Raw genomic sequence first — 72,089 nt, 5'->3', positions numbered from 1 at the left:
TTATAACTTTGATTTGTTTAGAAAAGATATAACAAATTACCAATTTACTCAATTTAAAAGAATTGAACTGTAATCAATCTTTCCTCTCGGCCTAAGACTGGAAACCTTAATCAAATTCGGTGTTTATACCCGATTAATCGACCTATCGTAATGACCAAATATAAATCCGAATTTGCTTAAGTGTTCAACGAAGTTTGCATGAGAAAATGCCAAAAGCTCTTTATAAATACTTTTGCATGAAAACACCCGTTAGCATTACTTAAAGAGTATCGCTAGATCAAACTTAAAATAAAACAACAGTGAATATGGAACTGAATTAAAAGATATTTATTAGTTTGAGTTATAAACATCTCATGTTAACAGAGAAGAAGAAGTTTGAATGGCATTTGATTAGGTATGAGTTCCGGATTGTCAATCTTTTACTCAACTTCGTAGGTTTTCAGACCGTGGGTCGCCCCCGATCTTGGTTCCTCTCGCTAAATCCTCGAAATAGCACCTCTCGGTCGATCTACGAAGTATAAACTCGACTTGAGTAAACTCTAATGTAAATAATAAAATATGTATCTTGTATCTCTAACTATTTGCACAACTTGTAACTTTTGTAACTTTGTATAACAAGTTTGTGTAATATTTGAACTCTGAATTCTTCCTTTATTTATAATCTTCCAAGAGGTACGCTGAAGAGACGTGTCCACTAGTGAAGAGTTGCCTCTATCCAGATGAAAGGATGCATTGCTTGGAGAAATAAACATGTAAAATGTACTTAAACAGCTTGCTGTCCCTGTAGAGATTCAGGAATCTCGTACGTGACAAAAGGAAGAGGGAAGGAAGGAAGGAGGCACGCGTTCAGACTGCTCCTAGGCGTGTCGCGGTTAAGATATTCGAATCTCGGTCGTGATTCGCCACTCTTCTTTTCCTCCTTTGTTTATGTGCTTCGAGATTTGAGTATCTTCTGTCCTCGGTCAGCTTTTGGTCAGCTCGGTAGAGTGTCTCTCCATTTATGGTAATGTCAACTAGACAGTATACTGTGTCGTCTGAACTTTACCCAAAGTGGAAACACTTTGTCTGGAAGTTTTCCTTAGCCAGCTGCTGTCTTGTACGCTTTGTCGAATCAACTCAGCAGCTTCGTTCCGAAGTTGTTCCCTGAAGGTCTTCTAGATCCTTCTTCCGCTGAGTTGCGTTTTGTCCACAACGACAACGTTTTGACATTCACGGGCCGAGTTGTCTTGAACAGTTTGACTTGGGCTTTGACTCTTATATTGAGCTTGGGCCTTTTAATCCTTATGTCTTATAATCAATTTTTAACTCAACATTGAACAAACACATTAGTAGAATAAATCAACGCATTTAAACTTAGTGTGTTTAGAATATGTTTTTTAATTATACTTAAACAATTTTGTCAAATCAAAATTATGTGGAAAGGTGTTTCAACAAACTCCCCCATTTTGATGTTGGCAAAACTATTCAGCGAAGAACTCAGTATTGAGCTCCCCCATGATAGTTGACCTAATATAACTTAGCAAACTCCCCCGTAAGGGTTGAGCTACTGACTTAGTTTTACTCTAAACAATTGAAGGTTTAATCGAGTAAGTCTAAGGTCAGTTTTCAGATATAGGTCAGCTCATGGAACATATTCTATTTTACTCAGTGTTTAAGAGGAAGGTTTTATCATTCAGAGGGCGCTGAGTAATTTGTTGTTCAATGAGTTTTATAACACAATATTATATAAGCATATAAGTCAATGTCAAACATGTTATCAGCTTGGGTTCAATCATTAAATTTTATAAGCATTAAACATAGCTGATTCAATTGAAGATATGTAATGACATAATACACAGCATCGTATAAAAATAATTCATAACTCAGAATTTGAACAGAAGATGCAAGTATTGATATTTCATATAGGTAGTCAGCGTTTACAAACAAAAGTTCAAGACAGGCATAGACATAGAGACTACATACTTAGCCTATACTGAGCTAGCCTATATCTATTTCTTTCTCTTTTGTTTGGACTGACTAGACTCATGCTGTGTTCTCGCTTGTTCTTTCTCCCCCGTTTTGTCAGCATCGGGAGGATGAATCCTAAAGGCGTCGGTTAAGACGGCTCTGGTCAGTTCTGTGGACAGCGCTTTAAGTCTATCGGCGCTTTCATTGACACCATAAAAAATAGCCACTCCATTATCTGAGACCTCGGTAGGTATTTTAAGCTCAGCAGCGCTGATCATGCTGACTGTGAAGGCTGAAGATTTGCCTATCCATGTAAGTGCATCAGTCAGACCAGCAATGACTTGATGGAATGTTTTGAGTAAGTAGGTGTCATAGTATTGACGATGAATATTGCTGTGACGTATGTGGTTGAAGGTTTGTCTGGTGATAGACAGCATTTCATTTTGTTTCATAGCGTCAGTATCCATCTCTTGCTTGTTCAGATTCAGCAATCGAACGGCCTCACCAATTTGCTCCACTGAGCACTGAGAATAGGAGACCATTTGCTCGTTGGTTTTGATTTGCTCGGTGTGAAGCTGAGCAAAGAGCATTTTAACTTCATCAGAAGTAGCATAGCATATGTTCGCAGCTGACAAAGTCTGAACTTGTTCTTGAAGAGCGTTGAGATGTTGAACTGTTGTCAGCTGGATCTCAGCCAGCTTTGCAATGGAATCCTGCTTAGCTTGCTGTGCTTGAAAGGTAATGATGACATTCAGCAAATCCTTGAATCCCTTAACTTCGTTGAGAAGCTGAGTGACTTGGGAAAGCTGAGTTGTCTCAATAGTGGAAGACCCAGCAGCAGGAGGAGTAGTTTGTTGAAGGTCGTTGATCAATGCTTGCACTGAGTCGATTATTCTTTTGCCAGACTCAGTGGCATTTAAGTAGGTTCGAGAGCCTTCATTAAGTTGTCCAGTGACATCAGTATGACCTGTTGGAAGAGGAGTCAAGGGAATGACGTGGTCAGTGACTGGAAGTGTGGTTCCAATCTGCACTTGAGGTTCTGGTAGAACTGATTGATCAGCAGATATGTTGAGTGGAGAAGTGGTAATTCTTATGCTGTCAGTGCTGACTTGAGCAGGAATGTCCTGAGTCAGTGGAATGCTTGTGGTAACAGCATTGACAGGAATCGGCTCAACTTGACTTGTTGAGTTTGCGGAAGCATTCAATTCGGCGTGTTCCTTTGGTGAAGAAACAGAGGCTTGCTTTTCAATGGAAGCCGATGTAGTAGAAGTTGGTTGTCTTTTGAAAAATTCAGCTTGAGTTTAGAAGGGTCTTGGGTTGGCTTCTGAATAACAAAGTCAGGAAGGGTTGGTGGTTGAACAAGAATGTCACTGACTGTCTTCTGACTTGCCTTAACCAATCTTCTTCTGTGAGGAGGAGGAGGGTCAGCTTGAATAGACTCTCCTGAGTGAGATGGAGAAGTTTCTTCTTGATCAGCTTCTTGATCAGCATTAAGCTGGTCAGCTTGTTCTTGTACCTGATCAACATTGTGTTGGTCATGTTCTTGTTCTTCTCCAGCAGCCAACTCAGTATTGGCTTGCTCAGCTTCAACCTCACTGGTTGTTTCCTCATTGTCCTCAGCGTCATCCTGACCGCTGGCCTCTTCTTCTTCTTCGTCATCTTCTGATCTGTCACCATCTAGCTCTTCCTTAACTTGTGCAATGAACTGATCGTCCAAATGCACCTCATCTTCTTGATGCTCAGCTACAGTTCCTAGACACTGTGTGTAGTGAGAGTCACCAGGAACAATGACGTTAGTAGGGATAGCATCAATGGGAGTCAGTGAAGAAGACTTCTGCTTCTTTTGATGCTGCATATCAGCATCTTGTCTTTCCTCAATTGCAGGCTCATCTTGCCTGCTCCTTTTCTCAGCTGACTTAGGTCTCTCCTGACCTGATTCAGCAACTGACTTAGGCTTCTTTGCCTTAGGCTCTGCTTTCTTTGAAGTGGTCTCAACAGCTTTCCTCTTGCGGGCAGCTGGAGCCTTAGTTCTTCTCCCTTTCTTCGGGACAGCTGTTTCCTCAGCTTGTTTTTCACCAGCAACAGCAGTTTTTCCTTTCTTCAGAGGCTGATTGAACTTCAAAGCCCTCAACGAAGCTGCTGTGATTTCAGATCCTCTAGCTTTAACTTCATCAGTTAGGTCTATTTGATGATCAATGAGGATCCTGGTGATGAGCGAGCCCAACCTTAGAGTTCCAGTGCTTCGTAGGAACCCAGCAATCAGGAATACTGGCATGTTGATCGGTTTGTATGTCAGCATATGCCATATGAAGCATTGCTCAAAGTTCGTTGCTGAGGTGGTGCAGTTGATCTTAGGATAAATGAAGTAGGACAGCAGATAGTGAGCCATCTTTTGATGCTGACCCATAGAGGAACTGGAGACTTCTCCTGAGTGGCCTTCAGGTTTACAGAAGGTGACTTCGTACCCAGTACCTTCATGATCTCCAGATCTTCTCAGCTTTGCTCCTTCATTTTTCAACTTCAGCAAGTTTTCCAGATAGTTAGGGTTTATGAAAATCGTTTTGCCCCTTACTACTGTTGCCAGACAGTCCTGGTTATCATCAGCGACTTGGAGGTTCTTGTAGAATTCCCTTACTAGGTCAGGATAGGTGTGATCCCTAATAGAGAACAGCTTGGTCCATCCGTTTTGCGATATCCATTCGCAGAAGGGTTGCTCGGAAGTCACGAAGGACTCAGAGACCCATCGAGAGAAGTCCACTTTCCATTCGCTAATATTACCGAAAACCTTGGTATAGGTTCTGGTTTTGGTCGGTTTTCCTTTGGAGGAGGTAGCTTGCCCAGTTTTTCCTTTACTCGGCGTAGTGACCTTGGCAGTTTCAGGCACAGAAGTTTGCCTGGAGGGTTCATCGGAGCTGGTCTTAGGGTGACCGGCACCGGAGATGTTGATGGAAACTTTAGTCATAGTTTCAGAACAAGTTTGGGAAGCTTTGAGAGTTTTTAGAGAGAAAGCTTTGCCTTAGAATTCGGTAGGTGTAAAGAGAATAAAGAATGGGGATTTACCCATTATTTATAGCGGTGAAGTGTGGATCTTATCGAATCCATGTGTCAGTTTTGCCTTGGGATTGTCAATCGACAAGGATCCTGGCTTTTATGACACATTCGGCGCATACGTCATCCTAGGTGGCTATACGCGTGCTTTTGCATTTAATGCAACGGATCTAACACTCAGTGTTTAGAATACTAAGCGTTTTGGATTCTGAGTGGTCAGTAGTATATGAAATGATGATTTCTCAGTTTGAGATAACTACTCGGTGTGCATATTGACTCAGTATTGATGTGTATTTTGTGTTAAGTACTCAGCATAACAATCACTCAGCATGCATTTGCATAAATCATTCAGCATAGTAATTCAATCAGCATAAATTTATATTTTAGAACAGGAATTTACTGAAGAGGATTAAACATACCAATGGCTTCTCTCAGTATGCTGAACTGTTCACAAGCCAGTGGCTTTATGAAGATATCCGTAAGCTGCTCATCCGTTGGGACGTAGGTCAGCTTTATCTCACCTTTGAGTACATGGTCTCTAATGAAGTGATGCCTTATGCTGACATGCTTCATTCTGCTGTGTTGAATTAGGTTCTTTGATAAATCAATTGCACTTTTGTTGTCGCATTTGACCTCAATTGTCTTTGTTTGAACACCATAGTCTTCAAGCTGTTGCTTAATCCATAGGACTTGAGCAACACAATGACCAGCAGCAATGTACTCAGCTTCAGTGGTAGACAAGGCTACTGACGCCTGCTTCTTGCTGAACCAAGATACTAGACAGCTTCCTAAGAAATGACATCCTCTAGAGGTGCTTTTTCGTTCTAGCTTGTCTCGACCATAGTCAGCGTCAGTGTATCCAACGAGTGTAAAGCCATGTGTGTTGGGATACCATAAACCTGCATTCACTGAGCTTTGCAAGTATCTAAGGATTCTTTTTACAGCTATGTAATGAGATTCCTTAGGGTTAGATTGATATCTAGCACAGTAGCATACTGAGAACTGAATGTCCGGTCTACTGGCTGTTAAGTAAAGTAGAGAGCCTATCATACCTCGATACAATTTGCTGTCTACTGACTTACCATTTTCGTCAGCGCAGAGGACAGTGTCAGTGCCCATAGGAGTGGATATTGGCTTGCAATTTTCCAAGTCATATTTCTTTAATATCTCCTTGGCATATTTAGCTTGACTGATGAAGATGCCATTCTTTCCTTGCTTTATTTGAAGTCCGAGGAAGAAGTTGAGTTCTCCCATCATCGACATTTCAAACTCAGTCTGCATTTGTTTGCTAAATTCCTTGCACATTGATTCATTAGTTGCACCAAATATTATATCATCAACATAAATTTGAGCCAGCAGGGTATCTTTACCCTTTCTCTTAATGAATAAGGTTGTATCAGCTTTGCCCCTGACATAATTTCTAGTCAGCAGGAAACTGGTCATCCTCTCATACCAAGCACGTGGTGCTTGCTTGAGGCCGTACAGAGCCTTTTTGAGTTTATAAACATGGTTTGGGAATTTTGGATCCTCAAACCCTAGAGGTTGATTAACATAAACTTCCTCGTTTATAACTCCATTAAGAAATGCACTCTTAACATCCATTTGGAATAATTTAAAGTTCATGTAAAATGCATATGCACATAAGATCCTAATAGCTTCTAGCCTTGCTACTGGGGCAAAGGTCTCACCGTAGTCAATACCTTCTTGCTGACTGTAGCCCTGAGCTACAAGTCTTGCTTTGTTACTGACTACATTTCCTTGCTCATCCAGTTTGTTGCGGAAGACCCATCTTGTTCCAATGGTCTTCTGACTCCTTGGATGTGGCACTAGCTCCCATACATCGTTTCTTCTGAATTGGTCAAGTTCCTCTTGCATTGCGCTCATCCAGAATTCATCTTCCTCAGCATCAGCGAAGTTCTTAGGTTCCTGAACTGAGACGAAGGCTACATTACTGAGGTACCTCCTGAGTTGATTCCTCGTCATCAGGGTATTCCCAGCAGAATCAAGGATTGCACTTTCTGAGTGCCCTCTTGGAATCCTTATCTCTTTAGGTAGATTGATGTCTTGTGCTGTCTATGTTTCAACAATCTCTGCAGAAGTAGACTGGTCAGTGAAAGTAATCTTAGGTTCACTCTTACTCTTGGTCAGCCTTTTAGTGAATGACTCAGCAGTTGGTTCTTGGTCAGCGGTTACTGAGTGTGGATCATCCTCGGTCAATGGCTGGTATCTACCTGCAGGGTTAGTCTCGTCGAACTCAACATGTACTGACTCTTCTAAAACTTGAGTTTGTTTATTGAAAACTCTTTATGCTTTGTTGTTTGTTGAGTAGCCTAAAAAGATAGCCTCATCAGCTTTTGAGTCAAACTTTGCTAAGCTATCTTTGGTATTCAAAATAAAACATTTACAGCCAAAGGCACGAAAGTATCCAATGTTGGGCTTTCGTCCTTTCCAAAGTTCATAGGGGGTTTTCTTTAATATAGGTCTAACTAGAGCCCTATTAAGAATATAGCACGCTGTGTTAACAGCCTCTCCCCAAAAATACTTTGGAAGCCTATGCTCATCCACCATTGTCCTGGCTATTTCAACCAGAGTTCTGTTCTTCCTTTCAACAACCCCATTTTGTTGAGGTGTTCTAGGAGCAGAAAAATTGTGGTCAATACCGCTGGCTTCACAGAATTCAACAAACTTTTGGTTTTTGAATTCTCCACCATTATCACTTCGGATGTGAGCCAATTTTAGGTCTTTATCATTTTCAATTTTTCTAACCAAATTTGAAAATGTCTCAAAGGTCTCATCCTTGCTACTCAGCAAGATGACCCAAGTGTACTGAGAGAAGTTATCTACAGTGACCAAGGAAAATCTTCTTCCACCCAGACTCAGCGGCTGGACTGGACCGAAGAGATCCAAGTGTAGTAATTCTAACGGACGCTTAGTTGAGAAAATATTTTTGCTATGAAAAGATTGTTTGGTTTGTTTTCCAGCTTGGCAAGCCTGGCATAATTGATCTTTTTCAAATTTAAGTTCAGGCAGTCCCTCAACCAATTACTTTCTTGCTAATTTGGCCAGGAGGTCCATGCTTACATGACCAAGTCTCCTGTGCCATAGCCAGGAATTTTCTTCCTTTGATACTAAGCATACAGTTTTTGAAAACTTTTTCTCTAAGTCTAGCATAAAGACATTATCTATGCGAGGGGCAGTTAAAATTAACTCATTTGATTTACCCTCATATATTTTACATCCAGTAGCATCAAATATAACTTTTCTCCCATTGTCACATAGCTGAGCTACGCTGAGTAAGTTATATTTGAGTCCGTTGACTAGGGAGACTGACTCAATAGTAGGATTACCTCCGATGGTTCCTGACCCTACTATCTTACCCTTTTTGTTGTCTCCAAAACTTACACTTCCTCCTCGTTTACGCTCAAACGTGATGAACTGAGTTTCATCACCAGTCATATGCCTCGAGCATACGCTGTCAATATACCACATCTTTGACTTCTCAGCACATCTCAGGCTTACCTGCATTGTAACTAGTTACTTTTAGGTACCCAATTCTTTTTGGGTCCTTGCTTGTTAGGTGCGACAGGTAAAGCATCATATTTTATTTTATGGCGACATACATGGACAGTATGGCCATTCTTTCCACAGAAGTCACAGCTGACCTTCTGTTTAGGTTGTCTCACTGACTGGTCAGCACCCCAGTACTGAGCATGCCAGCACACCTTTGTGGTATGACTTTTCTTCCCACATAAGTCACGCTGGACATTCCGCTGGGGATTCCATCTCTGCTGAGTACCTTGGTACTGAGTTCTCAGAGGAATGTTTCTTTTATTTGGAACCTTTAATTGGTTCTGGATAGTTGTGACGTCCTTTCTTAGTTTCTTCGAAACTGATTGGACTTCAGAGACAGACTCATACATGATCTTCATGTTATCATGCAAAGTTGAGTTGTCCTGAAGAAGGTATCTGAGGTCACTCAGCTTGACCTCTTCAACCTCATCACAGCGCCTGCTGAGTGCTCTAATTTTCTTATTACACTTTTTGACAAGTGTATAGAGATCACTCAGGGCATTACCCATTTCGTTTCTGAGATGGGAAGGTGGTATTACCTCATTTGATTGCTCCTCATCGTCAGATGCAACGGAGGGGTCAGTGTGCTCAGAGACGCACGGCTGAACAAGTTCGTCAGCCATGAAGCATATCTTCGCTGACTCGGTGGCCTCAGCTTCTATTGATGAAGACTCATCACTGTCGCTCCATGTAGCCACCATTGCCTTTTTGCCGTTCTTCTTATCTTTCCTCAGCATGGGGCAGCTTGACTTTATGTGGCCAGTTTGATGACATTCAAAGCATGTAATAGGCTTTGAGTTGTCTTTCTTGTATTTGCTGTCGCTGGACTCAGCTTTATACTTATCAAACTTTCTGTAGGGCTTCTTAGAATATTTGTCATTTTTCCTGAACAGCCTTTTCATATTCCTTGTGAACATAGCCATCTCTTCTTCATCTGTTGAGCTCCCATTAGTGGAGTCAGCTTTCATGACAAGAGATTTCTGCTTCTTGTCTTCAGACTTTTCCTTCACCTCGAAGTTTTTCATTGATATCTCATGGGTCAGCAACGAGCCGATGAGTTCGTCATATTTGTAGGTGGTTAAGTCCTGAGCTTCCTCAACAGCGGTCTTCTTTGCTTGCCAGTCTTTAGGAAGACTCCTAAGTATCTTTTTGACTTGTTCTTCCACAGTGAAGATCTTCCCAAGTCTCTTGAGCTCATTTATGATGTTGGTAAATCTTGCATTCATGTCAGATATGCCCTCATCATTGTTCATCTCGAACAGCTCGTACAATCTCATCTGCTGGTTCACCTTGGACTCCTTTACTTTGTTGGTTCCTTCGTAGGTGACCTCCAGCTTCTTCCAGATCTCTTGCGCCGACTCACAACCTGAAATTTTATTATATTCTGCAGCATCGAGCGCACAGTGAAGCATATTAATAGCCGAAGCGTGATTTTGAAGCTTCTTGAGATCATCCTCTGTCCATTTGGCCTCAGCTTTTACAACTGTTTGGCCAGCCACAACTTCGACATGTACAAATGGGCCTTGCACTATAGATAGCCAGTCACTCATATTTGTAGCCTGAATGGAATTTTTCATCCTATTCTTCCAGAAGGTATAGTTAGACCCGAATAATAGGGGAGGCCGAGTGATGGACAGCCCCTCAGGCAATATCTGAGTTGTTTGGTTTCCTGGGAGAAACCGAGTACTGTTTTCGCCCATAGTGGGGATCAGCTCAAGGTTGTTAAACCTTTTACAGTGAGCTTTTAGGCTCTGATACCACTTCTTGGTCCCTTATAACGTTACAAGTATAGTTCCAAGGGGGGGTTAGGAACTATTTAAACTTTTTACAACTTAGGGCAAACTTCTTTTCTTAAGAGAAAAGGTTTTAACAGCGGCGCTGAGTAAACAGCAAGATACTGACTTAGTCAACTGGTGACTAGGTCAGTTTCTTGACTTGAGTCAGGAGATAGCACTTAGAGTCTATTCCTGAGCTCAGATGTTTGATGCGCACAACTCAGCTTGACCTCTTTACTTGGTCAGTTTTTGATTATTTAAGCAAGCAATATATATAAGGAGTTTAAGGTAAGAAATACGTTACTCAGCAGATTTATCCAGGTTCGGCTTCTTAGCCTACGTCCTGTCCCCGGAACACGTTTCGAGTTTTCGAATCCTCTACTGAGCTCTTTAAAGGTAGAGCCTCAAACCTATTACAATCTTAGCAACTGATTATAACAAGAGTACCTTCCTCTATACCTCTACTCAATCCTAATCTCTCGCTGAGTACTATAATCGAGTACTCAGCCTCTCCTTTCTAATCTCTAGAAATGATAAGTGTTTTGTCCTAAACAATGATTGCTAAGACACCTTAGATGATTGAATAATCACTCTAGACTTTTACACAAAAGATATGAAATATAGTGTAAGATTGCTTTGCTTTTTGCTTGCAGAACTTGCGTAGAAATTTGGTCAGCGTAATGGCTTGATCAAGTTCTGTGTTGAATGAAGCTTCTGATGGCACTATTTATAGAGACGTCTTGAGGCATCGGTCATTTCGAATTTCGAAATAACCGTTGGAGGGAAACGGCTTCCTGTCGTTGTCATCCTGACTTGCTCAGAGCTCTCGGCCAATCAGATTTGAGTATCTTCTGTCCTCGGTCAGCTCGGCAGAGTGTCTCTCCATTTATGGTAATGTCAACTAGACAGTATATTGTGTCGTCTGAACTTTACCCAAAGTGGAAACACTTTGTCTGGAAGTTTTCCTTAGCCAGCTGCTGTCTTGTACGCTTTGTCGAATCAACTCAGCAGCTTCGTTCCGAAGTTGTTCCCTGAAGGTCTTCTAGATCCTTCTTCCGCTGAGTTGCGTTTTGTCCACAACGACAACGTTTTGACATTCACGGGCCGAGTTTTCTTGAACAGTTTGACTTGGGCTTTGACTCTTGTATTGAGCTTGGGCCTTTTAATCTTTATGTCTTATAATCAATTTTTAACTCAACATTGAACAAATACATTAGTAGAATAAATCAAAGCATTTAAACTTAGTGTGTTTAGAATATGTTTTTTAATTATACTTAAACAATTTTGTCAAATCAAAATTATGTGGAAAGGTGTTTCAACAAACATAACCATCTCTTCATCATCAGCGAAGCTCTCGTCAGTAGAGTCTGCTTTCAAAACTATTGACTTTTGTTTCTTGTCTTCTGACTTCTCCTTTACTTCAAAGTTTTTCATAGAGATTTCGTGAGTAAGAAGATATCTGATGAGCTCATCATAGTTGTAGGTTGTCAAGTTCTTAGCTTCCTCAATAGCCGTTTTCTTGGCTTACCAACTCTTTGGAAGGTATTTGAGGATCTTCTTGACATGCTCTTATTCTGAGAATGCTTTTCCCTATCTCTTAAGTTCATTGATGATGTTGGTGAATCTCACATTCATATTAGAGATGCCTTCACCTTCCTTCATCTTGAATAATTCATATAATCTCATGTTCTGGTTGACTTTTGATTCTTTCACCTTGCTAGTACCTTCATAGGTCACCTCTAGCTTGTTTCATATTTCTTGGGCAATTTCGCAACCTGAGATCTTGTTATATTCTGCAGCATCCAAAGTGCAGTGAAGTATATTTATAGTCGAATCATTTACATGTAGCTTCTTAAGAACATCTTCTGTCCATTTATCCTCTTTCTTTAAGACTTTTACCCCGGCTACTACTTCAGTAGGTACATGAGGGCCTTTGATTCATAGCATGTATAATTAGGAACGCCTTGATGTGATTGCTTGTCACATGATTCTAGTTCTGTTTCTGGGTTCTAGGCCAGATTTAGGCTTGGGCCTTTAATTGCTTTAAGGCATATTAAGTTGCTTTTGTTTTATGCTCCAAGTTAAAATAAACAATCAATAAACATTTAACATTAAAAACAACTTAAATCAGTTCTGAATTTAAATATATTGGGGATCTAATTCCTTAATTGTTATTTTTGTCATAATCAAAAACTCTATGGAAATTGTATTTCAACACTACCAACAAGAAATTGCGTAGAGACAGTTAGCAAACACATATCAACCATGTTTGACATTATCAGTGCAAAGTGATAGGAACTCACACATGTCTGGCATTAAGTTAATTCTAATTGGTAGATAATGGGTACAAACCATAACTTTTTCCACCCGACAGATATATTCAAGCTATTTCTAGAGAGCTTTCTAACAGCATGTTAGTATATACTATTTTTTTTGCAAAAATGCTAAATATGTTTGTCGAAAATAGGGTTAAACAAAATAATCATATTCATATTCATGTAATACATCATATTGTATGATTAATATATCATACCCTTAAATTTGGTCTGAAAAATTGACTAATACATTACTCTTAAGTTTGGCCAAAGATTTTATTACCCCCTTGAACTTTAAGAAAAATGTCTCATTAGGCTTAAAATTTTATTTAAAATGATCTATTAACATTCTGAAATTGTTTAAATTAACATATTAACTTTTAAAATAGTTAAAATAAAATTATTTATTAACCTAAAACAAAGGTGTTGCTGTTCATCCTACCATTTTATTGGATATGCAAAAACCCCTCTCACGATTAAACAAGTATGATTTATGGGATTAAGGTTTATCTAAAGCCTCTTACCATTTTTCTTTTTTTGGGTACACCATTTTTTTTAATTCAGATTTCTATTGAACGCTTGTCTTATGAATATAATTTTTCTATAAATACAATTAGCTCTATAATATGAATTTTAAATTCTTTTAAGATGTTTTTTTTGTTTGCGTTACTCATCATATTAAATTTTGTGAGCTGCTAAATATCGCCCTCAAATTACTTATCACCCTCCATTTGGACTTTTTTACCCATTCCCATAATTTTGATCAAAAATTGAAAATTCTCTCTCCAAAATCACAAATCCGAACAACAATAATTAAAATTATGAAAATAATTGATGTGTGACAACCTGAATCCCGAAAATGGATGATTACGAGTCGGAAACATTAAAATTTATATTTTTTTATCAAAGAACTCATGAAAATAATACATATTTTTCATGGCGATTTTGCATTTTTCGTCACAAAAATTGAACAATTTAGTATTTTTCGTTACTAAATTTTTTACGATTTTGCACATTTCAAAAATTTGGTCTAGACGGGTACCGCATCCGTTCGACCCATGGTGGGAACGGATGCCGCATCCGTTCGGCCCATGGCGGGAACGGATGCGGCATCCGTTCTCACCATGGGCCGAAGGGATGCGGCATCCATCCGTTCCCACCATGGGTCGAACGGATGCGGTACCCGTTTAGGCCAAATTTTGGCCGATTCTCTCAAATTTTTCTTTTTCAGTTTTGAAAAAAAAATTATACAAAGGGCAAAATTGTCCAAATGGAAGCGATGATAAATAATTTGGGATGGTAAATAGCAAAATCCTAAATTTTAATAGAAAGCATTTATTATCAAGTTCTAGAGTTCATCAATGTTAAGAGCTTTTTCCAATCATGTCATCGTAAAATGGTAATTGACGATAATCATTTTTTCGATCATGCTTCTATCTTAAATCATGATAAAAAAAATCTAATGGTTAGATAACTTTGATTTTAGTTACATGGATCCAATTAACAATAATGATGATCTTTTTTTCATTTTTAATCTTTATAAGAATTTTCTAAGACATAAATAAACATCGGAAAATATTTTCTGGTTGTAGTCAAACATCGAAAAATATTTTAATTTTTCAATAAAAAAATCTCTTATTGAGTATTTTCTAAAATATAATTTTTTTTACACAACAGACAAAACATTAATTATACACTGGGTGCAATATACTCAACCAATCAAAAGATGAACGAATATGATTGGTGTTAAGAAATATGATTGGTGTTAAGAAATAATGAAACATGATTGGTGTTAAGAAATAAACATATGCATATGATATAATTTGATCGGACCAGTGTATTACATTGGGAGTACAATAGAATTTCTCCACCTTAATATATAAATTTAAAATATTAGGAGTTGAAGGCATTTAAAACAAAGAAGACTAAAACATTTTTTTTAGCAAAGTAAAATACAGACTTCTAAATCAAATTGCAGTATGTAAAATGAATTAAACATAAATTTAATTTATGAGAAAAACGTAAAATATTCACGATATGATTCATGATTTCAATTCAATAGCTATATTTTGTAGGAACTATGCTGATACGTAAAAATAATTTTCTTTTTAAAATAAAAATTACCCTTAATTGTAATAAGAATTAAACAGTGTAATTTAAAATATTTTATTTTATAAATAAAATATACCAACAAACATATATTTATAAACTTTTAAACTATACTTATATCATCACCACCCAATTGTCTTTAAATATTGTTAGTCTTGTGTGGTGAAGACAACAATACTAGACTTGGGCCCATAAATATATGGGCTTCGTAGGCCAGCAACCAAAAGCAAGCCCATTCTACTTATATGCTTTTTCTTCATACAAGTTGTACAATTACTAACTATATATATTCATACAGTCTTTTATTCATTAAGGTGCATGTGAAAATTTCTGTATACAGTAAAACCTCTATATAGGAATACTCTATATAGGAATAACCTCTATTTTATTATAAAAAAATTCGGTTCCAACTTGGACCAGTTATAAATAGGAATAACCTCCCAAACGTTATTTGTTATACACTTTTCAAGTCCCACCTTTAGAAATTATGTTTCCATATAGTAATAATTATATATTTATATGTATATATTAAGAATTCAAACTAAATCATAAAATAGTAAAGAAAAAACTATTGAAATTATTTACGAGTTGGAAACCCAAACTACAACTTGAAATTATAAATATTTAGTATTCTCATTGATGTTTATATTTTTCCCATAAAACTCTTTCAATTATCTATATATTGAAAACCTAAACTTTAAATTGAAATTCTAAATATTTAATTTATTCTATTAATGTCTATTGTTATACATTATATATAAACCATGTATGTGTATGATAATCTTAACCAATTTCAAGTGGTATTATTTAAAATTTAAAATTATATGTGTTGAAATTTTTTATTATACCAAACTCTATTTAGTAATAACCTCCCAATTGTTATACAAATAGTTCGGTCCTAAGTGTATTCCTATATAGAGGTTTTACTGTATATATATTGTAGGTATCCGTTGTTTCCATTTTTTCAAAAACTGTTTTTGTTTTTCAATACTAAACATGAAATAGGAAGTGTTTGATAAAATTTCAAAACAACTGCTTTTTACAGAAAAAACAACTAATATCTACTTCCTATCAGTAACAGCAAACAACAGTTTAAACAAACGGGCACTATCTAATACGACCAATTTAGTAATTAAGTACTAACTAACAATCTTTAATCTAAAAATCAAACCCTTTTCTTAAAAATTGATCAATAAAAATTTAATAAATCTTTATCTATTTTCATATAGAGTATTGATCTGGTTTTCTTTTTATTTATTTTTCTAGTATACCTTGAATTTTGAAAAAGAAAATCAATTAATAATATTTATGGAATATCAACAAATAATATTTATTTCAAAAGAAAAAATAATTAATTTATTTGTTGGGCTATAAATATCTAGTTATTTTTTTTTTTTTGAAACAGAACATTCTCACTAATAAAATATCTAGTATTTATTGAATATCAACAAATAATTGACCAAAACAAACAAATATATATACAATTTACATGGTAAAACAACCGTTGGTACTTCTGACTATAACTTCAACTTTCGAAGCTGGAATATTCTTAGTTTGACCAACTGATTCCCACCTACGCCGAGCAGCCGGCCGGGGGAGGTTTTCCGGCACGATGGTCTCCAGTGAATTCAGATTCCAAGAAGGACAAATTCTTTTATCGCTCCATCTTCCTCCATTTCTTGATTCTCCGATCACTCTGGAGTTTTCAATAGCCATGGCAATATTATTTTGTGGTACTTGGATTGAAAAATCATTCATTTCTAGTCCAATTATCACACACCCCATCCCTATCAAACATTGCCTTCTCCAATTTTCATTCCTCAACCTGCATCAAAACAGCAAAAAAAATCAAACATATTATTGAAAAAATAGGTAAAACTCCGTTTTAGTTTCCTTTTTCCGAATTCGTCTTTTCAATTCTAAACGGAAAATAAAAAATGTTTAACAAGAATTGAAAATAACTATTTTCAGTAAAAAGTCAATTAATATCGGTAATTTACTGAATATCTATAATTACAGTAAACAACTAACAACAACAGCAAACATTACAGTAAGACGGAAGATGAATTACCTTGGGATTTGATGAGTGGTGTTTGGGGCAGTTGAAGTAGAGGATGGAGGGGAAAGATTGAGGCAGCACTTGGTTGTTGTAATGGCCATTGAGTCTTATGTATAAATAATTCATGTTTGGTGAGGGTGATTCCAAGTACTTATACACATAGAATGAGAAGCTCCCATACGTTATGTTCATTATATTTTTACAAAATTGTTTTTTTCCATATATAGATTAATTCTATATTAGATTGATTAGGTAAATATATGTTGTTTATTGTTTGATGGGGTTGTTAATTGTTTATTGTTGTTGATAACGACTAGAAATGGGGACGACAGTCGTCTTATGAACGGGGATGAAACGTCGTCCTTAGAAATGGGACGACATTCGTCCCTCTAAATGGGGACGACATCATTCTTTTCGTCTCCTATAAAATCAATGACGGAGGAAACAATGGTGAAAAATGGAGACAAAAAAATTGTCCCTAAAAATATAGGGAACAAAATTTTATGTTTTTAGGGACGATTTTTTTCGTCTCTGAAAGTGATTTTTTTAGTGTTTTTCTTTTAGGAGAGTTGTAGCAATACACACATTTAAATCATAAAAAAAAAAAAAAAACTCAATAGTTATTATTTTCACATCCTTTAAATATTTAAAAATCTTTTTAAAAAAAATATTAAAATAATTTTTTAATAATGAAAAAAACATCTGTTTTGCAACAAAAACGTGGCAAGACAAATAATTATTTAGAGGGTTAATACATCTATACAGTATATAAGTGTATTGGTGTGTTGTTATACATCTGTTGTTATATATCTCTATATCAAATAAACATTCTCAAATATATTCTTATATTTCTTAGATGACACAAAAAAAATTCATCCACATCACTTCCATCTCACCTGTCACCCCACTTATATTAAATAAAAGTCAAATATATCATCGTAATTGTTAACAACGGACAAATACACTTTTAGTAATGTGATAACTAGACTAATAAAATTATATCAAAAAAGCTTACCATTCAAATAAAGGTATATTTGTCTGTCGTTAACAATTATCATAACATATTTGGCTATTTATATAATATATGGATATACGTGACAAAACAGACAGATACAATGATATATATATATATATATATATATAATCTTACTTTAAATTTAAAATATCATTTATCTTGGGCTTAATACATCATTTGCCCCCTAAACTTATCCAAAAAAGTTTGATTGGCTTTCTGAACTTAAGTGTCCCGATAGCCCCTAAACTTGCATAAAATGTTCAGTTAGCCTCCTGAAATTGCATAAAATGTAATCAATTGATCATTCGATTTCAAGAAATTAAGTTAAACGCGGAAGATGTATTCCACGCATCTTAGAATGTTATTACACAACTCGAAAATAGATTAAAAAGGAAGTTATTACTTGTTCAACTATAAAAAAATTCTTCTCTAATATTAAAACCGCATATCCCAATTTTTAATCGTTTTCGTGTGTAATATATCTTTCACATTTAACTTATTTTTTAGAGATGTAATTTCAAGTAAAACTCCATTTATTTATTGGTTCTTAAAGTATCCACCATCAGCAACAATGACTATTTTTTTTTACGAGTGAATTACTGATCATGGAAATTCTTTCTATTTCTAAATATGAGAATCGAAACCTAGACCTTTGATCGAAACTCTATTTATTGGAAATGGCCGCAAGTATAATATAGCCGAAGTATAAGAAAAGGTTGAAAAATATAAAAATGTAGAAGGGTGAATTTAAGGAGGTGGAGTAGGTGACAAATAAAAGGAAGCAAAGAGAGGTTGGAATTTAGATTGCTTGCCGTCTTGTACGACCGAAGAAGCCACATACTATACACAGACGCGTGTTGGAAAAGGCTTCAATATGCCAAGACAACCCGATCCCTCTCGCCCTTTTGCTTCTTTCTCCTTCTTTTCTTTCTTCCCTTTCACCCACTTTAAATAAATAACTACATCCACTCTATTTTACACTAAAATAGTGCAAATTTAATTTTAATATTTATAATTAACATCAATTTTAGCTGTATATTATAAAAAAATTAGAAAAAAACCGGTTTACTGGTATTTAATTGTGACCTCAAATTTTCTAAATATCAATTATGTCTAAAATATTTAGTGTATTACTAACAAAATTACAAAAATCATGTTAAATGCTAAAAACTAAATTTGCTATGTATAAGTTAATCATAAATTCTTTTATCAAATTATCTAAAATATTTACCATGTTATTAATATAGTTACAAAAAAATATACGAAACTGCTTCAATTTAACGATAAATTGGTTTGGAAGTATCGATGTGACAGTTAAATAATAGTCAAACCAGTTTTTTCAAATTTGGCATAGTTAAAATTTATATTGCTTGAAAACGTGAAAAGTACATTTGCACCATTTCATACGTTATGGTTAAATCTGCACTTCACTTAAAACGTTAGGTTAAATTTGGCCCCTAACGTATTCCGCTTTTAAGTAATTAATTAAATTTTTGGTAAAAAAGTATTGTGCCCTTAACTTTTTGCTTCATTTATATTTTAAATTAGATTTTTTTTATAATTCAAAATAATTTTTTACATTTTCTCTCTAATTACATCACACCTATCAAAAACTTCATTCAAAATGTGAAAACTACAAATATCGAATGCATGTGAATGAATAACAATGTTATCAGAACCGGATCGGATATTAAACCGGATTTATAACTGGGTCACTTGGTCAGATCGGATGGCTCGGATTAGTCAAACCGGATAACGTAATAAATAAATAAATAATATTTATATATATAATTAATTTAAAATCTATTTTTATTAAATGGAATGAGACTTAATAACAATTTGGGCTTTTAAAATTATTAGAAAAAGATAAAAACCCATCGTTTTTTTGCTATAAAAAAAACAGAAAAAGCCCATCCACTTCATAAAAACCCTAATTTTGAGCATTATACCTTATATCCCCTTCATCTCCTTCATCTTCCGCCTCTCTCTCTATATCATATTCCACCGCCTCTCACTCTCTCTCTCTTGACTATCTCAAAAAAGTAACTTAAGAATTTCTGTGTTATTGGTTTAGGCAAGTCAGTTTCTTGATCAATTTCTTCTTGTGATCATTTCAATATTTTCGAAAATCAGCATCTCCTCCAAAGCTGATTGTTTCTGTTCACTTAGACTACTGAACCGGAGTTGCACCGGTTCCCGGTTCGACCTCCGGTTCACACCGGGTTTTTCAGCATCTCTCGAACCAGTCAAGCTCGGACCGAATTCCTGGCCGGTTTCTGGTCCGACTGGCCGGTCCGGTCCGAGTTTGATAACATTGATGAATAACACTCTATTAACCGAGTTTTATGTACAACGCTAATATTATTATTTTTTTTATCATCAAGGCTTAATGTGACAAAAATTAAAAGAACATTATTTATTGTTCCAAATAAAATATCAAGGTTTTAATGAATCGAAAGAAGGCTTAATGCTTCTCCAATCCTCTTAACTTGTTCAAATTGGTCATTTTACCCCCTCAACTCATTGAATGTCCTATTTACCCCCTTAACTCCATAAAAGTGGTATTTCTTACCCCCTCAACTTGTCCATTTATCCCCCAACTTATAGAATGTTCTATTTACCTCATTAACTCTATAAAAGTGGTATTTTTCACCCCTTACAATCCGTTATCGAAGCCTAAATTGATAACTTTTTTTAAACATTAAACTTATATTTATGCTATTTTGTAAGTGGAACCTAAATTGATACTTCCCTAAAAATTATAGGCCTATTTTGGTATATTATCCCTACATATAATGTATTTAACTTGTTTATATTAATGTTCTTGTTATTTATATTTTTTATTCGTTCTTTCTCTTTTCAACTTTTTTTACTACTATAAAGGGATAAGAAATACCATTTTTATGGAGTTAAGAGGGTAAATAAGATCATAAGTTGTGAGAAATACCACTTTTATGGAGTTAAGAGGGTAAATAGGATATTCGATGAGTTGAGAAGGGGTAAAATGATAAATTTGGACAAGCTAAGGGGGTGAGAAATACCATTTTATGGAGTTAAGGGGGTAAATAGGACATTCGATGAGTTGGAGGGGTAAAATGATCAATTTGGACAAGTTAAGGGGGCTGGAGAAGCATTAAGCCTAAAAAGAATGAAAGATCATACATCTTTGGATGTTTATACCTAAATTTTTTATCACAAGAAAAATTAATTGTGATAAAATTGGGATAAGACGTAAAAATACCTTCAACATTTGATAATTAAGATCAATTTTATTCATATGATTATAAATGGTACAATTATACTTCTAATATTTGAAGTTGGTCCAATTTTACCTCTAATTACAATTATATTATATACAATCATAAATCTTATATCTCTACCCGCCATGTGCATCATGTTATTACTTATCAACAACATATCAAAAACATGTGTATAGATGTAAAAAAAAAATTATTAGTATGTCGTGTGTACACGTGTCTTTGATGTGCACTAAATAAAGTTTTATTTATTCTTTTAAATTCATTCACATGTTACCACTAAGTGATATCATGACATAATAATTAACCAACTTCCAAGTAGTAAAAGTAAAATTCAACCAACTTGGAAAAGTCATGGATATAATTGTAAATTACTATTAGTGGCCAATATCAGAGTCTTTTTTATACTTTTTTTCAGGAAGAAAATCTGTTATCCTCATTTCAGTGTTCCGTTTTATGTTCCTCTCACAAAAAATGGTATAAAAAAGAACCACTTTTATGAGAAGACGTGGAAAGAAACACTAGAATGGAAACACGTGATTTTCTTCCTTTTTCCTATAAAATTTGATTAAAATAATGTTATTTGTTAGAAATTGCATACATGAGTTTTTTATATAATAATAGAAACTTGCATTAATTAGAATGATCAATACAACCGACAAGATCAAATACAGGAAGGATAGTCTTCCAACATAATACAAGGTGAATATAAAGTATTTCCCCAAACTGCTATCACAATGGTATCAATATAACTGACATCGCTGGGTTGGTTAATAGCCTCAATGGCTATTTTGCAGTCAGAGGTGACCGAGATGGATCAGACTCCATAATTGCATGCGAAGGTGGGACCATTTAGAATTGCTAGGAGTTATGCGTGAACTACAGACCATCAAGGTCCTAGGGGGGCATGCTCAGTCTAGGAGAATCACCTTGCTATCCTCAGTCCTTATGATGAACCCCGCAGTGGAAAGTTTGGATCGAGGCTCGTAGGAGGTGTCACATTGCATCTTGAAAAAGCCAGCCGGAGGAGGGATCCATTTGCCAGAGCGGATATTTTTTTTAAAAAGTTTGGTTATCCTTCAACTTTCGAATTGATCTTTTTAGTTACTTGTTGACTTTTACAAGAGTGAACCCTCTGATTACGCTATAATGTCAAAATAAGTAACCAATGATAATAAACAATGATAATAAAGAAAGTAGAATCTCACATAATGAATAGAGAAAGAAAGTAAAGTTACCTATTTATAAGAACATCTCTAATGCAAATAACCCTAAAAATTACCAAAATTTAACACATTATCCTAAAGTATAATATTTTATTTTCTCTCTCATTCACATCACTTTTAACAATTTTTATTAAATAAAAGGCCTAATACACAAATAACCTCCTGAACTTTCAAATATTGCAACTGCCCCCTCCAACTTTCAATTGTAACAATTTACCCCTTAAACTTGTCCAATTGTAAAACATACCCCCTAATTGGGAATTTTTTTACCCCGTACTTGAAGCAACTGTAAAAACATTTTCCCAGATTCGTATCACGCTAAAGATCTGATTATCACACTCCACGAGCGTTGTTTTTGTATTTCACATGTTTCTTCAATTGCAGTCCATCTCAGGAATTTGAGATTATGTTTTACAATTTGACAAGTTTGAGGGGTTATATTTTAAAATTGGACAAATTTGAGGGGTAAGTTGTTACAATTGAAAGTTTAGGGGGTTATTTATGTATTAGACCCTAAACAAAAATGATAAGCAACTCTGAAAGCTTTCGTTATGTTATCACAAATCATTACTTTACTTTTTAAAATTGTACTCCCTCCGTTTCATATTACATGACTTTTTAGAGAGTTGTATAGAAATTAAGGATATTGTAAAAAAGACATTGTTGCCCCTTATTTATTGATTCTAATATTTTCTTTTTGAGAAATTCTAATATTTATTTATTCTATAATAAGTCCATTATTCTAATATTTATTTATTCTATAATAAGTCCATTATTCTAATTAATTTTCGTAAAACCGCGTTTTATAGCAGAAAAAAAAGATGACTTAACGTGTACTGATCATACAAAGTGTCATGTAATATGAAACAAAAAAAATATCTCTAGAAAGTCATGTAATATGAAACGGAGGTAGTATTTTTTTTAGGGTAAGTTTCAAATAAAACCCCTGTGGTTTTACTAATTTTCAGATAAAGGACTGTGATTTACTTTTTGTCAAAACGAGGACTGAGGTTTTCAACTTTAGAAAAATAAGGACTTTTTTGATTGACACTATTAAAATCACCCTTGACGACTTCAAAAATGACATATTTTAAGAACTACTAATATTTTAAGCAATTTTAATTCTTCAACTTTTTTTATTTCGAGATTATTTAGATGATGTTTGGTAAAGAGAGAGAAAGTTAATGTTTAGAGAGAGAAAGTTCCAAAAAAGATGATTTCTAAAATCGAAAATGTAGTTCCATAGCAAATATGATATTGAACAACTTTCATTCTTGAAAATTTTCATTTTCAGGTCGTTAAAGATAGTTTTAATAGCATTATTAAAAGTGTAAAACCTCAATCTTCGTTTTGACAAAAAGTAAACCACAATCCTTTATCCAAAAAGTAGTAAAACCACATGCGTTTTATTTAAAATTTACCTTTTTTTTATTGAAAATAAAAGAGATGACAAGGGTGACAAAAACAATGGTAACGTTTTTAGGATGTGGTGTATAATATTTATCTTGTTTCACACTTTGATGTAAAACCTTCAATTTTGCACAAAAAATTGTATAATCTTTTGGTGACTTTCCACTAAAATGTACGACCGATGATTATGGCATGTCAACGCTAGTCAAACTGCTAGTTCATCACTTTTTAATTCTTAGAATGAAGTGATTGTTTTGTTTTGAATATAGAATGAAGATTAATTTAAGAATTAAACTCATATTTAGTCTTTGTACTATGCAAAATTTTGTCATACCATTTTGTAACATTTTTCCCTTAAAGTTCCATAAGTGACATTTAACTTGGATGAAAAAATTAATCGATTTTGCCAAATATTTTTTTTTTTTTTTGCCAAATGATACAATTTTTGACATGTGATATATGTGACAATTGATTTAATTTTTTACCAAATAGATTTAATATGATATATAGATAAATAAAGAATTAATGAAATATTTTTTGTAAATATATTTTAAATATTTTTTACGTAAAATATTTTTTTATTAAATGGGCCATTATTTATTATTGGGTCAAATACAAGAATATCATAATTAAATACAAAATTACAATCAAGTCATATCACCAAACTTAATTCTTATTATGTCATTATTTTCTATATATTATAATTTTATACCATAATTTAAGAACTATAAACTCCAATTCATAAACCATAAAGTCTAGAAAATATATTATAGACTTTTAAATTATAAATACTAATCCTTAAAATATATTAAAAGCACTGATTTTACTATTTTGATATAATCCAAAATTATAACTTGACATAGTTGTAAATAGTTTTTCAAAGATGAATTTCTATGTAATTTTCCCTTTATTATATTCCATATAGGGCCCATGAATTATCAGGTCCGGTCCTGTCGGAAGACAATTTGATAAATAATTTCTCAAATTTATCCAATTTATTAACGTTATGAGTAAAATTGTACTACCTCCGTTTTATATTACATTGTTTTCTGAGAGATTGTTTTTTGTTTCATATTACATGTCATTTTATATGATCAGTATATGTTAAGTCATCTTTTTTTCTGCTATAAAACGTAAGTTTACCAAAATTAATTAGAATAATAAATTTATTATAGAATAAATAAATATTGGAATCAATAAATAAGGGGCAACAATGTCTTTTTTGTAATATCCTTAATTTTTATACAATTCTCCAGAAAGATATGTAATATGAAACGAATGGAGTATCATTTTAGATGTTAGGAGTAAAATTGTTTCTGCATATAAATGTTAGGGTATTGTTCTCCATAGATTAAATTAGTAATTACGTAGAGATTGGATAAGTTATTTTGACTTTGGCTCCATGGTTTATTAGAATATCAATCTATTTCACAGATTTGTAAATAAAAAGTGAAATCACAAATAAATAGCATGTGTGGTCACATGCGAATCACATGGGACACAAATTATGGTTAAATGTCGGTCCAACATTATAACAATATTATTATTTTTATATTATAAAGTTTCCCTTCCCTTTCTTTCTCACCAGATTCTCCACACCTAATGGAAAAAGGCCACCATCATTTCAATCCCTTTCATTTTAATTTATTATTATATTAACAAATAAAATAATATTTCTTCCCATAATAAATTAATAATATTATTCTTCATATACTATATAATATGTTGTCGTTTGTTTGTTAGAAAAAGAAGAAGTAACTGATGCGCCACGCTACCCAACCCTAAACGACATTGAGAGATTCCTAAATTTACATATTGGCACCTCGATTTATAAAATAATTTTTTTTTGAAGAAATTTATAAAATATTATTAGTCAACTTAATTGGTTTAAATTAACTTATTGATGATTTGAATTTATTTAAATCCGTTTATTGTTCTCTTGAACTATGATTTTTTTTTACAAACATAGATTACGGTTTTTTAAGACTAGGAGATAACTGAGGTTTTTGTACGTTGCTACAAAAATGATCTTTTTTTGTTGACACTTATAAAATGATTGTTGACAAGTTCAAAATGGAAAATTTTCAAAAATCGATGACTAATTCTTTAATCATGTTTGATAAAGAGTTTTTAGGATAAAATTAGAGATTTAGGTAGTTGTAAAGGTTTTGAGTAATTGATTTTTTTTCTAAAATTTAGAGGCTGGTAATATATTTGAGCAAAAAATATATTAATGCAGTTATTATTCTTGTAAGTTTTATCAAATAACTTTTTAATTTTTCAATTTAACACATAGTTAATTATAATTATATAAATTAATTTTCTAATTATAGAAAAATTAGTTATTATAGACATTAAAACCAGTCAGGTTCATGATGGAGAACTTCTACGGTGGACCGGATGCAACAGATCCAATTAATGAAAAAAGAGAATCATGCTATCTCATTGGGAGATGATTGGTGTAAGAAAAGAAAATGCACAATTATCATGTTTCTATAGACAAGGTCCAATGGACCGGGACCATCGGTAAAATTTCTTTTCATTATATATGTTTTTATTTCCATATAAAATCACATTTTTAACTTAAAAATGAGATTTTTTTTATAACCATTTTCAAGTTATAAAAAAAATAATTTTGAATTGTTAAAAATATAAATTTAAATAAAGATAAAATAAATAAGAATAAGGTATAAAAAAACTTCTTGTTATTAAGAATAATTGTTTTCTAACATTATAAATGATATATAATGGGAAACAACCTCAAGTTTTGCTTCATAATTTATAAAAGTATTGATTTCTTTTATATGTATCCTCGAATTTTAGACCAGACACCTCTAAAGTATAAGCATCTCCGATTCTGTCACGTCCGTGTCCCAAAATTTCAAACTTTTATAAGATGATATTAGATTATATAACATCTCGAATTCATTATTAAAAATGGATAATTCCATGAACCACACGAGGTAACATGCATGAATGACACCTAATGTGGTGATTTGGTCTGGAACTTTCTTAATAAAGAAAAAGAATGACATTTTTTGTGGAGGAGGGAGAGATCAAAGCTTCGAAATTTCATTTTTAAAAACATATAAGAGATGATAAAAAAAAAGAAGGGGGGATGCGAGAGAGTGGGGGATGGCTAGGGTAAACATGTAATTTTCCCCTCTCTTCATCCGTCGCTAGCGAGCTAAGTCTTCGTTGCTTATGTTTCTTGTGATAAATTCCGTTATTTGCCTCCACTTTCGAGTGATTTCAGGCAGTTTTCACTCAGGGGAAAACAGAATATTCTGCTCCGTTCTATGATTGTAAGTCACTTTTGAATAAATACGAATTCTTTGAGAGTAATTCTTTACCAACGACGCTTCTAAGGTCATCTCAGTGTCCCTACCAACTAGGTCTACGCATGTAAAGTTGAACCTAAAGGTAAACCAACCCGGTTTGTAATTTTGTTTTTACGTCATGATTTTCATCTATGATCTCGGATCTCGGATTTTGTTTAATATTATCATTCTAACATTCCTTCTTTGAGTTCTTCAATTTTGAAGTAATACAAACTATTTTGAGGATGGTGTGTAAAATGAACAGCAAATTAAGTTGTCTGTGTCTAATGAGTCGTCTTAAACTTTTGTGTTGGATTCATATGGTAAAAATGGTTCGTTTGGTAAAAATGTTGTTAATCAGATTTCTATGTGCATATTTCATGGATTTATAGTTTACTGGTCTTTTAGTATCAGGTTATACACTCTTTTAGAATTTTTCTGTCGAGAATTTATAGGAAGATGTGTTAGTTAGAACTACGTGGCTTTGATTCCCGATTTAAAGATTGCAAGATGACTCGGGATACGTAGGAAGCTTGATAGAATTATCGAGTCCAAGCCAAATAATTAGATAAACTTTGGGTAGTCCAAATAATTTTTATTTTATTACTGTTAGAAGTTCGTCATCCTCTTTACCGTTCATAACCGACGCCGTTTAGGGTCGGGTGTGACAGATTCTATACACATTGGTCATCAGAGAGATACACATCATTTGGTGTGAGTATGATCTCTACTTCACTAACAAGATGCAACTTCTTAGAAGGAGTAGGGCGTCTATAATGCTCAAATCGGCTTCCTAGGCACTCTATGGTTTTTCTTCATGTCATAATTTCTTTTTGGCCTTATCATGTAAGGAACTCAAATCAATTTGTGCGTTGTTGAAAGCACGAGAAGCATAGAATTCCATCGTGTAGCCCATGGTTGGGAAGAAGGCCCTTACGTATTGGGTAACCACTTCTAATTCTGTTGGACTTCTTAAGAGGAGATTCCCGTTTTCGTCACCAGAATCACCAGTCTATGAGATATTTAAAGAGGAAGAAAGTTTGAGAATTTCGCAAAAAAAATGAATAGAGAGATGAATCGCTGATCTTTATGGAATGAAATTATAAGAATTTACACTGAGAGAAATTGAAAGAAATAACAGTAAAACAATAATAAGTTGCAAAATGAAAAACTAACTTTGAAATTAGGGTAAATTTCTTTTTCCTTGTTCAAAATGTAAAAGTGGAGGTTGGTTTCACACTTTATCTCTTGAACCCTTCTACGTACGTTCAAGGAAAAATGTCTTATCCTTAATCAAGTAAGCCAACGACTATTGATTCTCATGCTGTAATTGCAACTGAGCTCAACCATTTGGGCTTGAGTATTTTTTTTGCAATTTCTACAACGTAGCAATGAGCACACATTAGGATTAGTTGCATTTTGATTTTTGTCCACTTTATCCGAAATAGTATCCTGAGACTTAAGATTTCAACGCTATGCTCATCATTTTTGGGGAGGCTCCCTTCCATTTTTGTCAAGTTTTAGACGGGAGTTCAAATTTACTTCCAAGCTTTCTGATCAAGGATGTAAGGTCTCTTAACCATATTTTTCTGGCAATTTTCCTTTAATTATATGTCACGTAGGGATATTTTTTCACACCCGACCCTAAACGACCTCAATTGGCATCAGTCGTGAAATAGAAAGATAATAATCAATACTTAGGACCTCAACATATATTTACCAGCTCTATTATATTACAATTGAAATACCAAAGTTCTAACCATAATTCTAATAATAAGCAACCAACTTCCAAATCTCGCCTAATCGATCGGTAACCTTCTCTATATCCTGTACTTTCTCACCTAAAAACATTAAAACATTTAAAAATGTGAGACAAAAATCTCAGTAAGAAATTATCAACTACAGGTTTTACTTGATTATGTTGATTTAAGACTCGATTTGGTTGATTTACATATATACATATATGTTTTTGGTTTCAATGTATATATATGTTGAATAAAATGAATTTGATGATTTCTTACGAATTGTTTTTGGATTGAGAAATCTGTTGCGGTTATTATTATTGTTATTATTTTGGATTGAAGTCCAAATATGATTTTGTGAGTTGTGATATTTTGAAAGATAAAATGGTTTTGTCCATCTAGGATTGCCCGGGGTATGAGTTGTAAATTGTAAGACCATACCTAATGGCGGTATGGCCAGAGTGCACGGTTGGTAGTCCTAACTGTTAGGCAAGGAACGAGATATAAATGAGATATCTCAATATTGTTATGATTGCATGATCTACACGGGTGGAATTTGAGGATGGATACAATATTATACCTTTTAGATGATTTTGGTTTACTACTTTGACTATATTATGAACTTAAGTTTTGAGTATATTTTATAAGGTTTGATGAGTATATTATAAAACACAACCGTTCAATTCGCCTCTAAATTCTGTCTAAGACGTTTCCCTCCAAACACTGCCAAAACTCAAAAACTCTTCGGTTAGGACTTAGACCTATACATAAGGATGTTATGGTTTTAATTTCGAGTGATTCGGATGGTCGAGTCTTCGTAAATCAAAGAAACGGTGGAGAAACGGTTCAGGGACGATAAGAGCCGATAAAGATGATAGAAACAGAAAAGAAAAGATAATGATATAGAAGATCATCATCCTCGAGAGTACTCTGCAAGTTTGGCCAAAATTCTTGGCAAATATCATGTTTGATCCTCAATCTTTGTATAATCTTTTAAAAATTATCCTAATTTTTAATTTACATATAAAACCATCAAATTAACTCCAAACTTTTTCTATAGCACCAAATAAAAATTACACATCTAATAATTATCATATATACTAATATCAACATATAAATTCTAGAAATTTAGTCACGGACGTGACATATTTCAAGTTATAAATTGACCATAGAAGGTTGTCGAGTAGGATGCATGCTCAATGCATCAAATGTTTAATCAAATTTGAGTTTTATATGGTTGACTTGATTTGTACTCTATTGATGAAAATACAAAGTAATTTTTTAAATAGTTTCAAATACAAATGAAGTTAATAATTTCAAATACAAATGAAGTTAATAACGTAATTTTAACAGAATTAGACGTTTATAACTTACTAATTTGGTCGTAAAGGGCTTAATGAGACAAAAAATAAATGATCAAAGACTTAATATATCCAAATAAAAAATTAAAGACTTAATGTACCAAAAACTGAAAGATCAGGGGCCTAATAATGCTTTTTGCCTTTAAATTTTAATAAAAAGCTTGATGCATTCAATTAAACAGGTGGGTTTAATGAAAAACGTGGGAAAATTAAGGTACCTGAGAATATTTTTCCCCTGATGAAACAAGACGTACGTCTCTCACTCTCCCTCAACCTTCAGAACCAGTAAATAAAAATTGCAGCTTTTTGGCTGCAACATCTACAGTATTATATTCTCTCTCTCTCCTGTTTCTTTTTATAGATTACTGTGAATCACTGCAATTTCCCTCTTTCTTCTGTTTTTCTCAAAACCCTAAATATTAATTCGTTTCTCTCTCGGTATTCTCGACAACCTCTTCCTTTTTTTTTAATTCAACTCCTGGAAACCCTAACCAATCCCCAAATCCGCCTCTTCACTCGCATTATTGAAATATTAGGTTGTTCAGTACGGCATTTCTCTTTCTTCTTCCACATTCGGTAGCTGCTCAGCTGTTTTAACTCGTTGAGCAACTCACTGATTCGTCTGCACACTGTCAATTTTCATTTGAGTGAAGTCAGAGGAATTGTGTTGTGGTGGACATTTGAGATTTTGAAGCTGTGGGTGTGAAGAGGGATGTGAAAATGGAGGGAGGCAAAGGGTTTTGTGAGACTGAGGAAAATGGAAGCTCCAGCGAGGGGTTGCCTCCAATTCCAAACCCTATTTCTGCTGGGTGTCGACAGTTTAATGTTTCTGTTTCCTGTAAGAAGACGCTGGTTCGGCATCAATCCCTTGTAAGTTCATATTCTGAAATTGATCTCAGTTTTGGGAATTTTTAGTCCTTTGTTCTATTTTTTTGCTATAATAGAGTAGAGTTCTTGTCATTAGATGATTGAAAAGTTTGGTAGTTTATGCAGCGAGATTGATTTATTAGCTTTCTTTTATTAGTTGATCTTTTTCTTGTATTCCTTTTTGCCATTTTCCTGTTTGGGTTATGTTGTCAAGATGGGGAAATGTAGAAGACCTGTACTTTTCTGGTTATCAGATGAAAAGACTATTCTACTTAGAGGTGGCAAAGCGACACAGGAACCACGACAAGATTATACTTCACCGATATTTAGTGTTAGTGTTGATCTTATAGGTAAACCTGAAAATGACACTAAAAATTTCGGGTTGTTTTCGTGTAGTGTTTGGGTTTTTGACACTAATCCGAAATTGGACACGAACACTACACTAACACGGAAATTGCCACCTCTAATTTTAAGATATTTCCATGCTCTTCATCTATTTCTCCTTCATCTACAAACAGTGCCTAAAATTCCGGTTGGGACTGGTTTAATTAATTGTTTATATTAGGGATTTATATATTTAATTTTTTTTATATATCAATCCCTATTTCTGTGAAGTTCTTTAAAAACCCCCTAAATTTTACCTAATCAACTCTAAACTGTAAAGTGTCCCCAAAGTATGGAAAAAAGAAAAAAACGGGTACTTATTTTTCGGTTATCCCATACATAACCCCGGTGTAGCCGCCTATCTGTATCTCCTGTGTATCCGATACTCGTACGGCAATATCTTAGAAGTATCGGTGCTTCATTGGTTCTTAATGATAGAACATATAGCATAAGCAGAGATTGTTTAGTGCGTTCATTGCCAACTTTTTAGGATGAGCTAGTATATCACACTCCTTGTTCTTAATTTTATTTTTCTATTTTGCTTTCTGATTTTCTATCTTACATAGATACGGAAATGGACATTGAAAAACGATATTTATAAGAAATATAGGAAACAGAAACATGATGGGGGAAACATGCAAATAATAAAAATATAAGGGTACATCTATAAATTTAATACATTAGGAAAAATTAATACAAGTCGCACAATAGAGGAAACAAAGGGATTTGTTTATTTATTTTGAAAGCTTGTAGAAGATGATCTAGAAAATATTGGGGATTTATTGAAGTCTGAACATGTGATCAGCATTGATCTACTTCTGAAAACACATTATGTCCTAGGAAACGAGTTTCCAAATTCTAAGGAAGGAGTTTTCAATTTTTTGGAATTACGAAAAGGCGACCTGAAATGTTCCATACAAGTTTCTGAGAGTTTCGGTTTCAGAAAATTACACCCATGACCCCTCAACTCCGGCTTACTTTCTTTTATGGCCCCTTAACTTTGCCCTTTACTAACATAAAACTCCCTTAACCTTTAACCACTACAATAATTACAATAATAGGTAACCCTCCATTGCAGAGCTGATGGAAATGATATTCTAAGCAACTTTAATTTTTGAACTTTTTGGTTTTGAGGTCGTTTAAGTGTTGTTTGGTTAAGAGAGAGAAAGTGGATGTTTAGAGAGACAGTGGCTATTTGAGAAGACCCTAAAAAGGTGATTTGGAAAATCGAAATCATTGGTTCCATGGAAAATGTGGTTCTAAACAACTTTAATGCTTGACTTTTCCATTTTGAGGTTGTCATTTATCATTTTGAGGTTGTTTACTTTCATAAGAGACTTTTACGTCCGGTTTTGTAGTGTATGGGCCATAAATAAAGGCTGGCCAAAGTTGTCGGGCCATGGGTATAATTTACCCCATTTCTGTGGCTGCTTCTACTCACATAATCTGTTCTTTTGGTCTCAGGACCGGGTTAATTCTCTCATTTCTCAATTCACTTGCCTGATTTTGGGTGCATATAAGTTGTCATTATTGTATGGCTTCTGTTTATATTTAGTTGCTTTTGTGCTGGTTTTGACAAGAAATTTTGCAGGTGAAGACAAGGGCATCAGATATACCTGTTGAACCTGTGCTCGGGTTAGAAAATCACAACGCTGATTTCCTTCCAATTGTCCGTTCTGGAGCATGGGCTGATGTTGGCGTTCGCTCAAGCATGGAAGATGTGTATATATGCATTGACAATTTTGTTAGTGCTTATGGCCTCAATAGTGTGGCCGATGAGCCCAATGCCTTCTATGGGGTACTTTTCTTTCCTTATACTCAATTGATAGAGAAAACCCGACTGACATGACACAATTATCTTTTCTCTTGTATTTATATCACATATAATCATATGTACATAACATAACACGATTGAACAACAATTGTGTTCAGATCATTTGCAACTGAACAATCATCGTTTTTGTTGATGTTCAGGTGTTCGATGGGCACGGAGGAAAACATGCTGCTGATTTTGCATGCTACCATTTGCCGAAGTTCATTGTGAAAGATGTAGACTTCCCACGAGATATCGAGAGGGCTGTTGCATCCGCGTTTCTACAGACTGACAATGCTTTTGCAGAGGCTTGCTCCCTCGATGCAGCCCTTGCTTCAGGAACCACTGCACTGGCGGCTCTTGTTATTGGGAGGTTAGCCTTCATTACACCCATGAATTATCGTAGATATTATTTTGCTAAACTTTTCTAGGATGATTTGATCATTGGTGATCTTTCTCTCCTGGATTTTCTGGTTTCGCCTTTTCGATTCCTGTCTTCATAGTTTCACAGGTGTAAAAGTTTGTTTATTGTGTCTATAGTATAGTTGATGATCATAATCGCCTAATGCTACCTTGCGTGTATTATACTGGTCTAATTCGGAGCAGAGAATCCCGATAAGGACAATGATTCACCCAATTTGGTTGCAATTCCACGAGAAAACCTCTGTTTCGCACATTTCTTTAGAATCTGCCAATATGTGATTGACTAAGGATTACAAAAGCATCTTAGTGTAGACTGTAGACTTGAGGTTTATTTCTAAGTCAATCATCTATAGCTATGCAGAGAGATTTTGTAGGACACTTAATGCAATCCCTGAAAGCTAGTCCGTTGTCTAATATTGTTGACGGTGTTAAGCTGTTTAGTTTCTGATGGCAGGTTACTGGTGGTGGCAAATGCTGGAGACTGTCGAGCAGTGCTGTGTCGCCGCGGCAAAGCAGTAGAAATGTCCAGAGATCACAAACCAATGTGCAGCAAAGAGAGAAAACGGATCGAGGCATCTGGAGGACATGTCTCTGATGGGTACTTAAATGGCCTACTTAACGTGGCTCGTGCTATAGGAGACTGGCACATGGAAGGAATGAAAGATACAGATGGTGGACCACTTAGCGCCGAACCAGAGTTCATGACTAAAAAACTGACAGAGGAAGATGAGTTTCTCATCATAGGTTGTGATGGGATATGGGATGTGTTTCGGAGCCAAAATGCTGTGGATTTTGCCAGGCGGAGGCTTCAGGAGCACAACGACCCAGTCATCTGCAGCAAAGATCTCATAAACGAAGCTTTGAAGAGGAAGAGCAGCGATAATTTAGCAGCTGTTGTGGTTTGCTTTAGATCAGAGCCGCCTCCTAACTTAGTTGCCCCGCGCTCGAGGGTCCAGAGAAGCTTCTCTGCTGAGGGTTTAAAGGAGTTGCAAAGCTTCTTGGATAGCTTGGCCACATGAGATGATAATGAAAACGCTTCATTTTTTTGTCGTTTTTGTTCTCTAAATCTTAAACTCTTTAGGTGTTAGTTTAGTTATTGAGAGAATTGAGTTTAACTGTAACATATGCGGTAGCATAATCTGTTGCTTTGTTAGAAGTTTAGTTTGTTAGTCTTTTATACTTGCAGATCAGTTGCTGCCTGATTTCGAGATCAAGAGCTTTCTTCTCGGGTTGCATCGGATCGATAACAATTGTTTTCTTTTCGAGGTTAGGGAGATTTAGTGTGCAACTGCTTTGCTTTTTTAAATCTTAATTTCTTTTTTAATTTCTAGTCATTTTTAATTAAATTACATTTCTCTCGTATTATTTATTTGTGCAATTTGTATATATTTGTCAAACAAAAGATTAAAACAGCTTTTAAGCATTATGACTGAAGTATATGTTTGCTTATACTTCGTCCTATTATTGTTGGTTACATAACAGAAAATCAGTTCCGAAACAAAATTCGCTTGGGAGACGAAACTACATCGTATTCTATTGAATTTTTTACAACTTTTTTCTTTCCGTATTAATTATTTTTTTCTTTTTAACTACATGGTTTAGTAACGAACCGTGCACGTATGCTCTTTGTATATTTTACATTTTAGTTGCTTTCATGTCAAAAAGGTTTTATCTTTTCTGGAAGTTAAATACTTTGATAGAGAAAGCAAAAATGAAACTGAAAAGCATGCTGATCCCGACCAGTACTGTTGCAACTGCTCCAACAGATTCGTGATGAAACCCGAAATGAGTCCGGAGAAAATGTTGAACGGTTTCTCCCGTGTCTAATGTATCCTCTATGTCTCCATATTGTGAAGCAACCAATCCATACAATGACCAAGCCACAGGACATGCCCAGTAACACCATCTCCACCACACAGGGATTCTCTGTCATGTACAAAATGCAAGTTCAGCCTCCTCTCTTTTGGTTAAGAAGAAAGTAAATAGAGTTTAAGAACTAACCGTTTGCGGTACGACGAAACCCGAGAAAAGATTCCATAATGCATAGAAGGCAGTTGAAACTATTGCAGCAATGTTTTGGTTGGGTGTAACAGCAACCGTTACCATTCCATAGAAAGTGAAGTATAAGAAGGTGAAATACATGAAGAAAAGATACCAAAAGAACTTGCTTGCTGTCCATTCAAACCCGAGCATTGCGTATACTATGGTTCCGTACACTACTGTCTGAACGAAAATGTATGGAAGTTCAATAGTTACCTGTAGAGCGGATAAAATGAATCTGTAACTCTCTTATACCATGTTAGAATGAAGATAGTAATAATGAAGCAATTGATTTACCTGTCCGAAAGCGTATGGCATAGCAGAATACGTTCCAGCTGCTCTTTCTCTATAAAAAACCGTTCTCTCGACAGCCACAACTGGTTGCGCTGATGAAGAATTAAGAAATCCTAGAAAGAGAGCAGCAGCATACATGGAACCCATTGCATTGAAGATATCTTGTTCCCTGCTCCTGCAATTCACAGTTATCCAACTTAAGTTAGAGAAACAAAGCGGGAGAAGGTGGTTCCCGGTTTTGAGAAGGTTTTCGTTTTTCTCTATCTTATCAGTACCTTTTGGAGCCTAAACCCCAGAAAATTGTTCCTATCATCAAAGCTATAAATGTTGTGAACAAGAGTCTCACGGCCGAGTATGTTGGATTTCGCCAGTAGGAATGATGTTGTTTCCACAGGCAAGCAATACACTGGGTTGAGAACGGCTGCGAGTATGGAGTTGGGAAGTAGAGATCTTCTGAACCTTGTGGAGGTTGGGATAGTTCCTTTATCAAGGCTTTGTTTCTCCTGAATTTCGCCGTATGTAATGTTAACAACTGTAAATTAAGGCAAAATCGTTCTCATTTAAATGTTTGAGCTATTTTATTGACCTGTGTAGTTCTGAATTCTTGTATATGTCGGTGAAGTTGACGCCGAGAGATTCTTCTTGCGCTGCTGTTGTAATTTCCAGCATCCACGTTGCTGGATTATAGCCATCTTTAATCCTAGGAACTCCCTCAACTTCCTGCACAAAATTATGTAGTTCTTAATGTCAACATCTTAGGAATAAACAGAATTAGATTGAGAACTGCAGTCCCATGAACTTATTAGCTCCAAACCTCAAAATATTTTATCAGATGGCAGGCATGTTGTCCGATTGGACCAACGTAAATTTCCTGCCCTCCCCGTTTCAGCAAAAATAACTGCACCGTGAGTGTGAATGATTAGGATTTGTTTATATCAAAGAATCAAAAGGAAATGCAAAACATATTTTTAGTTTTTCTGAACAAGGACTTACCTCATCGAAAGCGTCAAAAATGTCAATGCTTGGCTGGTGTATTGTACATACAACAGTTCTTCCAGTATCTACAGTATTCCTCACCGTTCTCATAACTATGGCTGCTGCCCTGGCATCAAGGCCAGAGGTCGGCTCATCCATGAATATTATTGATGGGTTAGCAACTAACTCAACAGCAATTGTCAGCCTCTTTCTCTGTTCAACTGAAAGTCCGTTTACACCGGGAATTCCCACAATTGCTTCTTTTAAAGAGGTTAGTTCCACTAGCTCCATTACTTCCTCAACGAACATCTGAAAGCCATCAAATTTATTTCCTGTCAAAAATCTGATGAATAAAACAGCAGGTAAAAGAACTTCTTGCTTGGTTATTTTATATTCTTTTTTTCTGCCTTTTCGAATCCTTGTAATGTGCGGAAATTAGTTTCCGATGTCAAAGCTTAGCTGATTAATATTTACCTTTCTTGTACTAGAATTAACTTCAGAAGGTAATCGAAGCCATGAAGAAAAAAGCAATGATTCATAGACTGTAACATGAGGGGAGTGGATGTCAGTTTGCTCGCAGTATCCTGATATGCGAGCAAAAGTTTCTTGTTTCTTTGAATATCCAGATATTGTGATGTTTCCCTCAATGTAACCACCAGTTTTCCTTCCAGCCAAGACATCCATTAGGGTGGTTTTGCCAGCACCACTAGCACCCATTAGAGCTGTCAAGACTCCTGGCCGAAAAGAACCACTGACACCCTTCAGAAGTTCCAATCGGTCCTCAGTAATACCTTTACCTTTCATTTCCTGCAAGAACGATACAGATATTTTAACATTCTGCTCCTAAAACATTGCTTCTTCTTAAGTAAAGCACTGTGTACCTGTGGCATGTCTACTGCATATCTGATTTCGTCAAAAGTGAGAGATTGGGGATGAAATGGTAGAACCATTCCCCGCCTCCTCTCGTCATTCACATCACTGAATACTCTAGCAGATGGGATCCTTGATGAGGCATTCATGTGGCTCGAATTTCCTTTTTCTGCATTTTTAAGGATGGTTAATATTATAGTATTCAGTAATGTACAGCAGAGAAGAAAAAACAAAAAAAACACTAACATCTTGTGACCCACCCAAAAAGCTTTTCCTGCTTCCTGATAGTCCAGTTAACTCTCTAGTTTCCTTGGCATCTTTATCAGTCAAGACCTCTTCTGAAAGTATTGCTTGAGGATTCCCAAATGCTGCAATAAGTTCACTCATCAGAATATTGAAACAATGTGTCAGAACTGAAACTAGAAAGGGAAGTACTTACGATTGAGATACTTCAGTGCCAAAGTGAAAAGAAAATTGAATAGGAAGATATATCCTGTTAACGCTCCAATCGCAATCCAATACCAATATGCTTTAGGAAAAATTCCACGAGATTTCATGAAAGTAACACCCAGTGGCTCTGTTGAATTAGGAGGAGACTGCAGCAAAATGCAGTTAGTATCATCATATCGATTTCCTCAAACACCTGATTCAGATTTCAGAAAATGAAGCTTACGTGATTCCAACTATTCCCAAGAAATTCATTAACAGAGATACCATTCTGCACATACATCATGGGTGAGAACCAGTACCCCCATATCCACCATTTTTTCACATCATCTGGTGCAACACAAACCAATCGTTATCTGAGCTTCAGTTATATTACACTGAAGAAATGAAAATACATTTAGATAAAAAAAATCTAGTTCTCACCTCTTGATAGTACAAATCCACTCAGAACCAAAATAGTAAGTAGTGAAAATATGGCAATCGTGTTAGCTACAATCATATTTCTTCCTAGTGCTCCTATCAGTCGAAATAGTGAGGAGGCCATTTGATTAGTCATTAGGAGTATCAGGTAATGCTTGAAGAACCTGTCATCAAGAAACTTCAGAAAATCTGGAGCATTAACATACACATAATTGACTAAATTGAGAGCTTTCAGTTTCCCACCTTTCGATATTTGGGTCAAATCCTATAACATAATACGTCAGGATTACCCATACGGAGACTTCTATAAAGGTGATCGGAATCTTGAGAATCCATGTGGGGAAAGAATATGCCCATGAAGGATAAAAGAGAAGGTCTCTTTGCTTGTAGAAGACAGGCAGTCTAATGACAGTCATAGCAAGCTCTGAGAAGCCATTGAACATTATTGTCATGACTCCGAAGAAAAGGGCACCGAAGTAAACCCCACAATCATCTACAGTGTTTCGATGCATCTCCGTTCTCAGAAATATTGTCATTGTTACAAAGGCCATCATAATAAGCTGAAAATGAAAGCAGAACCAATTAAGCACGATCTCTCATACTTCTAGAATTTTACAAGTTTCTTAAATTGATAAAAACTGAAGTTATCATTCATGAGCACTACTTGTTGCTTCTCTCTCTCAGAAAAGAATAAGGAAGCTAAGAGAATTTCACTCACTTGGATCATGCTGAAAATGTAAGCAAATGAGTTTCTTTTCATGAGCAAAAATTCTCTTGCAACACAAGCTTTCAAGAGTTCTTTCTTGCTGACACCATATTTTTTAGTTGTTAGAGCAGCAGGATGTGCTCCGGACTTGTCAAACGGTGTAGCAAGTTCATCACCTAGTCTTCGTCCAACGTGGAATGATTGAAATGCTTCAGCAAATTCCTTCACAGAAACAAAGCTATAACCCTCATCTTTACGTGTCCAGTACTGTTCTTGATCTTTCTGTGATGTTACCTGTGACATTCAAACAAGAAATTTTTATTAGCAAGTTCAACACGTTTCATTAAATTAAGCTTATAGGATGATTGCATTTATCAAAAGAGTTACTTCTTGTAAGAAGTCAGCAACTCCTTTCCTCTCGGGACATCTGAAGCCCATGTATTCAAAGAACTCAAGCACATTTTCTCGCGGACCTTGATACACAATTTGCCCGTCCGAGAGAAGAATTATATCATCAAAAAGCTCATAAGTTTCTGGTGCTGGCTGGAGAAGGGATATAAGAGCTGTTCCATTGAGGATGTGAATAGTTTGTCTTAGCGAGTTCACAATTTGGAAAGTTGTTGAACTGTCCAAACCAGTTGATATCTCATCCATAAAAAGTGCTCTTGCTGGTCCAACAAGCATCTCACCTGAAGTGTGTAGACCAGAAGATAATAAGATACACATTGACATTTTGAAGATTTGGGATTTTCTATCAACAATGTGAATGTCTAAGTTAAATTAATCATAAGAAGTTTTCTTACCCGTCGTTACTCGTTTCTTTTGTCCACCAGAAATTCCTCGTATCATTTCATTGCCGACCATTGTGTCAGCACACGCTTCAAGTCCTAGAATCTGCATATTCGTATGCAGAACTGTTTAAGGCAGATATTTCACACTAGTACTTTCTGGAAACTCAGCTCTAAGGACTTCATTTTTGTACCTTGAGTGTATAATCAGTAGCTACATTTGCATCTTGCCCTTCCAGTGAATATGCCTATATGTCAATTTCAAGTATTTGAGCATATTTTCATTACAAAAAAAAAAAAGTTGAGGGTCAAAACGTAATTAAATTCAATGTTATTCTCATTGTTTCTGCCTTGCTTCAATTCTGTCCTTTTCAAGTAAATAGAGGATGTAACTACAAATAGATTTTTTGAGGAATCCCTTGAGAAAGCCTAAAATTAAATTGAGCAAAAGGTTCTAGCACCAGTGAAAATTGCATTAATTAAAACATTCTCTCCCAACTTTTGGAACAAATTTGTACCAAAAAAGAAGAAGAAGAAGAATCGTACGGTCTAGGAATAGGATATCAAATGTTGAGGCAACCTCACCTTCATGATGATATCAATATCAGAATCTGGCTTAATATTTGCTGCCTTCTCCCTTCTTGATAGTTCTTGCAACATCTCTGTATAAATTCCGATTTCAATGACTATTTTTAACACCTTTCAAAAATACTGTACTGAAGATCGAAAAATAATAGTATGTTACTAACCATAACGGGTTCCAACCCCTTGACATCTTGCAGAGAAAGCCAGAGTTTCTCTAACTGTCATTTCTCCTATATGAAGATCATGTTGACTAATATAAGCTGAACTTCTCTGTGGCACGAACTCTTCCATCCCATGTCCATTGTAGGTGATCCTTCCTGAACACTAAAATTTCACAAAGACCAGTTTTAGCAAGCTATACCTATTTTCAACAAAAACTACTTTGTTCCTGTAATCCCCTCTCCTTACTTTTAGATCTCTACTAAGTTTTCCAGCCAAAGCCAAAAGAAATGTGGTCTTGCCTGAGCTTGGGGGTCCTAAAAGCAATGTCATTCTGCAAAATTTGAGCTAAATCAGAAACTGAAATTAGATTTTTCCCCAATTTGATTAGTTAATCCATAACTTAATACTCACCTTTGCGGCTTGATGATGCCACTAATGTTATTAAGGATTCGCAATTGTTTCTTTCTACTGGGCAGAATGTGAAGATAATTCAAAAATCCCTTGAAGAAACAGGAAAGTATAATGGTAAGTAAATTTGAAAAGAAAACAGACTTTCAGATTTCAGAATCAGAAGGTGTATTACACGGTTATACCTCGAAAATATTGACGGAGAAGTTGAACAATGAAGGTAATGCTCTGCTTCCAACATAAGCTTCCGCTTCAACATTCAAATGTTCAAACCGAACTTCAATAGTAGGCACATGAATTCCAACTCTGTATCACATCACACAGACATATAATCAAACACAAAAACAGCAAAAGAGGAAGAAAAAACAAATTCAAATCTTATTTTCCTACTTGTCAATCCGATCCTTAAGTTTGAGCAGAAATTTCTCATTATCTTCCTCAGCAATCTTAACTAGCCTTTCGAGAAGATCTCTTCTCTCCATGAATCCGAGATTTTTGACATCAATCTCTTTGAAATGGCCTTCTTCTCCGGTGAGAATGCCTCTCCTGACACGTAAATAAGTAGGGAGTTTCTCCAAAGCAGCCCATTTGAGAGCTTCTTCATCATCATTTTCATGGAAAGAAGACTTGGAGAAAGCTTCTGTGGCGGTGCCAGTTCTCCATATGCTAAAACTGGAAATGCGTCCACTACTTAATCCGTCGCCATTTTCCATTTCACTGCTTGATTCTTTGTATCTTTCCAGTGTCTGGTTTTATGCGGTTCTAACCAACAGAACAGCTTTGCCTCAAATTCCCCTTCATATTTTATAGCCAGCTATTGGCATATTATATATACTTATAAACTTTGGTGCCAAACTATATATTATAATTAGAATAAAGTTTTGACATTTCATTTAAATATTTATTAAAGATAGTATCATGTATTTTTGAGATTACGTACAAATTTAGTAAAATCTGTTGTCTTTTTATATGTCTTCGACTCAATTTTTGATACGCTGATTAAAGTAGAATAAGTGGGTGTTTGGTTACCTACTTTTTACCTTCTGCTTACCTTTTTACTTTAAAATTCAGAGTTTTAGATGTTTGGTTAGACACCTCCTGTTTGTCTTTTTACAGCCGAAAAATAGTCTTTTTACAAAAGTATGGAATCTTTACTTTTTGGAAAAGTCGCATTTTCGAAAGGCAAACAACAAACATGAAAAGCAAACAACAAACAGGAATAGCAAACAACAAGTAACCAAACAGACCCTAACTATGCTACATGTCAAAATTGGATGGAAGACAAGTAAAAAGACATGAAATAAGTATTATTTTTTGATTTTCTTCCGTTTCCGAGAGGATGAATTTTAGCATTCATATACAAAACAGTTTAATCTTAAACATATGTTTACTAGACAGGGCAATTTCAAATTTTATTAATGGAATGAATATGAGTCGTTTTTCATTAACAAAAGATCTGAAATTTCAAGTTTTATTAAGTAACCGAAACGTTAAAGGTTGAAGGTGACCAAAACATGAAATTGAATAAGAAAAAAAATCATTATCTATTAATAAGATTTGAAATTATACTATTCGCATAAATATTAAACTTAAAATTATCTATTTAAGCGGTGCTTTCAGGTCCAAAAAAAAAAATTACATAAAATTACATTGTTTTATAAGTGTATATTAAATGTGTTTTTTTCCCATAATCATATAATTTGTACTTTATTCCTTCATTATTTTTTTTATATTAGATAGGAAAGAATGTTAGAGATTCTCAATGTTTGGTTTCGGTGTTATTGTTTACTGTTAACTTCTATATATGAGCTTATTTTCCGTATAAAATACAAACATTGTATATCTATTATATAACAAAAAGAACTAAAATGAAAAGCTAAACATCAATTAATCTTTCCTATCTTTATACATTGAGCTCATAATCTTTCAAATGATATATTAAATATGATGAATTATAACATATTGAACTATTAAGCTTGATTAAACACAAGCGACATATTATTTGCGTGTAAAACGATATATTTTGCACTTTAAAAACATATTTTTACAATTAATTAATTAATGTATAAAAGTCTATATTTGAATACATGAAAAATACACTTGATTGAGTTTGATTTACGATAAACTGTTTTGTTAATTAGGGATTTTTTTTTACTATCATCCAATTTTAATTAATCCATCTTTCAATATAAATGATAGTAAAAATTAATAACTTAATCTGTAAAAAATAAAAAAGATAAGGCAAAAAACTATATTTAAGGGTTTTCTTTTTCAGCAATTATTTATTTTACATTATTTCAGAACTTTGTACGAATAAAAAAACTGTAATGCTAATCAACTACATCTATTTTATTAATCATTTTTTTTTAAATAAGACAGTTTGCAATAGTCTATGCTCTAATAATTTTATATCAAAAAAGTATAATTCACAATTCCATTTGCTTTCATTTTATTAATTGAAATGTTAGCATAAACTATGGTGGATTTATAAAATTAAATTCAACATTAAATAATTCTCTGGTATGTGTGCATTGTATCATCTAACTTTTGAAAATATTTTATTGTTTTTTCTAATACAATGATAAGAGAAGTCACCATTTAAAATTAAAGATATGGCTGACCAATTATTAAAAAAAAAAAAAACTTAATATATCATTTGCCCTAAATTTATTCAAAAAAAACTTGATTGGTTCCTTAAACTTTTAAAGTATCAAAATAACATCCTCAACTTATATAAAATATTTAATTAGCCCATTAAATTTGCGTAAAATGTAATCAATTGATCATTCGGTTGCAAAAAAGTAAATTAAATGCGGAAAATATATTCCATGCATCTTAAAATGTTATTACATAATTCAAAAATAGATTAAAAATGAAGTTATTTACTTCTTCAACTATAAAACTTGTATTCGCTAATATTAAAACCATATACCCCCGATCTTGGTCGTTTTACTTTTTCTAAGACGCGTGCAATACATCTTTCTCATTTAACTTACTTTTTTTTTTGCAACCAAGTGATCAATTGATTATATTTTGTGCAAGTTCAGGGGACTAACCGAACATTTTATGTAAGTTTATAGGGCTATCCAGACACTCTGAAAGTTCAGGCGCCAATCAAATTTTTTGGACAAGTTCAGTAGGCAAATGATGTATTAAGCCTTTAAAAAACAAAAAAAAAACTGTAATATTAATATCCGAAAATAAAAATAACGTGTTTGGGTACAACAATTAATAATAAACTTCATTTTATCAAAAACATTAAAAAATTAAAAAATAAAAAAAAAATAACAAAATTCAACGAAAAGCAAATGATTCTTGTGATGGATGCAACTGACTAAGATCTTCTGTAATCTGTATTTATCCTTAATTAATTGTCTTGTTAATTATTATATTTAACAAATCCAAAGATTCTTGTGCCTCGTCATCAACAAAAACAGACCAACAAAAAATTAATAAAATATAAATTAATGTTATGTTGTTGTCCTAAGAAATTTCCTCTTCTGTAAATAAAGACAGTTTACAGATATTTGGGATTTGTTTGTAAGGGTATTAAAAATTTGATTGCTAACGATATGATGTATATTTGATACGTAATATCCGATTGATTACATAGAATTAAACTACTATTATCTTGATTATATGCACAAAAGTCAAATAATTATTTGTTTTAGACGAAACTAAAACAAATCTTCATTGGTTATCTCATTTGACAAAGTACATGATCATTCTTTAGTTATTTGATGATAAATATATCACGTTATTAAGTCGGATTATCTTTTGGAGCACGGATAATCTTTGATGTAATTAATAGTGGGAGAATGGATCACTATAATTTTCGTATTACCGGTCATACTTTGACTACACTCAGGTTAATTGAGAGATGAAACAATATATTTACGAACTAAGAGCGATTGTGCGTGAGCGTGTGTGTGAGAGAAAGAGAGTTGGGTGGGGGTATCAAGGGCGAGAGAGATAAACTTTTAGGTTTCTTAGCTTGCTGCATTGATTATATTAAAATTAGACCTGGGCATGGGCCGGTGAGCCCATCCGGCCCGGCCCTAGCCCGTATAAGCCCGCCAAAAATTGGCCGGGCTTGGACTTTATAAATTTTACATCGGCCCGCCCCGGTATATATGTATATAGATATGTTTATATAAATTATAATATATAACTATAAATTATAATATATTTTTATAAACATAAATATAAATAACATTTTTTTTTTCCAGAAAAACTGAAGTTTGCTGTGATATTTTTTTAAATTATAATATATATATATATATATATATATATATATATATATATATATATATAGGAGAAATCAGGTGTGACACATTCTTTATGGTGTGACAAGGCTTATTGTGTGACAACAGTGACTTTTTAGTAATTGTGTAAAAAACGGAGTGGTATATTTGTAATTTTACGTGCTTAGTATAAATAGTTATTAAGTTAGGGGTATATTTGTAATCTTCTATATTTTTCTCGTTCTTTCTTCTCCAGTGATTCTCTGATATTTCTCTCCTTTTTCCGATAGCGCCGATCGTTTTTTTGTTGATTTTTTGGTTCGATTTCTTTGTTCCGTCTCTCATTTTGTGTTTTTTGGAAGATATCAGTGAGTTCCTGTATGTTTTCGTGTTTGTTTTCATCGTATTTATGTTTGTTGTTTGTTCATTTCCCTTCGTTTTTTGTTGAATATTTTGTTCCACTTATGGCTCTGATTTCCTATATTTTTTACTTTATCGGTAGGTTCGGGTATCCTTTTGTGTATTTTTGAATCGGTGAGTTCCTCTGTGTTTTCTTTGTTCATTTTAGATATTGTGTTATGCATGTTCTTAGTTTTTTTGTTTATATGTTCTGTTTAGGTTTTGTATTTTGTTTCTTATTTTTTAGGGTTTCAACGGCATTTCATTTTGTTTTTTCATTCTTTCCGTCTATCATTTGTTAGTTTTCTGACTTGTATATGTGTTTTTTTTTGTTGTTTTTCAGTATATATCAGAATGTCTAAAGCTACTTCTAGTAGGAAAGATTGTTTGCGTGAGAATGTTATTGATCCTGCGTTGCTTGATGCTATAAACTCTGATTATATGGGAGATGATGACGACAGGTACTATTTTGTTACTTATGTTTTTATGGAACAATATATGCATTCGTTTGGAACAATATATGTATTCGTTTGGAACAATATATGTTTTTATATGGAACTATATATGTATTCGTTTCGAACAATTTATGTATTCGTTTGGAACAATATATGTATTCGTTTGGAACAATTTATAAGTTCGTTTGTAACTATATATGTATTTTGTTGATCCAGTATTGTTTTAATTTTGTTATTTGTTATGTTTCAAGGGTTTTTGAAAAGAATAGTGATGAAGGAAGTAAACAGAGATTTGTGAAGAAATCTCATGCTTTGAAGAAAAAGTCATCAAATATTGGTGTTCCTGTTGATGAAAGTTCTTCTGATGCTTTGAAGGACGTAGAAAGTTATTCTGATGCCGATGAAAGTTCTTCTGATGCTCGTGATAATATGAATGATCCTGATTTTGTTATCAGTGCGAGTACACCATCTGAAGAACAAGCAGATGATGAATATATTGTTTCTGGTTGTGTTGGAAAGAAAAGAAAAGTTGGAGTTAATTTGAAGGGAGATGGTTCTTCTAGGTTGAAGATGAAGAAGGTTGAGGTTGTGAAAGTATCTGGTGGTTCTAGATTGAAGAGGAATAAGGTTGAGGTTGTGAAAGGAGTTGGTTCTTCTAGATCTGTGAACCGTGATTGTGAAAGAAGGATTGTTGCTATTCTGTTATGGAGCAAGATTTATCTGGTGTAGTATTGAATTAGAGGGTGCGTCCAACAACATTTATTAAGTTTGTTAAAACTATGCCAGAGACACACAAAGCTGCCATTAGGAAGATATGGTTTGGTGGTTTTTTGTGTCTGGATATTGGGAAGCTCAATGGAATGTTTTGTGGCAAGGTTGTGGTGATGGAATTAAGGCCAACGTATGGCAGCGTAAATATAAAAATTTTAACCTTTTTCCATTAACCCAAGATCCGTTAATCGTTATTTCATATAAAGAGGGATAGAAGGAAATACCTTATGACGAACTATCTACCGTTGCAAGCGAAGTGCCCTCAACTCTTACTCCGAGTTCACGAGCACAAAACAAAACACAACCCAAATCAAGTTAGTGATCAACCATGGAAAAACAATCAAGTATAGATTGTCTCTAATAAATCAACACAAGATCAAGGATAAAGAGAAAGAGATGAAATCAATTGAATCGGTAGGAAGCGGTGGATTATTTCGTCCTCGTCTAGGGGGTCGAAATTCTCTCTCTTGGTTGCTCTAGTGTGTTTCAAAAATCACACATATAGGGGGTATTTATATTCTCTTGTATCTAAACCCTAGTTAGATAGAATTAGGTTACTGAATAAGAATTTAATTCGGAATATAATTCTTATTTATTATCTATAATTATATCTTAAATATAAAGATAATAATAGTAACCTTATAGGATAATAATAGGAGCAATTTAATCTAATTAGAACTCCTAACTTATTTATCCTTTAATTAATTTAATTCACAATCATAATCTAATTAGAATTGTTAAAATCAAATTAAATTATTCATGTATTTTCATACATGAAAATCGCCCCCCTTATATACTGGGCCTTAGTGGACTCAGTTGGGCTTCCATTAATTAATTAACATCTGTTTCTCTTTTGGACTCCAAGTCTTATGTGTGACCCATTAGGTTCTTATTGCTTCTAGCCGTATGCAACTATTAAATTAATTTTCACAGAATTATATTTAGTCTTTGTATAACGGAATGAGTACGCGAAATGTGATTAGCAAATCCGAAACATTCCCCCAGAGCTATAAGAAGACATGTTGATTCTGTCGTTGACATTTCCGTATTAGTTATAGTATAATTCGATCCTTTATCAACTACATCCTTGAACTGAATCTTATGACTATGGATAATGTCAAGTCACATATAGCGAGACATTCGTTTTACTTGTACAGGCCGAGTCATCTCCAATTAGATAGGTTAAGTGAAATCTGTATTTCAAGTCTTAAGCTATCACCTTGCAAGGATTTAGAGTCAAGTCTTCCACAAGCGATCCATGGACGTATCTCCCATTTATCGGGAGTGATAACTGCTTAATCCAATGTATAACTATCCTGCAATTACTTCCTGTGATACCCAACGTCTGCCGTTCACACCCTAGAGTCATCTCTGTTATGGATCGTGTTACAACAGGATCAAAGCGTCACATTCCGTAATCCATAATTACTAATTAACATTCCTTTGAGTCTGAGGATTACTTATACCTATTAATACCAATGAGATGAACAGGTGACAAGGATGAATCTACCCATCCTGTTATCTCAAGTCGGGTCCCCAATCCTAATGAACTTCTTTTCATTGGATCCATGTAACTGTCCAGATATCTGTATATATGAAGCTTGTGAGATCAGCTTTCTGTCTCGACAGAAGACATTGTTACATGCAAGTCTCAGCAGTGATATGTCAATCCTAAACATATTACTTGACTTGGGGTGGTTTTAAGTTTATTAGTTTATCATAAAGTTTCGTCTCACTTCATGCTTGTATGAACACTTTATAATCACTTTAAACAAACTTATGGATTTCCTTTTATTAGACTTTATTTAGTTCTTAAAAAGGGATTGCCTTTATATAGTTATGAAACCATATCTCATTAAAACAAACGATATAAAGAACACTTCATTTACATTAAGTTCGTATCCTAGTACAATTATCTATAGGACACTAAACCCCAACATACTCCCACTTGGACTAAATCCAATTGTTTCTACAACTTATCCCAGTAGAACTAAGATGACGATCATATACTTTCTGGGTTAAGGGCTTTGTCAACGGATCTGCAACGTTGTCCTCAGTAGGTACTCTTTCTATTCTCACATCTCCTCTTGCCACAATTTCTCTTACAATGTGGTATCGCTTCAGGTAATGCTTGGATGCATTATGAGACCGTGGTTCCTTTGCTTGCACAATGGCTCCATTGTTATCACAGTACAGTGTAATGGGATTTACAATGTCAGGCACCACACTAAGTTCAGTAATGAACTTCTTAATCCAAACCGCTTCCTTAGCTGCTTCCGCAGCAGCGATATACTCTGACTCGGTCGTAGAGAAAGCTACGCTTCCTTGCTTGGAACTCTTCCAACTGACCGCGCCCCCATTCAAGATAAACAGGTATCCTGATTGGGATTTAAAATCGTTCTCATCTGTGAGATGACTTGCATCTGAAAATCCTTCCATTTTCAGATCCCCTTCTCCGTACACTAGGAACATGTCTTTAGTCCTTCTCAAGTACTTAAGAATGTTCTTGACGGCATTCCAGTGCTCGTCTCCCGGATTACCTTGGTAACGACTCGTTATACTTAACGCGAATGCTACGTCAGGTCTAGTGCAAAGCATAGCATACATAATCGAACCGATTGCGCTGGCGTACGGGACTACAGCCATACGCTTCTTATCATCTTCAGTTTTAGGACATTGATGATTGTTTAACTTTACTCCATGTATCATGGGTAAGTTACCTCATTTCGATTCAACCATGCTAAACCGCTTTAGCACCTTTTCGATGTATGTAGCCTGTGAAAGACCAACCAGTCTTCTTGATCTATCTCTGTAGATCTTTATACCAAGTATATAAGTTGCTTCATGTTAAGCCCAAAATATACCTAAAATATCATTAACATTTACATCATTTTTATTACGAATTTGTGTTATTTATATCTGTTTAGATTACTTTTACTTTCGAATATCTTTCTTTCTTGCAAGGTATTTGAATATTTGGTAAAATCCAAATAGGAACGAAAAAGGATCTAAAACAGAAGAAAAGCCCTACAAAAGGAGTCAAAGACGACGTAAATCGAAAGCGCCAAGTCGAGGACACGAACGAAAGCAAGAAGTAAGAAAACCTGCCGGGCCGCGACAGTGGATCCCAGACCCGCGGCCGCGACACGCGTGGTATAACCTTTTCTCCCCTTCGTTCGTCGCTCAGCTCAGTGCTACGTCATTCACGGTCGCGGATTACTATCCTCGGTAAGTGCAGAAATTCACCAAGAGCATTTAACACATGCTGAAAATCCAAGAAACGCGTTCGTTCAAGTGGATAAAGACGTCCTTTCACAACGGACACGACTCTTAACCAACGGATACATCACTTCAAACACAACCCTTCAACATCTATAAATAAAGAGTTGATGTTGAGAAAAAGTGTAATGAAATGCTATAATATAGATATAGAAATCAGAGCGTAGAACTTATGTCGAAGTTCTAAGTAAAAACATTTCGAGAGTTAGAAATTAGATTCTGTACAAAACAAGATGAGGTACACATATTGTTTATAGTTTAATTACAACTCAGTAGCGTTTAGACATTGTTCCAGTTTTAGTTTGCATCATGGTAGTGGCCGACCGAATCCCTATTACGAAGTTACAACGAGAAGATTGAGTAAAGTGTTCGCCCCCGAGCCTGACAACCTCCTAGGAAACCCAAGGAAGCGGAACCGATCAAGCCCTTCACTTGCACGCCCTCGAAGAACTCGATGCTCCTTATTCTCTGTAAACTTGTATCAATTTATATTTCATCTAATAAAGTCCGTTCTATTCGACAAATCGTTATGCAGCACTTATGGTAACCAATCCAATATAAGTGAGGCTGGTGTTTTCATTAATATGCACTTGAATTCAAAATCATTACAAGGAAACTTTGTTGAACACTTAGGCAAATTATCATCTCGAAAGAGTGTTAATTTGAGTAAGGGCAACTATCCCGAAAGGGTTTTGTCGCGTTCAAAGCCAATTAATTAGAGGTTCCGTCATTTATTTCATCATCATAATAATACAAAGTTTAAGTTGTTTTCTTTGCTTAATGCAAATGAACAAATTCATTCATTTTTCTAATAAGTTCTAAATGTTCCTATTTTGTAAAATTCATCCTTAAAATCAGAAGATCTTTCTAACAATCGATTTATTCTAAATACATAATCTTATTCCAGCATTTTCAAATACTCAAAGTTCACAAATTCAATTAAACAAATTTCCTAAATTCAATTAAACAAATTTTCACTTTTCATTTACATTTAATAGTAAATCTAACTAGTTCGAAATTAACAGATTCAAAAATAAGTTTTTCGTTAAAAAACGTATCCCTGTGGGATCAATATTTTTATTACTACAAGCGAAACCGTGCACTTGTGGAAATCGCTCAACAAGTTTTTGGCGCCGTTGCCGGGGATACGCCAAAATGTTTGACAAAATTTTTATTTTTCGTATTTTATTTTCGAATATAGGTTTATACATTATTTTTATACAATTTTTATATTTTATTTATTTTCAGCTATATAACACATTTGCTTTCAATTTTGTTTTGAAGGTAGTTTGGCTCGTGTTACAATTTCAAGTTGATGCGCAGTTCACGAAATTCGGGCACGCCACCAGATCCTTTTGATCCAGAAATTGAAAGAACACTTAAGAAAAACAAGAAAAATAACAAAAACAAAGACAAAACACCCTTAAAAACCAAAGTAGTCCAGCCACAAATCATGGCCGATCCACCGACACTTATGGATTATGCTAGGCCAGGAATGGCCGGTGTAACTAATAGTGTAGTTAGACCCCGTATAAACGCAAATCAATTTGAAATTAAGCCTGCTTTGCTTAATATGTTGCAAAACAACGTAACGTTTTACGGATTGCCTAACGAAAACCCTAATGCACATTTGACAAATTTCTTAGAAATTTGTGACACTTTTAAAATTACTGATGTAACAGCCGAAGCAATCAAACTTCGCCTCTTTCCTTTCACTTTGAAGGATAAGGCAAAAATTTGGTTAACTTCTATGCCTACTGCAACATTTGAAACTTGGGACCAATTAGCCCAAGTATTTTTACAAAAATATTTTCCCTTAGCAAAAACCGCAAGAGTCATCAAAGAGTTGACATCTTTTACACAAAATGATAATGAAACTCTTTATGAAGCTTGGGAACGTTTTAAAGAACTTCAACGTTTATGCCCACACCACCAATTGCCAGATGCACTTTTAATGCAGACATTCTATAATGGATTAAATCCTACGACTAGAGGTTCATTAGATGCTATGTCTGGAGGGTTATTTATGAAGAAGACGTCCGCCCAAACAAGAGAACTTTTGGAGGAAATGGCAATCAACAGCAGTATGTGGCCCGCAGAGCGTGGACATATACCAACGGCGAAACTATCATCCTCATGTACATCATCGGTTAAAGGTATAATGAATCTTGATCCTGTAGCAATGTTACAAGCCCAATTTTCTGCCTTATCGCACAAAATTGATAAATTTATGGCACCATGCGATCCTAATGATCCGATCCAGAGAGACATTGATTACGAAGGTATGAATGAGATAGAACAGGTAAATTTTGTCCAAGGACAAAACCAAACTACTAATCCTTATTCTAATACTTGTAATCCTGGATGGAGAAATCATCCTAACTTTAACTGGAAAGATGGTAATAATAATAATAATGCAAATGCTAATCAATATCGTATAAATAATTATCAAAACCAAACAAGAGATACGATTAGCACTTTATCTTCAAAAATCGACAAATTTATAGATGCTATGAATGGAAAGGTAAGTAATCAAGACGATGGCTTTAAACGGATCGAAAATAAATTCGATCAGCTTATCAAAAACCAATCATCTAGCATCCATAATTTGGAGGTTCAAATTGGACAACTTGCTAAATCAATTCCATCCCGCAAAGAGGGAAGTCTTCCCAGCCAAACGGAAGAAAATCCGAAAGAGCATGTTAAGGCTATCACTCTTCGTTCGGGGAAAAACTATTTAGGTCCGGAAATGCCCGGAATTTCAACTTTACCTGGAAATGATTTACCAAAATCCAAAGAAGATACATTAAAACAAAAAGATACACCAATTGACTCTAATCCGAAACCCTTTGTACCAAAGCCACCTTTTCCACACAGGGTCCGAAATAAGGACCATGATAAACAACTTTTATCATTTTTAGACAAACTTAAAAATTTGCATATAAATTTAACATTCATGGATGCAATTACGCAAATTCCTAATTATGGAAAATTCTTGAAAGATTTAATTTCAAAAAAGATTAGTTGGGAAGGAATTTCATCCATTTCACTTTCTGAAGAATGTAGTTCGATAGTATCAAGCAAATTACCTACTAAACTCAAAGATCCCGGATGCTTTACCATTCCGTGTACTTTGGGAAATATGAAATTCCCAAGCTGTCTTTGCGATTTAGGAGCTAGTATAAACTTGATGCCATTGTCTATTTTTGAAAAATTAGGTTTAGAAGAAGACATCAAGCGTACCAATATGGTTTTGCAATTAGCGGATCAATCCACTAAAAGACCATATGGTATAATTGAAGACGTTTTGGTAAAAGTTGACAAATTTATTTTTCCTACTGATTTTGTTATCTTAGATTTTGCTTATGATGCTAATTGTCCGCTAATCTTTGGTAGACCATTCATGAACACGGGACGTGCTCTAGTTGATGTGTCGGAAGGAAAAGTAGTTTTACGAATAGGTGACGATAAGATCGAGTTCGATATGAATCAAGCGATGAAATATCCTATGGAGGATTTCGCTTGTATGAAGCTTGATTTAATTGAAGAATGTGTTAATGACATTGTTCAAAGAGAAGAAATAATAGAACCTATAATGGGTGAAGAATTAGAAGATAAGGACCCAGAGCCTTTGATTCGAGAAGATGGACCAGTTCCGCCTTCAGTAATAGTTCCACCTAAATTAGAACTTAAAGAACTACCAAACCATCTGAGATACACTTTCCTAGGCGGAAGTGACACTCTACCTATAATCATCTCTAATAAATTAACAGAAAATCAAGAAGAAAAATTGAAAGAAGTTGTTAGAAATAGAATAGGAAGTATGGGATGGCAGATTTCAGATTTAAAAGGGATTAATCCTAGTATTGTAATGCATAGGATTCACTTAGAAGAAGATAAGCCACCTAAAGCGGATAGACAAAGACGTTTAAATCCGAACATGAAAGAAGTAGTAAAAAATGAGATTACTAAACTTTTAGACAATGGAATCATTTATCCTATTTCGGATAGTGAATGGGTTAGTCCAATCCATTGTGTACCCAAAAAGGGAGGTATAACTGTAGTAAGGAATGATGAAGGTGAATTAATACCTACGCGAACCACCACCGGTTGGAGGGTTTGTATAGATTATAGGAACCTAAATAAGGCAACTAGGAAAGATCATTTTCCTTTACCTTTCATCGATCAAATGATCGAAAGGATAGCCGGTCATGCATTTTATTGTTTTCTCGATGGTTATTCCGGATTCTTTCAAATATATATTTACCCGGATGACCAAGATAAAACAACCTTCACATGTCCTTATGGAACATTTGCATATAGAAGAATGCCTTTTGGTTTATGTAATGCACCAGTAACTTTTCAACGTTGCATGACTGCAATTTTTAATGATTTCATCGAAGATATCATGGAAGTATTTATGGATGATTTTTCAGTTTATGGAGATTCTTTTGATGCATGTTTAAAAAACTTAGATAAAGTTCTTTCTAGATGCGAAGAAACGAATTTAGTATTAAATTGGGAAAAATGTCATTTCATGGTCGACGAAGGAATTGTTTTAGGTCATAAAATATCTGAAAAGGGATTAGAAGTGGATAGAGCAAAAACTTCAGTAATAGAAAAATTACCCCCACCAACAACTGTCAAGGGAGTAAGATCTTTTCTAGGACATGCAGGTTTTTACAGAAGATTTATAAAAAACTTTTCTGTGATTTCCAAACCACTTACTAATTTACTTATGAAGGATTCAACCTTCGACTTTAATGAAGATTGTATTAAAGCTTTTGAAACATTGAAAACAGCCTTAGTCAGTGCGCCCATAATTGCTAAACCCGATTGGGATTTGCCTTTTGAAATCATGTGTGATGCAAGTGACCTAGCAGTAGGATGTGTTTTAGGTCAAAGAAAGGATAAAAAATTACATGTTATTTATTATGCAAGTCATACATTGTCCGGTGCACAATTAAATTACACAACAACAGAAAAAGAGATGTTAGCCGTAGTATTTGCATGTGATACGTTTAGGTCATACTTGTTAGGATCTAACGTTATTATTTATACAGATCACGCAGCTTTACGTTATCTGTTTGCTAAGAAAGATGCAAAACCGCGTCTGATTAGATGGGTTTTGTTGTTACAAGAATTTGATATAGAAATTAAAGACAAAAAGGGGGTAGAAAACCTTGTCGCCGATCATCTATCGAGACTAGAAGATGAAAACGGTCCTATAGGTGAAACTGTCGGTATACGAGATGATTTCCCCGATGAACATCTCTATCATGTAGAAAGTATCATGTCACCATGGTATGCAAATTTTGCTAATTATCTTGCAACCGATATCGTTCCGGAAGGATTATCTCCCCAACAGAGGAAGAAATTTTTCTTCGATATTAAACAATATTTTTGGGAAGATCCCTTTCTATTCAAATCATGTGGTGACGGGATAATTAGGAGATGTGTTGGAGAAAATGAATATGAATCTATAATAACAGAATGTCATTCCAGCTCGTATGGAGGACATAATGGAGTTAATAAAACGGTAGCTAAAATATTAGAATGTGGTTTCTTTTGGCCTACAATGTTTAAGGACGTTGGTTCATTTATTACTCGTTGTGATAAATGCCAAAGAACGGGAAATTTAGGAAGGAAAGATGAGATGCCCCTCACAAACGTGTTGGAAGTTGAAATCTTTGACATGTGGGGAATTGATTTCATGGGACCTTTTCCGCCTTCCAATGGCAAAACTTACATATTAGTAGCCGTTGATTATGTTTCGAAGTGGGTTGAAGCAATTGCAACCCCTACGAATGATTCTAAAGTAGTTATTACTTTTCTTGACGATATATTTTGTAGATTCGGTTGTCCTAGATACGTTGTTAGTGATGGCGGTACCCATTTCATAAATCGAAATTTTGATATGCTTATGAAAAAATATGGAGTACGCCACCACGTGTCAACGCCATACCATCCTCAGTCAAATGGTCAGGCGGAGATCTCAAATAGAGAACTCAAATGGATTCTAGAGAAAACTGTTTCGTCATCAAGAAAAGATTGATCACAAAAACTCAATAATGCGCTATGGGCATACCGTACTGCATTTAAGTCACCAATAGGAATGACTCCATATCGTTTAGTCTATGGAAAAGCATGTCATTTACCAGTTGAATTAGAACATAAAGCCTATTGGGCTATTAGAAAACTTAATTTTGATTTACAACAAGCAGGAAAGAAACGTTTGCTCGATTTAAATGAGTTAGATGAGTTACGTCATCTAGCGTATGAAAATGCGAGGATTTATAAAGAAAAAGTGAAAAAATGGCACGATGCTAAGATTAAAGTCAAACACTTTAATGTTGGAGATAAGGTGCTGTTATTCAATTCACGGCTTCGTATATTTCCAGGAAAACTTAAGTCTAGATGGGACGGACCGTATTTAGTCGTCAAAACGTTCGACTATGGTTCTTTGGAACTTGAGGAAACCAACGGTAATCGTTTCAAAGTTAACGGTAATCGATGTAAAATCTATTACGAAAATATTTCCGAAATAGGACCTAGTTTCGTAACAAGATTTCCTGACATTTAAATCATTTCATTTTTCTTTTATTATTTTTATTTTTATTTTTTTATTTTTTTTTGTTTTGTTTTAGATTATATCATTTTAGAATTTTAGATATAGAAATATATATTCGAGTCATGATTAATTTTTAGGAATTTCATAAAAATTAGAAAATTCAGTGATTCTCAGTTGAGAATTTCAGATTCTCAGTTGAGAATTCACATATATGAAATTCTTAATGAGGTAGAAATATTTCTGGACTTATAGAGAATTTCAAATTCTCAGTTGAGAATTTAGGCATGGCTAGAAGTCAGGAAAATTTCTGGACTTGTAGAGGATTTCAGATTCTCAGTTGAGAATTCTGATTGAAAATTGAAGGGAAAAATTTCTGAACTTACCGAGGATGAGGATTCTCGGTAGAGGATCAGGAGTTTAGAGTTTTGACAACTGATTTTCGCAGGAAAATCAGCGTGTCGCGACCGCGGGTCAGCATCCTCGGTCGCGACACGGGGGAAATTTTGCCCAGATTGAACCTTTTCTCAGCAGTTGTAACTATTCAGAATGAAACACTAAGTTTTTCTCATTTCTAAACGGTTTGTTTCATGACTTTTCACTTCGAAACAACACCTCTTTTCGTCCTAGGATCTTATATATAGGTACTAGAGGTCCAGTTTTCTGTCACTTTCTTTTTCATCTCTATCAGAACTATCTCTGATTTTCTTACCATTCATAAAATCCAAACACTAAGTTCAGAACTTTTCTTCCTTACTCTTTCCAAAAATCATGGCTTCCTCAAACACTTCATCTAAGAAAGTTATTGCTTCACGCAATAAACATGTGGATATATCAGAGCGTTATGGATGTAACTTTCCCATCTTCAATCACGATGAGGGAAGGCGCTTCCTGAAACTTCGATACACTTTCTTTATCGGAATGCTATACATGGATGACTTTCTTAATGATCAATTAGGAATTAAGGAAGATATGAGTCGTCACATGGAGCGACTAGGATGGACCAGATTTGTCGATATGAAGTTTCCTATAATTGGAGACTGGATATTAGAGTTCTTCTGTACAGTGCGTTTTGTTAACAAACGTCGGGTGCGTCTCAGTTTTCGTCGGGATGGAAAAACTTTCACTTTTGGATATCCAGAATTACATGCTTGGTTTGGTTTTCCCTTGAAGGATACTACCAAATGTCATCATGGAAGAGATATGACGTCTACTGATATTTGGCGAATGCTCACCGGTATCTGGCCTTTCCACCCAAAACTTGCCTATAATAAGTCTTTCTATTCCAACTCTATACTATATTTGCATAAGTTTCTGAGTCACAGCCTGTTCGGTCGCACGTTCAGTAGTGTCGTCCAAGAATCTGATCTTTATGTCCTTGGCGATATATTTCAAGGCAACGTGGTTGATTCTTCAAAAATTCTGATGGAGGGTCTTGTTGCCGCATCTAGATCCAAGGCTAAGAAGGTTGGGTTCGGGAATATTATATGTGGAATAATTCTAGGGACCAAGGGAAGTATTTCTGTTCCTTGGAGTGATGCAGAATCTTTCCCGATGCTAGACTATGAATTTTTAGAATTTGAAGGTCTAGTGAAGCGAGTTTTTCGATCAGGACCAAATTTTCTTTCTGCACAAGAACGTCAAGCCTTCGTGCAGTTGAAAATAGAACGATATAGGGCTAAGAAAATCCCGATTGAAGGGGACGAATTTTTAGCATAGCTTGTGTTTTGTTTGTTTGTAAATATATGTTAATAAATAAAAATTTCTCTTTTGCATTATACTTTGTTTTTGATTATATGGTTACATTTTAATTTCATAAATTTAGACCAATGAATCAATTAAATGCAAACTTAATCATTTCATTAACTAATTAATTGATTAATAATTAAATTTCAAGTTCCTAACATAAGATTCATTTAACTTAACTTAATGAATGCACATAAATGTTTCAATTAATTTTAGTTCCAATCCTTTCATATTTCTAATTTTAACATTCATTAATTAAAGCATTTTCATTTTTTTTTTCTTTCTTTCATTAATAAGGATAAACCTTTGGTTTTCCTTATCATTTAATGATTTTCATTTATGTTTTAAGTACAGATTTCATTTTTCAAGAAGTTCAGGATATAATTTATCAAGAAAATGCACGAAATGAAGTAAATAAGCTGAATTTGGGTAGCCACGAGGTGATCCGCGACCGCGGATGCGCTTCCACGGTAACATCAGAAAAAATCCAGAAAATTTTAGACACAAGATTCGCTGCCCAGCGCGATTCGCGGCCGCGAATGTTGGATTCTCGATAACTTCAGATTTTTCTTCTCAAATTTCAGTGGAAATATTGGTTGAGCAACGCGATCCGCGACCGCGGATACATATCCTCGACCGCGACACGCGTATTTAAGGCACTCCAGGTCCGATTTTTGACCTATTTTTCCAACTCTTCCCATTTAACCTATACCTATTCCTTTTCCTATTCTCCCTCTACCTAATTACTTTTCCTATTTCAACTCTACCTATTCCAATTCCTATTCCTACTCTAACTATTTAACTTCACTACACAAATTACTGCTTTTATTGAAACTTTGGGATGGGAAACTTTTGCTTCTATGCGTTTTCCACAAATTCAAGAGTATGTGGTTGAATTTTTGGTTACTTTGACGATGAACAAAAAGAGGACAGAAATTTCTTTTCGGAATAAGGGTATTACTTATACAGTTGATTATGAGGCTATGGGTAATATGTTTGGTTTCCCTACTAGTGACTTTTATGATAAGCCTCGGGGTTTTGATAATAACTCTTTTTGGCAAACTCTGTCTGACCAAACTTCTTTTGATTCCAAAAACACTTCGAGCAAGTTGATTAAGGACAATTGTGTGTTCTTCTTTCACAAGTATTTGAGTTTTTCACTTTTTGGTCGTGTTGAGAGTTCGAAGATTCAAGTCCGGGATTTGTTTGTTTGGGATTGTTTGTTCAAGGGTTTACGGGTTGATAGCATTGGAATGATTTTTGACAATTTGTATCGTGCTTCGAGGGCTCACACCACTCAAGTCCCTCTCGGTAATTTAATCACCGCTATTGTTTTGGGGGCACGGGATGAATTGGCTACTTTTGATATGCCCGCCTACCATGGATATGTTCCGGTTTTGGACATTGGGGCACTTGAGCGGGCTCATTTATTGGGTTCTGTGGCTCCTCCTGTTTTTATTTCGTATGCTACCCGTATTGCACATCTTCGTGGCACTATGGGTGGAGGTGCTTCTAGTTCTCATAATGTAGGTACCGATGAAGAAGGAGCGGAGGACGGTGGCGACGCTGCACCACAAGCCCAAGCAACACAAGATAATGATCCGGTGGATTTAAGGCGGATTTTGAACCAAATCAATGCAAATAATCGTCAAATGAATTTAAGAATTGATGATTTGGTGGAGAACAATATGGTGATGAATGACAACCTCAATACTTTGAGGCGTGCGCATCGTTCAACTCGGCATCGGATGCTTTCATTTTTCCGACGCCGCAACGTGGAAACTTCACCAACACCTCCGGATTCCCCGCCACATGCTTAGGTTTTATCTTTTATTTTTATCTTATCTTATTTCAATTTCAGTTTCGTATATTTTTATATTTATTATGTTTCGTAAAATTTCTAATTTCACTTTAATTTTATGATGCATGTTTTTGCTATATCTTTCGTTTATTTCCGTTTGTTTTATCTTTCGTGTTTTATCTCCATTTTTGCACCCATGAGGACATGGTCCAATTTAAGTGTGGGAGGAGATATATACATATATCATTTTATGCAAACGAATGAATGAATGTATGCAAATGAATGAATGAATGTATGCATCGCTTGTTTTTCAAAATACAAATGCAACGTATATTGCAACACTTTTAAATATATTGCAACAAATGAAAAAACTTAACAATTTTTTTTTTTATGAAATATCATTTTTATGATTATTTTTAGGTTATCATTATCGATAGAAATAAATATTTCTATACGGGTAATATTTTTCAAAATATATTTTTCACAAATCTTCGACACGATTTTAAGTAAAATTGTCTCGAGTGAATGTATTTAAGTAAAAATTCTTTATTTTTAATCTCTATTTCATATCATGAAATTCATGATATAATAAATCTTATTTTAAATTTTCAATTAGGTTTATAGGCATTAAATTGAACTAACAATTTTTAGCTCGGTTTTGATTTTGTCTTACATTAACACCAATTGAAGTTTTTAAGGAAACTATAGCCATAATACATGTTGAATTTTAAGTCAATATAGGATGAATGTGCTAATTTTCTTTTTCCCAAGTTATAATCAATAAATCGTATTCTTAACTTTTGGCCACGATTGAGACCAACCTTATCACAATCGAGGTATGAAAGGGAAGAAATTAATAAGTAAAGCGTACTTTTGGCCACGGTTGCGGCCACCCTTATCACAATCGAGGTATGGAAGGAACGTTTAAATAAGAAAAATTAAGCGTGTTTAAAGTTTAAAGTAACGATTGCGTCCACCCATGGCATGGTCGGTACCTCTTAAGCGAACACAAAACAAATGCATATAAAGTTACGATCGAGACCACCCTTATCACGGGTGTAACTAAGCAAATAAATTAAACTAAATACTCATATATAATAATTCAAGTTTGGGAAAGGAAGTTTGGTGCTTTGAAATGCCTTGAGATGGAAAACTCAATAACATGCGTGCTTACATCGTCCCGAATACTTCAATTTAAAAATTGAAATACAAGACGAATGATATATCGTATTTATACTAAGTTAGTTTGATATTTTGCGTATAAATTTGCCATGTGAAGTTAGTCTTTTCGGCTTAACTAATTTAAAAGGTAAACACAAAGATATATGTTTTATTTTTTTATAAAGAGATTAGTTAAGGAATAAATTCAGTGAAATTTTGCTCGGGACTAGCAAAAGATTAAGTGTGGAGATTTGTTAAGCCCAAAATATACCTAAAATATCATTAACATTTACATCATTTTTATTACGAATTTGTGTTATTTATATCTGTTTAGATTACTTTTACTTTCGAATATCTTTCTTTCTTGCAAGGTATTTGAATATTTAATAAAATCCAAATAGGAACGAAAAAGGATCTAAAACAGAAGAAAAGCCCTACAAAAGGAGTCAAAGACGACGTAAATCGAAAGCGCCAAGTCGAGGACACGAACGAAAGCAAGAAGTAAGAAAACATGCCGGGCCGCGACAGTGGATCCCAGACCCGCGGCCGCGACACGCGTGGTATAACATTTTCTCCCCTTCGTCCGTCGCTCAGCTCAGTGCTACGTCATTCACGGCCGCGGATTACTATCCTCGGTAAGTGCAGAAATTCACCAAGAGCATTTAACACATGCTGAAAATCCAAGAAACGCGTTCGTTCAAGTGGATAAAGACGTCCTTTCACAACGGACACGACTCTTAACCAACGGATACATCACTTCAAACACAACCCTTCAACATCTATAAATAAAGAGTTGATGTTGAGAAAAAGTGTAATGAAATGCTATAATATAGATATAGAAATCAGAGCGTAGAACTTATGTCGAAGTTCTAAGTAAAAACATTTCGAGAGTTAGAAATTAGATTCTATACAAAACAAGATGAGGTACACATATTGTTTATAGTTTAATTAAAACTCAGTAGCGTTTAGACATTGTTCCAGTTTTAGTTTGCATCATGGTAGTGGCCGACCGAATCCCTATTACGAAGTTACAGCGAGAAGATTGAGTAAAGTGTTCGCCCCCGAGCCTGACAACCTCCTAGGAAACCCAAGGAAGCGGAACCGATCAAGCCCTTCACTTGCACGCCCTCGAAGAACTCGATGCTCCTTATTCTCTGTAAACTTGTATCAATTTATATTTCATCTAATAAAGTCCGTTCTATTCGACAAATCGTTATGCAGCACTTATGGTAACCAATCCAATATAAGTGAGGCTGGTGTTTTCATTAATATGCACTTGAATTCAAAATCATTACAAGGAAACTTTGTTGAACACTTAGGCAAATTATCATCTCGAAAGAGTGTTAATTTGAGTAAGGGCAACTATCCCGAAAGGGTTTTGTCGCGTTCAAAGCCAATTAATTAGAGGTTCCGTCATTTATTTCATCATCATAATAATACAAAGTTTAAGTTGTTTTCTTTGCTTAATGCAAATGAACAAATTCATTCATTTTTCTAATAAGTTCTAAATGTTCCTATTTTGTAAAATTCATCCTTAAAATCAGAAGATCTTTCTAACAATCGATTTATTCTAAATACATAATCTTATTCCAGCATTTTCAAATACTCAAAGTTCACAAATTCAATTAAACAAATTTCCTAAATTCAATTAAACCAATTTTCACTTTTCATTTACATTTAATAGTAAATCTAACTAGTTCGAAATTAACAGATTCAAAAATAAGTTTTTCGTTAAAAAACGTATCCCTGTGGGATCGATATTTTTATTACTACAAGCGAAACCGTGCACTTGCGGAAATCGCTCAACACTTCACCAAGGTCTTTCATGGAGAAGTTACCTGATAACCATACCTTTACCGACTGTAGTAGAGCTATGTCATTTCCCATTAATAATATATCGTCCACATATAATATCAGAAATGCAACTGAGCTCCCACTTGCTTTCTTTTAAATGCAAGCTTCCTCGCAATTTTGTTCGAAACCAAATTGTTTTATGGTTTCGTCAAAACGCTTGTTCCAGCTTCTTGATGCTTGCTTGAGTCCATAAATGGATCTCTGAAGTTTGCAAACCTTGTTCGCATCATTTGATATGAAACCTTCAGGTTGCATCATATATACATCCTCAAGCAGGTTTCCGTTTAGGAAAGCTGTTTTCACATCCATTTGCCAAATCTCGTAATCGTAGTGAGCGGCAATAGCGAGCATTATTCTGATTGATTTGGACATAGCCACAAGAGAGAAAGTTTCGTCATAATCAATTCCTTGTTTCTGACGATATCCTTTCACTACTAACCTAGCTTTGTAGGTGCTAACCTTTCCATCCATGTCAGTCTTCTTTTTAAAGATCCACCTGCACCCAATGGGTTTTATCCCTTCGGGTGGATCAACCAAAGTCCACACTTGGTTGGTGTACATGGAATCCATCTCATAATCCATGGCTTCGAGCCATGCTTTAGAATCTGGATTGTTAAGAGCCTCTTCGTAGTTTTCGGGTTCGTCGTCTAACACGGGAACCTCATCATCATCTCCCACTAGAAAACCATATCTAATTGGGAGTTCACGAACTCTTTGTGATCTACAAATGGGTGGCACTTGAGTCTCATCTAATGGGACTGCTTCAGGTTCCTCAACCGCCTCTGTTGTTTCAGTCGGTGTTTCTTGTTCTTGAACTTCATCAAGTTCAATTATGCTTCCCTTTTCTGTTTCTTCGAGAAACTCTTTCTCCAAGAAGGTTGCGTGCTTGGATACTATTACTTTCTGATCATCTGGATGATAGAAGTAATACCCCACAGTTTCCTTAGGGTATCCAATGAAGAAACACTTATCAGATTTAGAATCTAGTTTGTCTGACGCTATGCGTTTGACAAATGCTGAACAACCCCATACTCTCATGAATGAGAATGTGGGTTTCCTACCACCGAACAATTCATATGGTGTGGAACTAGCGGATTTAGTTGGTACTCAATTTAGGGTGAAGAGGGCAGTTTCTAAGGCATAGCCCCAGAATGTCTTTGGAAGTAATGCTATGCTCATCATGGATCGTACCATATCTAGTAAGGTACGGTTCCTCCTCTCGGATACACCATTGTGTTGTGGTGTATAGGGAGGTGTCCATTGTGAGCATATCCCACATTCAGTTAGATAATTCAGAAAATCATCTGAAAGATATTCGCCACCTCGATCGGATCGAAGTATCTTTATTTTCTTTCCTAATTGATTTTCTACTTCATTTTTGAAGCATTTGAATTTCTCAAAAGCTTCGGACTTGTGCTTCATCAAGTAGATATAACCATATCGGGTATGGTCGTCTATGAAGCTTATGAAGTATCTGAATCCTCCTCTTGCTTGGACTGACATAGGACCGCATACATCGGAATGTATTAATCCTAGAGTGTCTGATACACGCTCACCTTTATTGCTAAAGGGTGTCTTTGTCATTTCACCTTTTAAACATGCTTCGCATGTTTCCAATGATTCAAGATCAATTGAATTTATAAGCCCATCTTGATGTAGCTTAAGCATGCGTCTTTTGTTTATATGGCCTAAACGACAATGCCACAAGTAAGTTGAATTATCTAGCTTATGTCTTTTGGTATCAATTGCGAAAACATAAATTTTGTCATCTAGCACATAAATCCCATTTTGTGATATTCCTGAAAAATAGAAAATCCCATCTCTATAAAATTCGTAATGTTTGTCTTTTATTGAAATATGAAAACAGTCGTCAACAAGACGGCTAATAGAAATAATGTTACGAGACATTTCTGGAACATACAAACAGTTCCCTAATTCTATTACAAGCCCAAAGGGCAAGCTCAAAGCATAATCTCTAATGGCGAGGGCGGCAACTCTTGCTCCGTTTCCTACTCGCAAGTTTATGCTCCCTTTCTTCAATTCCCTAGTCCGATTTAGTTCCTGCATATTTGTACAAATATGAGATCCACATCCGGTATCAAGTACCCAAGATTCAGACTGTGAAATTGTATTTATTTCAATATAAAACATACCAGATGTTTAAGTCCCGGCTTCTCCCTTCTTGAGGGTAGCTAGGTACACCAAACAGTTTCTTTTCCAATGCCCTTCTTCACCACAAAAGTGGCACTCTCCTTTGGGCTTCTTCACTTCCTTTCCCTTAGCTCTGGTGGGCATGGCCCCCTTGCCTTTCTTAGGATGGATTGGATTGGGAGAGTTCCCTTTCCTCTTCTTTGATCCTTCAATAGCAAGGGCCGGTATCCCCTCATTTTCTTTCATATTGGGCTCGACTGTCTCGAGCATATTTGCAAGCTCTTCAAGAGAGGTTTGCAAGCCACTCACTTGGTAGTTCATGATGAACTGTGAGTAACTCTCGGGGAGGGACTGAAGAAGTAAGTTTACACTTAGTTCATGATCCATCACATCTCCAATACTAGAAAACTTGGTGACAAGGCTAATCATCTTGACACAATGTGCCATTACAGATGTGCCCACCTGCATCTTGCATCTATATAACTGTTTTGTTATCTCGTAGCGTTCGCACCGAGTTTGATTCACAAACAACTCTTTCAGGTGCGCGACCATGGAATAGGCATCCATTTCTACATGTTGCCTTTTCAATTCCGGTGTCATTGATGCAAGTATGATGTCATCAGCCTTATGCTTCAAGTAAGCATAAAATTCTTGGTAGGGAGCACCATCCGCCGGGTAAGGGGGTATCGGTGTATCAAGTACATACCCTTTCTTCTCGAACTTCAAAACGATTTTGAGGTTGCGATACCAGTCGGTGAAATTTGAACCATTCAACTTGTTATCGGTAAGTATATTTTGCAGATTGGTGTTAGTCATGATTTTAAGAGTGTTTTAATATAACCTGAGAGTGAGAAAGAGTAAACGTACGTTATTCATTTGCTTTAAAATACATCAATCTAAAATTATAGGCCTTTTGTTTATTTTACATTGCTCCCACTATTTTGCCAAATTAATAGCCCTCCATATTAATTCGAAGAATTTCACAAATCCTTTAGTGAGCTAGGATCCTAACTCCTGAGATTTCACCTTGAGTTTGCTCAACAAGCTAGTCTCATTTTTTAGGTAGATTCATGTAGTCAATCACATCTTTAATGTGATTCCTAGGTTATTGGGTTACTAACCACTTTAGTAACTAATATGCTATTCATATTAATCCCAACCATATTGCCCATTAGTCTATGATAACATGAGTTTGCTCATCCAATTATCATAATCTAATTTAAGTATTACTCCATATTCATGAAAAAACGATTTTCGATAATTCAGGTGTTACCATAAGACCCCGAGCTTGAGTTTGCTCAACAACCCAAAGGCCCCCAGTACTACCGGCTGAATTATAATATTAGGGAGGGGCAACCGATTTTAATAACTTGCTTATTTACTTAACTTTTAATTAGTGAGAGATTTTTATTTTAAGTCTCATAATCTAACTTAGTCTTGATTTGCTTTAGCATACATCAGACACATACATTGGTGTTATGGACATATCATCTAAATTATTTCGTCGAGCCAGAGACGGAATAAAGGGCCAAACCTAGAGAAATACTAACTATTACATATTTCTCTTTAGGTCCTCCGTCTTCTCCGTGGCGCCTTGAAATTACATATTAATTTCTATTCTACTAAAGAAAATTCAATTAACTTGAAGGGAATTAGATGAGAGGAGAAATTACAATAGATAGTAGAAAGGCAGGACTCGCAGGCCCTATTTCAAAAATATCAAAAGACTAGAAGAGGGTCCAAATATGTCCATAACTCCAAGCATGTATAGACTCAATTAAATAAATTTAATTGGTTGATTACATAAATACTTTATGTAATATTTAGGTTAATCACATTAACACATCAAATTAACTTTCATCCAATTTTACTTCTAACAGTTTCGTATCTTCTATATTAACCTTTTAGATTAATACAACTATACAAAACTTTAATTATGCATGTCCCAATTATTTTGATTTCAATTCATTTAATACTTTTGATTTACAAATAGGTAAAACAAACTTTTAAATAAATTTTCATTCGATAATCAAAACAGAAAACTATTAATTTCTGAAACATATATACATAAATATATTTAAAACTAATTTTAAAACGATTTTAAAATAAGTGGGTCTCGGGCCGGGCCCGAGGACGGCAGCAGCCCTAAGGATAAAGATGTGCTTTATAGGTTGAAAAATCTGTTGGAAGTGGATGTTTGTGATGAGTTCATTTGGAACTTCATTGTTATTGTTATCAATTCTTGCATTCGGTCAACCAAGAATAGGGCGTTGTACAATAAGTTTTTATTCAGTTGCATGAATGTGACTAAAATTTCGAAGTTGGATTGGTGCCGATTTAGTTTTAAGCATCTTATAGATTCTGTTCGTTCTTTCCAGAACGATTCTAAGCCATATTTTTTCACAAGCCCTCTTCCATTTATACTGGTAATTGTTTTAATATGTTGGAATTTATTTTGAATAATTTATGTATTTGCTTATAATTTGTTTTTCTCATTTTTTTTATTGTAGATATGTTATTTTGATCGTTTGCAACGTGGGGTTGATTTGAGACCACGTTCCTTTCCACTAACCTCTGTGTGGAATAATGTTCTAATCTCTGAAAGAATTAAGTTGGAAAAAGCCAGTGGTTTTGGCAAGGGAATTGTATTGAAGAGATTAGTGAAATCTGAAGCAGAGGTAGAATGTGAAGGCCCTAATGTTGAAGGTAAGAAGAAGAAGAAGAGAGAAGAAGAGAAGAAGAAGAAGCATGTAGAAAAAGGAGAAGAAGAAGATACTCAAGAAGGAGTTTCTGGCTGTCCCAGTTACTTCATGGTATGCATCTGTGTTTTTCTTTTATATAGAAGATTGTGTTTCGTTTTGATAAATTAGTAAATAGTGTTTTTATAAATGCAGAAATTCACTGGCAGGTTTAAATCAGTGGCTAAGAAATTAGCTAATGCTGTAACTGAGATGTTTATGTTGGTGGATGAAGCTGAAAATATGTTTGAGGAGAATGACTTACCTGTACAGATGAATACATTTGTTGAAAACATTTTTACTAAGTACAGAGTGAGTAAGGAAGAGAGGATGAGCCAGCGTTCCGAGCGAATGCTAGCAAGTGAGCATTCGGGAAGATTATTTAAAGAATCTGATGAGGATAATGATTTTTTTAATCTGCCTGGCTTTTGGGAAGAATATAATGCTGTTAATGAAGAATATAACAAGCAGGTACAGAGAAAGTTAGCTGAAGGTTTAGAAAAAGAGAGAGGAGGAGTAGAGAAGGAGAAGAATAAGAAGAAGAAGAGAGGAGTAGTGAAGAAAGTTAGAGGGAAAGTAGGGTCATCTGAAGGACTGAGGTTGAAAATAAAGATGAATTCTGCTCCTCAATTTGAGTTGTTAAGCCAGTCTTTAGCTGATCAACTTGTTTCATCTGAAATGTAATTTATTATGTTTGAATAATTCTTGTTTTTTGTTTTAGAACATCTCAATTAATATTTGTGGATTAATTGATGTTTTATTTTGTTTGTAGGGCTGCTGATATAGTTTCTGGGGCTGGTGCTTTAGTTTGTGTAAATCAAGATCAAGGGGATGAGGTTGTTGATTGTACTGATGAAATTGTGTAAGTTATTATTTGTTGAACAAATGGTTCAGTTGTTTGGAACCTTTCTTGTATATGTGGGGAACAAATTTTTTTTTTGTTATATATTTGAGTTGTTTTATATTTTCACCAGTGATATCGATGATGCAATTGAGACAGAGATGTCTGATTCTGATGATGATGATGATATAGACTTGGAGTCTTTGCTTGAAAATGTTCCAGATGAATTTGCCGATATGTGTAGATGGGCTAACAATTATTTATGTCATGGGAGGACAGTTTTTACCACGTTTGAAGATTACATTTTTGGTCATCCGGTGAAAGCAGTTATATTGAGGAGGGATATTCGTGAATTGGCTGATCTAGCTGCAATAGGGTGTGGCCCAATTTTGTATTACATGAGGTATTTTTTTTATCTATAATTCCATGTTTGTATTAGTGATTATATTGTTTTATTTTTTTGAATGGCATGTTTACTGTATATGTTTCGTGTGTGTTTTGTACAGGCACCTTTATGATGTGATTGTGAATAATGATAGATTGGATACCACCTTCTCCCTTGTTGATCCAAACATAACTAATCATTTTGAAAGAGTTAATATGATTGGGGAGAAGATCAAGTTTTTGACAGAGAGATATGAACAGTCCGGCAACAAATGTTTGTATCTGATACCGCGAAACAAACAGTATGCATTATTTGTCTATACTGATGATTTATTTTATTTGGTTAATAATGTATTATAGTTTTACTAATGTGTTTGTTTTCTTCAGGTATCATTGGACTTTGACTGTCGTTGATCTTGAGGGGAAACATGATTTTCTTTTGGATCCATTGAAATCTCGTTTGGGCTTGGAAAATGATCAATGGAGATTTGTTGTTGATGAGTATGTTTAATAATCAAATGCTTTTTTATAATGTATTTTATTTTTTGAATGAAATAGTTTGACATATATATGAATTTGTTTTGCAGATCTATTATTTCTTTTTATCATGAGAAGTTTTTGGTAAAATGGATTTGCCCTGTGGTACGTGTTTAATTTGTATGTATATTTGTGTATTTTTGTTTTATTGTTTTTAAGTTGTTTGTATTTTATTTTGCAGAATATTCCATCTCAGACAGATACCAAAAGCTGTGGTTATTATGTAATGAAGTACATGCATGATATAGTGTCTGAGAAAGTGTTGAAGATTGATAATATTGTAAGTGTTTATTCTTTGAACAATTGGTGTTTCTTCTTTGAACAAATTGGTGTTTATTCTTGGAACAATTATTTTTAATATATGACATGTTGAAGTTATAGTTTTGATGTATGATTTTAATTGTGATATGTTTTTTAGTGGGATAAGTATCCTAAGAGGTCAGCTTACGGTATAGATGTGATGAATGAATTACGTCGAGATTTGGGAGAAATTGTTTTGAGATATGGTATTGATAATGAAAATGGTGGAGGAGGTCGTGTAAGGAGGACTGTTAAGGAATCTAAGTACCCCCGTTCTCCATTTATTTCTCGGCATCCAAAGTTGATGGAGAACATGGATAGTCGTAAAAGGAGGATTGTTGAATTTGCACTGAGTCCTGGTTTAAGCAGGTAAGAAGTTGAAGTTATGTTTGTTATATGAATTTATATGTTATTCTGGCATATACTGATAGTTTTTTTCCTTGTTTTGAAGTGATGTATTTTTCAGTGATGGACAAACCTTTATTCATAAACAGGAGATTTTATCACTGTCTGGCAATGATCATATTGTCAATAATATTGTGGATGCTTGGAGTTCAATTTTGAACACTGAAGAATTGAAGAAATATAATGGAAAACTGAAAAGATTTTTTTTCAGTACATATGCTTTTGTATGTTTCTTAACTTTGTAAGTTTGTTTTTTGTTTTCATTTTGTAAATAATTGTTGTGCTAAATGTTGTTTTGATTATTTTGTATAATCTTCTGTTTTCTGGAGCTAGTAGATCAAAAGAACATAATTTTAAGGAAAGGCTTCAGACTGAACTTTCTTTTTTCAATTTTAAAAATTTGGCTGATGTTGAATTGGTAAGTTTTATGGTGGAACAGCAGCAGTTGAATAGTGTAAAATGTATTGAGATACTAATGTATTTTGGTGTTTATTAGGTGTTTTTCCCTGTTATTTCTCATGCACATTTTTATCTGATTGTTGTCAACAATCTTTCAAACACTGTTGAAATATTGGATAATAATACACTCCCTCGAAGCATCAGTCGTGCTGATAAGTATGGGATTGCCCAGAACAATTGGTATGTTGTAACATGATTTACTTCATTTTTTGGATTTTTTTGTATATGTGATAACATATTTTCTGATTTGTTTGTTGTAGTTAAAATCCTATGCTCATTTTGTTTTCAAAAATGATGCTTCTTCATTAAAACAAATGTGTGCATACAAAGTGCAAATCCTGAAGATGAAGTGGAGAAGCAACAATAACCACAATGATTGTGGTATTTTTCTCTTGAAGCATATGGAAACATACATGGGTCAGAGTGCGAAGGAGTGGAATATTGGATTGACAAAGAATTCTAAGGTATATGTTGTAAATTCTTTATGTAACAGTTTGTATTACTATTATTCTATTTTTTTATATCATTTTTTTTGCAGGGAAAAGATTTTAGAAAGTTTAGAATTCATTATTGCTGGAGCATTCTTTTGAATCCAATAAATCAGCTTATTGAAGAAATTGATAAGAAGTCAAAAGAATGGGTTGTTGGAGCTGGACTAAA

General features: G+C 34.7%; 2 protein-coding genes and 1 non-coding gene across 3 annotated transcripts; 1 reads left to right on the top strand and 2 right to left on the bottom strand.

Annotated features, from left to right (window-relative positions):
* Positions 1 to 30,379: 30,379 nt before the first annotated feature.
* LOC136204216 (probable protein phosphatase 2C 22) lies at positions 30,380 to 34,975 on the top strand. The gene is made up of 4 exons (XM_065995427.1): positions 30,380 to 31,024; positions 32,997 to 33,203; positions 33,380 to 33,591; positions 34,096 to 34,975. The coding sequence occupies exons 1-4, from the start codon at positions 30,875 to 30,877 to the stop codon at positions 34,658 to 34,660; spliced, it is 1,134 nt and encodes a 377-aa protein (XP_065851499.1). The 5' UTR covers positions 30,380 to 30,874; the 3' UTR covers positions 34,661 to 34,975.
* A 164-nt stretch (positions 34,976 to 35,139) lies between these two features.
* Positions 35,140 to 42,119, bottom strand: LOC136204214 (pleiotropic drug resistance protein 1-like). The gene is made up of 24 exons (XM_065995425.1): positions 41,727 to 42,119; positions 41,522 to 41,642; positions 41,340 to 41,428; positions 41,175 to 41,259; positions 40,931 to 41,090; positions 40,767 to 40,843; positions 40,376 to 40,429; positions 40,197 to 40,287; positions 39,781 to 40,082; positions 39,406 to 39,687; positions 38,931 to 39,247; positions 38,691 to 38,851; positions 38,494 to 38,597; positions 38,260 to 38,416; positions 38,081 to 38,188; positions 37,832 to 37,989; positions 37,425 to 37,757; positions 36,969 to 37,259; positions 36,790 to 36,873; positions 36,562 to 36,695; positions 36,251 to 36,478; positions 35,979 to 36,150; positions 35,643 to 35,897; positions 35,140 to 35,567 (listed from the first exon to the last, which is right to left on the bottom strand). The coding sequence occupies exons 1-24, from the start codon at positions 42,047 to 42,049 to the stop codon at positions 35,310 to 35,312; spliced, it is 4,344 nt and encodes a 1,447-aa protein (XP_065851497.1). The 5' UTR covers positions 42,050 to 42,119; the 3' UTR covers positions 35,140 to 35,309.
* Positions 42,120 to 52,315: 10,196 nt separating this feature from the next.
* LOC136204969 (small nucleolar RNA R71) lies at positions 52,316 to 52,422 on the bottom strand. The gene has a single exon (XR_010675779.1). It is a non-coding gene; the product is annotated as a small nucleolar RNA R71 (small nucleolar RNA).
* Positions 52,423 to 72,089: the final 19,667 nt, after the last annotated feature.

This window comes from Euphorbia lathyris, chromosome 8 (genome assembly GCF_963576675.1).
Source record: "Euphorbia lathyris chromosome 8, ddEupLath1.1, whole genome shotgun sequence".
In the NCBI taxonomy this organism is placed as follows: domain Eukaryota; kingdom Viridiplantae; phylum Streptophyta; class Magnoliopsida; order Malpighiales; family Euphorbiaceae; genus Euphorbia; species Euphorbia lathyris.
Note: the sequence above shows the minus strand (reverse complement) of the source record. Positions and strands in the feature narration are given on the sequence as shown.

Bases quoted from the DNA above. Each gene is read 5' to 3' on its own strand.
- LOC136204216 (XM_065995427.1), top strand. From the start codon at position 30,875: ATGGAGGGAGGCAAAGGGTTTTGTGAGACTGAGGAAAATGGAAGCTCC. The intron at 33,204-33,379 runs GTACTTTTCTTT...GTTGATGTTCAG, and splicing joins AGCCCAATGCCTTCTATGGG to GTGTTCGATGGGCACGGAGG. The intron at 33,592-34,095 runs GTTAGCCTTCAT...TTCTGATGGCAG, and splicing joins GCGGCTCTTGTTATTGGGAG to GTTACTGGTGGTGGCAAATG.
- LOC136204214 (XM_065995425.1), bottom strand. From the start codon at position 42,049: ATGGAAAATGGCGACGGATTAAGTAGTGGACGCATTTCCAGTTTTAGC. The intron at 39,248-39,405 runs GTGAGTGAAATT...TTTCATTTTCAG, and splicing joins ACATTTTCAGCATGATCCAA to CTTATTATGATGGCCTTTGT. The intron at 38,417-38,493 runs GTAAGCTTCATT...ATTTTGCTGCAG, and splicing joins TTGGGAATAGTTGGAATCAC to TCTCCTCCTAATTCAACAGA.